At 40.0% G+C, this 67,318-nt stretch overlaps 5 protein-coding genes across 14 annotated transcripts in view; 2 read left to right on the forward strand and 3 right to left on the reverse strand.

Moving 5' to 3' along the window:
* dlx6 (distal-less homeobox 6) overlaps nucleotides 1-556 on the forward strand; it is a 2,200-nt gene extending 1,644 nt beyond the window's left edge. Inside the window, exon 3 of the mRNA XM_004073844.4 lies at nucleotides 1-556. This exon is cut by the window's left edge and continues 133 nt beyond it. Coding sequence (XP_004073892.1) covers nucleotides 1-107 — 107 coding nt within the window. The 3' untranslated portion in view covers nucleotides 108-556.
* A 3,115-nt stretch (nucleotides 557-3,671) lies between these two features.
* On the reverse strand, nucleotides 3,672-5,422 carry dlx5 (distal-less homeobox 5). Of its 4 annotated transcripts, none has more exons than XM_011480844.3 (3): nucleotides 4,834-5,422; nucleotides 4,393-4,577; nucleotides 3,672-4,179 (listed from the first exon to the last, which is right to left on the reverse strand). In XM_011480844.3, exons 1-3 carry the CDS (start codon nucleotides 5,219-5,221, stop codon nucleotides 3,865-3,867), a joined length of 888 nt encoding a protein of 295 aa, XP_011479146.1. In that variant the 5' UTR covers nucleotides 5,222-5,422; the 3' UTR covers nucleotides 3,672-3,864. The 4 variants fall into 4 exon arrangements, with proteins under 4 accessions (XP_011479146.1, XP_004073894.1, XP_011479147.1 ...); XM_004073846.4 differs by having other exon boundaries at nucleotides 4,393-4,580; XM_011480845.2 differs by having other exon boundaries at nucleotides 4,864-5,391.
* A 2,116-nt stretch (nucleotides 5,423-7,538) lies between these two features.
* Nucleotides 7,539-44,183, forward strand: LOC101156100 (protein argonaute-2). 2 transcript variants are annotated; one of them, XM_020707117.2, is made up of 20 exons: nucleotides 7,539-7,813; nucleotides 10,553-10,733; nucleotides 10,824-10,944; nucleotides 11,028-11,209; nucleotides 11,933-12,069; nucleotides 12,166-12,300; nucleotides 12,472-12,559; nucleotides 12,774-12,921; nucleotides 13,008-13,127; nucleotides 13,652-13,774; nucleotides 13,863-13,996; nucleotides 14,833-15,017; nucleotides 15,624-15,783; nucleotides 15,917-16,007; nucleotides 16,267-16,461; nucleotides 17,992-18,126; nucleotides 18,339-18,440; nucleotides 18,552-18,751; nucleotides 18,843-18,970; nucleotides 44,047-44,183. In XM_020707117.2, exons 1-19 carry the CDS (start codon nucleotides 7,795-7,797, stop codon nucleotides 18,949-18,951), a joined length of 2,565 nt encoding a protein of 854 aa, XP_020562776.1. In that variant the 5' UTR covers nucleotides 7,539-7,794; the 3' UTR covers nucleotides 18,952-18,970; nucleotides 44,047-44,183. The 2 variants fall into 2 exon arrangements, with proteins under 2 accessions (XP_020562776.1, XP_004073883.1); XM_004073835.4 differs by lacking the exon at nucleotides 44,047-44,183 and having other exon boundaries at nucleotides 7,540-7,813; nucleotides 18,843-26,198.
* On the reverse strand, nucleotides 26,652-45,834 carry LOC101155860 (MAGUK p55 subfamily member 6). 5 transcript variants are annotated; one of them, XM_011480846.3, is made up of 14 exons: nucleotides 45,695-45,834; nucleotides 39,086-39,143; nucleotides 36,643-36,866; nucleotides 33,898-33,998; nucleotides 33,474-33,626; nucleotides 31,600-31,752; nucleotides 31,240-31,467; nucleotides 29,930-30,061; nucleotides 29,759-29,855; nucleotides 29,462-29,530; nucleotides 29,220-29,381; nucleotides 28,917-29,119; nucleotides 28,705-28,833; nucleotides 26,652-27,716 (listed from the first exon to the last, which is right to left on the reverse strand). In XM_011480846.3, exons 3-14 carry the CDS (start codon nucleotides 36,767-36,769, stop codon nucleotides 27,540-27,542), a joined length of 1,731 nt encoding a protein of 576 aa, XP_011479148.1. In that variant the 5' UTR covers nucleotides 36,770-36,866; nucleotides 39,086-39,143; nucleotides 45,695-45,834; the 3' UTR covers nucleotides 26,652-27,539. The 5 variants fall into 5 exon arrangements, with proteins under 5 accessions (XP_011479148.1, XP_011479149.1, XP_020562778.1 ...); XM_011480847.3 differs by lacking the exon at nucleotides 36,643-36,866 and having other exon boundaries at nucleotides 45,695-45,823; XM_020707119.2 differs by lacking the exon at nucleotides 39,086-39,143 and having other exon boundaries at nucleotides 45,695-45,794.
* Nucleotides 45,835-50,827: 4,993 nt separating this feature from the next.
* On the reverse strand, nucleotides 50,828-52,631 carry npy (neuropeptide Y). 2 transcript variants are annotated; one of them, XM_011480646.3, is made up of 4 exons: nucleotides 52,533-52,631; nucleotides 52,150-52,337; nucleotides 51,581-51,670; nucleotides 50,828-51,502 (listed from the first exon to the last, which is right to left on the reverse strand). In XM_011480646.3, exons 2-4 carry the CDS (start codon nucleotides 52,335-52,337, stop codon nucleotides 51,481-51,483), a joined length of 300 nt encoding a protein of 99 aa, XP_011478948.3. In that variant the 5' UTR covers nucleotides 52,533-52,631; the 3' UTR covers nucleotides 50,828-51,480. The 2 variants fall into 2 exon arrangements, with proteins under 2 accessions (XP_011478948.3, NP_001116379.1); NM_001122907.1 differs by lacking the exon at nucleotides 52,533-52,631 and having other exon boundaries at nucleotides 51,228-51,502; nucleotides 52,150-52,340.
* Between the last annotated feature and the right edge of the window lie 14,687 nt (nucleotides 52,632-67,318).

Here is a 67,318-nt window from a genome sequence, read left to right on the forward strand (position 1 = left end):
GGGACGTCTCTGCCTCTTCCAAAGGAGTTAACATGCCGGCCAACAGCTACATGCCCGGTTACTCTCACTGGTATTCCTCCCCACATCAAGACTCAATGCAGAGATAGGCAGACTTGTCAAGAGGTTTCCTGATCTACAAGCTGCACATTTTGACTGCACGCAGAGACTGGATGCTGCAGGAGCGATGGCCGCGCTCCTGCTCTGCTGCAGGATCAGCCACAGCCCCCACAAACGAGAGGACTTACCCCTTTTTTTGATTTTTTTTATAGATGGCTGTCCCGTGGGCTTGCATCTGTTAAGCTTTCATTCATGTCAACATCTGAACATTAATATACCAAATATTAACACTGACGTTTTTGACCTATGGAGCAAAGACTGCGTAATGCTCTCCGTGCGCTCTGGTTACCTTTTTTTGGTGGGCACCTGGCTGCCTTATACCTTTTTTTCCCTCTCCGACATGCAAGAGTATGATCTGTCTGTAAATATGATCTGCGATTTTAGCTGTACATACACTTTTTATGTTTTGTCAGATTGAGTAAACCGTGCCTAAAACATGCGCCTGCTGTTGCGTGATTTTCCCCTCGAAAAACAGTATTCATTTTCCAGCCTTTTTTATGCCTCTTATTGGGCCAACATCACATCAGAGCAGGCCTACTTCCCGCATGCAAGCTTATATCAGACAATGTGAGCATAAGTTGATGACACATTGCTCAATGAAAGCCAGTTTTCATGAAACATTTCAAATAAACCCAGTGGGTGATGAAGATCTCTCACATTGGCCTGTATAGATTTATCAAATGAAGACCAAGCAGAGGAAATCAACTTACCATGTCTCCATTCACCTCGGAAGACATTTGCTCCAGGTCCAGCTTATCTTGTCATTTCACTCTCAGCTATTAGAAGTATTGACAAAATGTTTTCTCCCTTCTCTCCGTCCTAATGCGGGCGGTTAAATGCCAAGCTCCACGGGATCGATGCTGAACAAAGCAGCCAGCTGCAGTGGCGTTCAATATGAAGGAGATATTTGGGACAATTTAAGGGGTTTTTATCCAAGTGAGGCTTTTTTTCCCCTTCCCCATTCTCATAAATGCAGGCATAATTAGGGTAAGTTTTTGATGTAGCCCGCTGATTACAGCGTTTTTACCGTCAAAGATAATTACCTGTAATTTTCTACCACTTTTAATACTAAAAGGCATCTTTATTTGGATTTGAGGTAGCACAGATGGAACAAAAGGGGAAATTATTCCGTTATTCATATACAAATTGCTTAGGAGACTGAGCGTTCGGGATATTAGCTGAAATTAAATGACGCTTGAAAAAAAAAAAAGGGGGGGGGGGTGCAGCTGTCAAATCACTGATGCCCCACTGGTGTACATGCACCCCTGCTACCTGGGGCCCCCGTCAGGCTGGGGGTTGGGGTGGGGGGTATCCTTTTAAGGAGACCCAAACAGGACTAAACATCATAAAGACTGCAGAAAGCTTTGATGCGCCTTGTTAAAAAGTTTCCAATTTGATAGATAGATAGATAGATAGATAGATAGATAGATAGATAGATAGATAGATAGATAGATAGATAGATAGATAGATAGATAGATAGATAGATAGATAGATAGATAGATAGATAGATAGATAGATAGATAGATAGATAGATAGATAGATAGATAGATAGATAGATAGATAGATAGATAGATAGAGGTGCAGAGGATGGGGGTGTGGTTGCAGGAAAGGATCGTGTCAGACTGCATCTCCCATCATTTCACCCAAGATCACTAGATTTACGCATCACTCTTTGCAGTCCTATAACACAAATTATTCAGCCAAATCACCATATATTTTCATTAACCTGGCTTCAGGGAACATCTACTTTATCCAAATCTTAATCCCTTACAGGAAAGTTAAAGCACAACCTCTAAAATGGTCCAAGTGTTAGTCTCATCCTTACCTTTTTCCTGCTTCTCCAACACAGAATATAACCAAAAAGCGCCAGCACGGCTTTCTTGCTGATGGTTAAATAAGCAAATCCAGGTGGGAAAGTGTTTGCACACCGCAGTAAGCTCTTATATATTGCCTGCAAAATTAGCTGTTATTACTGTCACTGTTTAGTGATGGCGAGCTTGGAAAAAAAAAAGCCCTCTGCAATCAAGAACCGAGCGCATCTTTGCAAATTATAGGTAATTGTCAATGTCCAGATTATGATAATGGAGGCCCTAATCCTGGAGAATAATTATTGTGGAGTGTTACAGTTGAAGCTGTCCAGTAAAGCTAACCGTCATTATTTAGACTCGATTTGCAAAACAGGGGGAAACTAGCTGAGTGGAAAATATTCGGTTGGAAATAAACGGGGGGCTCTCTCAATATAATGGCACTACCAGTGTTTGTGTGATGGGGTGCGTGTGTGTAGTCGTGAGGAGGGATGGAGGGAGACATATGGTAGCAAACAAATGTTTTAAATCGTTTGCGCATGAGATGTAAATTTCTGGGGTGACCTGCTCGCATTGTAATGACGGGGCTGGAGTTTACACTGCAGCATAAATTGGCTGACGACAACAAAAGGCGCTGTGGGGGGAGCGATGGATGAGGAGGGGGGGGGGGGGGTTGCAGCTGAAGAAAAGTGAGGTCTGTTGCATTTTATCATCATCACGCCCGTCCGCATGCGCGCAGAGGGGCCACTCTGTCAGGTGGAAATGGTGACATGGGTCAGTGTGCGGGTCAGCAGAAGCAGCGTGACTGAACCTACGTGATTCATAAAGACAGGCAGGACATGTTTTTTTTTTTTTTTTGCTTCTATATTTTTTTTCCTTTTACGCACAACGCGTTATCTTCCCCTCGAATATGTTCTGGTAAATTTAATTAGTTTCAAATCCCCAGCGCATTTTTGAAGTGGAAACGCGCCTTTGGAGCGTCACTACAAACACAAAGGAAAATGTACCCCAACCTTTCTCTGCCTCGTTCTTTCTACCTTTTCAATTTACCTGAAAGGTGGGCTGCGGCCGCAGGAGTGGCAGAGCTGTGGAGCCGGTCTACCCCCACAGGAATGCGGATTGTCTCAGATGTGTGGGCCGCCCCCCTCGCCTCTTTCTGCCATTCAAAGCTGCTAATTGTAGGGGAGGCAGAGCGAGAACGCCAGCAGACTGTCTGCTGTGAAAAGCAGGCTTTTTTCTATGGAGACGAGCGGGAAAGCGCCCAGTCACAGGAATGTATTTAAAAATGTTTTTTTTATATGGGCTATATCATCAACAACAATAATAATAATGATAATAAACATAGGAAAAATACAAACCAACAAAATGTCCCCAATAGCCTATTCTTTTATTAAGCTGAATAAAATGCCACGATTCTTGCAAGAAAAGTGGAGCATTTGTCCTTATTTTATTTTCTAAAATGTATTCACATCTGTAAATGCATTCTCTTTCTTGGTAACATTTATTTCACCTTGATTGAAGGAGATGAGACGAAATTATAATGCAAAAGTAAAAAGATTTTTTTGTTTTTCTGCGAAAATTAGCAACAGTTAAGCCTTAGTGAGACAAAAAAAATGGGATGTTAAAGACTGACGGCTCTATTCGGCTGTGATTTACAACCAACAAGAAGCGCAAGAGCATCATTGGTCTGAGTTTTACGTTTCCAGAGGCTGGAGCAGCAAAGTCACTGAAGGACACTGAAGCTTTCAAAGCACTGTCCATTTAAACGTTTAATAGACTTCCAAAATGCAATAAATTACATGCACACATTTACACATTTTACACGTTTCCTCTATGACTGTCATCAAATACATTGCATATTCCTCTGAAATGTGAACACAAGTCCAACAGAAGGAGAAGGGGAATATTTGAAATGAACAACAGGATTTTCCCCCCATTTTTTTCAATATAACGTCCCAGCTCCAAGAGCCAACGAGTGCTGTAACGAGTTGTGGGTCTGAAGATGAGAAGTCATTGAGGCGCCGGTGGGGGTGTACCACGAGCCCGTGCTTTCCAAAAAATTAGAAGGCGCTGTGTTGAGGCTTTGTGGCTGAAGGTTGTGCGACCTGGAGGGGCCCTGCGTGTCCCAAACAGCCGGGGATTGTGGGGAGTTGCAGGCCATGGGGTCGCTGGAGCTGGGGCTGTGCTCCGGTGGAAGCTCGCCGTTTTTCATGATCTTCTTCATTTTTGATCTTCTGTTCTGGAACCAAATTTTCACCTTGGAAATGCAAACATAAGCAAACAAACAAATAAAAAACAAAAACAAAAAAAGAAGAAGAAAGACAATTAGTATTTTGGCACATGGAGCTCCAAAAAGGCGCACGATGCGTAAAAACGCACACATCATGGACAAAAAAACAAACAAAAAACACAATTTCTAATTTAAAACGCCCATACTTTAGAGATTTCTTTTAACAAATAAATCAATCACCTGTGTTTGAGTAAGTCCCAGCGACGCAGCCAGCTCGGCTCTTTCCGGCAATGCCAGGTACTGCGTGTTCTGGAACCTCCTCTGCAGGGCGGCCAGTTGGAAGCTGGAGTAAATTGTTCGGGGTTTTCTCACTTTCTTCGGTTTGCCGTTCACCATCCTCACCTCTGGTTCACTAATCTCCTTTTCTGCTAAAGCAATTTAAAAAAAAAAAGCATGAGCGTCAGTCAATTTGCCAAGTTATTTTGTAAAAAAAAAAAAAAAAAAAAGCTTTTATGTGGATTAGGATGCTCCAAATTAATCCAAAAATAAAAACATATTTGAAAAGGGTAGCCTGTTTTTTTAGAATCTTTTTTCAATAAAAATAAGAAAGGATCAACAATGAAATCTCAAACGTTTATCAGTTTTTTGATAGAAATTCTGTCACAAAACGTGAAATTTTACCAAGCGTCAGTAAGGCGTTCGGGCCCGCACCTTGTGGACTTGGCTGGGGTTGTATTCTGTTGTAAGTCCCGGCATACTGGTGGTACGCGGGGGTCGTGTACGAACTGTAATCACTGTAAGACTTGGTGGAGTAATTTCCAGCAGATCCGTTGACACCCGGGTACTGGTACTGATAAGCGTTGAGAGACTTCCCGTATGAAGTGGAGCTGGGGGAGCAGTAGCCGTGAGCGACTCCACCGGCTGGACTGTAATAGCCAGAATCCGTGGCTGAGGACTCGGGTAGAGTAGGAGATTCCTGAGACGGATGATGCATGGCGGAGAGTTGAAAAGAGCTCTGGAAATCTGCAGGTTTCACACTCGGGATCCTCCGATCGAAAACTCCGGTCATGCTTAAGTGAGGCAAAATGTGAGTTCTTCTTCTTTTTTTCTTTGAATTAATAAAAAAAAGGCAATCAGGACTCTCCAAGACTACACTGTCATTGTGCTAAGAGGCTCTCAGGCCGACGGGCTCTGCTAAAGACTGCAACCAACCCTGCAGCAAAGACTTGGTTAAATCCTAAATCGCGCTCTTACGCACTGCAGGGAGGATCTGGTTCCATTGGCCAGGGTGCGCGCACACACAGCTACACCCAATGTCCTCAGCCAGCTTCCTTAAGAAGGGGGAAACCATACGGGTTCGGGTCTACATTGTTATGATTTTAATTCTTTCAATCAAGCAGAGCAATTAAAGTGTTGTAAATTCATCAGAGGTTATCAAAAATGCTCCTGCAGAAGATAAAACCGATTATGTTAACCGACTTTTATTGATGCATGTTATTTAAACAAACAAAACATTATTCTGTTCATTTATTCATAGTCAAATGCACTTATTTAGAATTTTTTCATTTTGTTTATCCTTAAAAAAAACAATACATGTTTGTTTTCTTTGTCTTTATTTAATAAAAACGTTTCACTGCTTAAATATTATTTTCCCGGAAGATTTTCTGAAAAATTAATATAGTCGAACCATTTATTCAACAAATAAACATAAATTTGCTGAACAAAAAAAATGTATTCTTAACGTTAAAATGAATAAGGCAGATCTATGGTCGGGCATTAACCCCCTTTCAGTGGTGAACAGCGCACACAAATGGAGAAACCCGGGTACTGCAATCTACTGATCACTAACAAAACAAAAACAAAAAAACCTTCTCATCATCTGACTTCTCTTTTCTGTGCGTGGGTAAAATACACTCACGGTTGTAACCCTTATAATCTACTGAAGCACGAACTCAAACGTCAAGTCACCGAGGGAGGGCGGCCTTCACTCACAGCAAGTACTGGTGCTATAATAACGCAATATACAAACATACAAGATGAAGAAACAAAAAAAATGGGAGAAATATATTGCTTTGCAGGGTTAAAGGAGACCTGTTGAATTTATACAATACTATTTTATTTTAGCTGCATTTGTATTGTAATGTTCTTAAATTTTTGCTTCAACGTCAATTCCAAAAAAAAAAAATTGCTTTTTACTAAGCTGTTCAAGGCCAACATTGTGATTCCAGCAAATGGTTTAGCTTTTTGTTAAAAGCAAGGCATGTAGTACATAGACCCTCATATTACAAACAAAAATGTTATTGTTAGGTCTATTTCTGTAAAGGGAAAACAGCCCTTTGTTTAGTATCTTTTTTAAATTCTTTTTTCTGTTTATTTTAAGTGTCCTAAATGCATTTGAAACAAAAAAAAAGAAAATTACAGAAATTTATCTAAATATTTCAAAACTCTTGTAATTTTATTATCTTGATTTTATTCTAGTTGTTTTCTTGTATGCGCATTTAAAACGTGTGCTTACCCTAACTTTGTTTATATATAAATAAATAACTTTGAAAAAACAAAACAAAGAAAAAAAATGTTCGTAGTAAAAAAAAAAAATCAGCTACAAATACCCCGGAAATACTTACCCATCTTTACTTATCTGTTTCCGGTTTATTCCCCCTTTTTTCCTTCTTTTTTTGCCTGTAGCAAAATGTAGCCTCTGTGCTTTTATAAAAAAAAAAAAGAATAAGTTAATAGTGACATATGTTTGGTAATTTGTCGTTCTTTAGACTGCAAATACAAATCGAAATTTTGAAGCAGAGAATTTGAATTGACCTCTGACGTCACTAAAGATCGACATACTCTAATTTAATCGACATGAATCTTTCGATCGCAGTTTCACAGATAATGTTATAACTCTCACTCATTCATGGTCATAATATGACTGGAAGTCGTTCACTCAGTTAAATAAATAATTGTTTTTAGTATAAATAAATAAACAAAAATAACAAAACACCAAAAATAACTTTAAGATATGTTTACTGATATTTACTGATCATACTTTAACTCTTTGAACTTACTATAAAAAGTTTCTGTTTTCTTTATATCTTTTTTTCTTACTCTTTATGTCTGTAAAGAAAGACTAACTGTCGGTAATTAGTCATATCTATGGATATAAAGGCATCAAAGAATCTTCGTCGACTTTTTTTCATTGCCTTGCTACGTTTATTTTGATAAATTTACCTCATGTGAAATGATCGCAGTAAAACACATTTTTAAACATATAACATTTACATAACCTGGAATTAGGTTTAATTGTGCGTTTTGTAGAGCCAAAGCAAAGAATGTCCCATGTTTGAGCTGGCCAATGCGGCTTAAAGCGGAAGTACACGGCAGGGAGTTCTCTTGGTCCGCGCTTCTGATTTCTGTTTACTCTCTGCTTCTCCCGTTTGTGTGGTAGGGGGATGGGGTCCTGCCGAGGATGAGCGACTCCAAATATTTACCACTGGGCTGACTAAAAAGCTTTATTTTTTACCTTAGTTTTCTCATTTTTTTATTGGGCGCATAGATACTTGTTGTCTACGCATGAGTTTGGCCACAGCTCCGCCTTTGTAAAGTGGAGCATCTGTACGTCCACAACAAACGCTACAAAAAGTCGACAAAATGTATCCTGCTGGAGGAGGTAAGCTACCGTTAGCATCGGCTAAAAGATGCGGCTTAAGAAAATGACAAAAACAGACGCGTTCTCTGCATTGTTGTAACACATGGCAACAACAGTTAGTGAAAAACCATTCAGTTTTGTTTTATTTGAAAAATTGTTAATAAATACCCACATATGTTGTGACAAAGAATCCTCACTCGCTCAACGAGCTTAGCTAAATTACAGCAACTGCTAGCCGGGTTAGCTTGCATGGCGCTTTGGTTTCCCACAAAAATTCTACTAATACCTTCGTGAATATATATATTTTTTAAGTTTAACAACCATTTAGCAAAGCACACGTTTGTTTGGGTAGTGATAAATAGAAAAAAATGTCTATTTATATTCGTCTCTATTAAAATTAACGTGATAACGGGTGGCCACGCCATGATCTGTTCCTCAATCTAACACTATACTTATTACACTTGATGTAAATTTAGATATAAAAATAACTATTTTATTTAACTGAAATGACACTGACGTTGTTGAACAAAAACGTTGCCATCGAAGGTTAAAATAACAGATCACTCAATCTTGTGTTTATCAAGTTCAAATTTATTTCATTAACCGTTTAGAACCAAGTATATATAATTGTTTGTATTTAACATTTTAATATTTAAAACGTATTACAAAGTGTTTGATTCTAACAAACCCAGTAGCCTCCTGGATCGTAATATTTTAAGTTTTAAGCTCCCAATTTGTTATAATAATACTTAAATATTTAGAGATGCTGCAGAAGATTCAGAATTTGTCACCAATCGTCGTTCATGTGCTTCTGGTAGTTTGGAGAGAGAAGGAATGAGGAAAAGAATGTAGATCTCGTCTAAATAAATGAGTTCTTATCAGAATAAAAGCTATTTGTCAAAGCTAAATGGTTGTTTTTTAATCATTAATTTTCTCATGTAGAAAACAAATATATCTAAATGTTTTTTTTGTTTACATAGTCAGGAGGGGGGAAAACCTATCAAGCTGGTAGATGAGCGAAGCTCATAGAACAGGTTTTTGGCGGTAAGCTAAAACTTTAGGAAAAAATGCTGCAGTGGGGGGCTATTTACAGGGGTTTGGGTGTCTTCTGTTGTGTGAGATTGCCAGCTTGTTTAATACCTTCTGTGTGTAAGTTGATAAGACTTCCTTGATTATGGGCTGTGGTACTGTAAAAGTGATAAGCAAGTGAGACCTCCTAAAATGAACCAAGTGAATTCTTTTGAATTTCACTGCAAAACATGATTATTGTTACTTTTGCAGTGGTGTTCATGACATTAATTAAGTACAGTTTCTAAAAAGGGACATTTTCACATCTCATAGGGTTTTGAACGTTCGTACTGCAAATGTTTTCTTTAGGCACTGAAGTATTATCTCTCCATAAATAAAGTCAAATGCTTCTCCTACAAAAACTGTTTAGGGATTTGGGTTTAACAACATAATGCGTCAAATTGACACCAAAAAGGCAAGGCTATACAAGATACTCCTGTTTTGATAATAACTTTACAGGTACTGATCACTAGACCAGTGTTTTTCAAGCTTTTTTGAGCCACGGCACACGTTAACCTTGACAAAAATCCCGCGGCACACCAGCATCCAAAAAAAAAAGGAGAAACTCATAGTCAGTATTGATCTATAGCCCCTCCGCTATCTCACATGCATTTTTATGATAATTGTGGCAGAAAAAGCAGGAAGTTGCAGCTTCTAAAAGATGTAATAAAAGTTAAGTTACAAGATTTAAAAACTGTTTGTGTGTTCGTTGTGGTTTTCAAGACGTGTAACAGGTAAGACTCATTGTACGCTGAGATGCTGTCACTTTAACCCAATGGATCATGGGAGATGTAGTGCAAATAGCCGCCGAACCCAGACAGACTAGCGTCTCTGAGCTTCATAGTTTTGCTCACTTGTTCCACGGTCTGATACCGGATTCTGTGGAAAGCTACACTGATAAAGACGAGATTTAGCTGGTATTTTTTGTTAGAACTGAGCAACTTTATGAGCAGAATTGGAACAAGGAAGTGAAGCCTTTAACCACTTTTGATTGGTCAGACTGATGACGTGTGATTGAGCCTCCAAGAATGATTGGTGGAGACAGTTAAAGGGGCGGGACTTTTCCTAAAACAGCTTTAGCTGCAGCTAAATCGCGATACCGTTATTCTTATCAAAATGTCTTAATTAAATAAACACAAAGAAAAAAGTATTATATGATCTTTCATATTCCTAACTACTCAGTGTTTTATCAGGGCCTGTCTGGATGAACCCAGAGCTGATATCCTGGAGATGGGAAATGTTTTTAGATCAGTTAATGGGGGCAATTTCCCAGCACACTGGTTGAAAAACACGGCACTAGACAACACTCCTAGAATCCACCTCGGGAAAAAAACAGGACAGTGTTCTTTTCTAAATGTTCTAAAAGGCATTTATTTTGTGTTTCTTTTGAGCATTTAACATATTTTTGTGACACTGTCTGGTGTACGAGAGCTTTTAAAGTTTATGATTGACCTGTTGTTGGCCGTTTTTTGATTTGGTATGCAACGTCAAGCTCCCATTTCCTCTGGAGTCTTATGGTCACAAAATGTTTACATGCATGCAGATGCAAGCCGTTGCTTGTTCCTGCTTTCAAACTGGTTCTTGCAAACTTACCTCAGGGCCGTAAAGCACATTTTCACTTTGTGTGTGTAGTAATAATGTTGTTTCAACTGTTGCGTTTTTTGTTGTTGTTGTTGTTGTTGTTTTTTGTAGAGCCCCCATCTTCCCCAGTGCCAGAATATGTGTTCAAGCCGCCATCACGGCCAGACTTTGGCACCATGGGCAGGACAATCAAGCTCCAGGCCAATTTCTTTGAGATGGAAATCCCAAAATTGGAGGTTTACCATTACGACATAGACATCAAACCTGAAAAATGCCCCAGAAGGGTGAATCGGTGAGTTCAAAGTCTGCTTTTTTTTAAACTCTCATCAGAATTGTGTGTAATTTTATGGGGATTGTCTTGACTCGCCTAATTTGTCTGCAGAGAAATTGTGGAGCACATGGTCCAGCACTTTAAAACTCAGATCTTTGGGGACCGGAAGCCGGTGTACGACGGGCGAAAGAACCTCTACACTGCCATGGCTTTGCCCATAGGCAGAGAAAAGGTTTGTTGTTTACATTATAGTTGAAACGATTTCCTCTCAATGTTAAAATGTCTCAGCAGTGGCATTTTGTATGAACCATGTAGGTGGAGCTGGAGGTGACTATTCCAGGCGAAGGCAAAGACCGCAGTTTTAAAGTTGCCATCAAATGGGTGTCTTGCGTTAGCCTGCAAGCTCTGCACGAAGCTCTGTCAGGGCGGCTTCCCAGTGTTCCCTTTGAGACTATCCAAGCCTTGGATGTGGTCATGAGACATTTGCCTTCTATGAGGTAGGTCTCTAATTGTTGTTGGAAGGATCGCCATTTCCTGTTTTGGTCTAGCTCTCTTATGTGGCCAAATGATGCCTAAGCAGTGCACAGCCGCTGCCTGTTTCCTCATGGAATTAGTTAAGATTATCACTTCTTGATTAGGATTAAACAAGATGCCACAAGCACACTACAGGAAAGTCAGCTGAATATATCAAATCTGAATTTAGTTTTTTTAAATAATGTGCCATGAGTTTGTGTTCAAGACCCAATCTGATGAAACTGGTGTTTTTAACATTTTCTGATGATTGAGAAAATGTATAAATAATAGTAAGCTCAAATGGGGGAGGAGCAGGTGGCAGGAGAGCCTGAAAACAGAGAGCTCTCAGCAACCGGGAGGGAAAATGGAGGCGGGGTTGCTCCACGCCAATAGTCCCAGTCACGTCAGAGAGGCACATTTCTAATCAACTCCTGCTTCTCTGGAGAAACTGTCCTAGAAAACCATACAGGTTTATTGATTTTAACTGAAAACGGCACAATCCTAATTTAAAGAGCCGTGCTCAAAGAGCTGCTGAAGCAGTGACGGCACACTGAGCGCCACATGGTGCACTTCAGTTCTATGCAACAAGCCTTTTGAAAGGAAACCGTTTCCATCTTGGTTCAGAACCGTTTGAAAACGGAGATGATCAGAGTGGGACTTTAAACCTCTCCTTACCAGACGTCTTATCACCGACTGTTGTCTTTTAGGTATACCCCTGTTGGGCGGTCTTTCTTTACTCCTTCAGAAGCTTGCTCAAACCCTCTGGGAGGTGGCAGAGAAGTGTGGTTTGGTTTCCATCAGTCGGTCAGGCCCTCCCTGTGGAAAATGATGCTCAACATCGACGGTAAAGTCTGCATCATATCACTTTGACAAAAGCTGCTTAGTAAAGTTGTTTCTGTTTGTCTTACATCGGTATGGTTGCTTTATTTTTTTTTTGCAGTTTCAGCCACAGCTTTCTACAAAGCTCAGCCTGTAATCGAGTTCATGTGTGAAGTTTTGGATTTTAAGAGCATTGAAGAACAACAGAAGCCTTTAACAGACTCTCAACGAGTCAAATTTACTAAAGAAATTAAAGGTAAGAAAGCTTCAGTTATAATCCAAAAAACGTTCAGTTCATGTTTGCTAAATTCATTAGTTAATCCGTTTCTTATTTTCTTGTTATAAACTAAAAAGCATTATTAAAACAAACTTAAATAATCAGCATTTCAATTATTTATCAGTTTTTAAATGCTTTTCTCATTTTTAGGCCTCAAGGTTGAGATAACTCACTGTGGACAGATGAAGAGGAAGTACAGAGTTTGCAACGTTACCAGAAGACCAGCCAGCCACCAAACGTAAATTCTCTGTACTTTTTCCATCATTTGAACCCAGACATTTAAGCTGCTCTGTTGTGCTTAGAGCACCATGTGTAGGAGAATAACAGGACAGGATGAACAGAAAAACTTGCACCTGTAAAAACAGAAATAAGATGGAACTTTTGAATCCAGCAAAGAAGTCTCCTAGTGCTAATAAAAACAAATGCTGTGTTTTTCTCCTCCTACTCACTAGGTTCCCCTTGCAACAGGAGAATGGCCAAACAATCGAATGCACAGTAGCCCAGTATTTTAAAGACAAATACAAGCTCATTCTGCGATATCCCCACCTTCCATGTTTACAGGTGGGACAAGAGCAAAAGCACACCTACCTCCCCCTAGAGGTAAGATCTACCTTTGGTCTTTGCTGTTTCACTTTCTGAAACCCAAGAAACATTTCAAGAAACATGACAATGGATTCTCTGTTTAGGTTTGTAACATTGTGGCAGGGCAGCGCTGCATCAAAAAGCTGACAGACAATCAGACTTCCACTATGATCCGTGCCACAGCCCGGTCAGCACCAGACCGCCAGGATGAGATCAGCAAACTGGTGAGAAATACCAACACAAACATCTGTGTTCCTGAAAAATATCATAAATTGAAACAGATCTAAAAAAAACAAAAGTTTGAAGCTATTAAGCCACTTTAGCATCATCTTGAGAAAATTGAAAGTTTCATATGCCTTTCAAATTTTTTGTCTGAAGAAACTATGCCAAGATGGAAATTTAATTCAGTCATGACAGTTTGAAAAACAAAATGTTGGCAGAAATAAAATGCAATCTAACCAAAAACCCAAATGGCAAATGAGTTTGTCAGATGCAAATACATCTGAGTGTTCCTGAAGTAAAAGTTATTTGTCAAAGTGTAACAGCTTCTTTAAGAACGCTGCCTTTTAACCCTTGTGCTATCTTGTGGGGTCCAGATGACGAGGGTTAAAATATCTACTCTATCGGTCCTTTTCCAAATATTGCATTTCAATAAATCTATAGAAGTTGTAAATGAATTGCAGCTCATGGTTAACCTGATAAAGGCATTTAGTGAGATACTTATTATCCCTTTTTCTTTTGTCTCTAGATGAGGAGCGCCAACTTTAACACTGACCCATACGTTCGTGAGTTTGGAGTGATGGTTCGAGATGAAATGACTGAAGTGAACGGCCGCGTCCTGCAAGCACCTTCAATACTGTACGGCGGCAGGGTACGTCTGATGATCTGCACGTCTGTGTTGTGGTCTTCATTTTTTTTGAGCACTGAAAAATAAAAACATGCTGCTGTTAAATTTGCAGAACAAGGCAATCGCCACACCGATTCAGGGGGTGTGGGACATGAGGAACAAGCAGTTCCACACTGGCATCGAGATCAAAGTGTGGGCCATCGCCTGCTTTGCCCCACAGAGACAGTGCACTGAACTCCTACTCAAGTGAGTCGCATTCTCACGATGTGTCTGCATCCTCTTCAAAAGTCATGTTTGTGTCCCACCAAACTGGTTTGATGAAAATCCACTCATAAACACGATTGGAGCATGTGTGGTCGAGATGATGTGGTGCACTTTAAGCTCCAACACTCGAAGATGTGAATGCGGAACAATATGGAGCAAAAGTTACTGCTATACGTTTTAAAAAGAATAATTAAAACTTTCAAAATGAGATTAAAAAAAATTTTTTCTCAAAATATTCTGCAGCCGGATTTGAAATGCACAAAGCTCAAAATCTTTGTTTTATCGGAGATTTCTGAAACAAATCCCAAAACTCTGGAGCTTTAAGAAAAGTCCTGTTAGTCAGTTTTTGCTTGTGCATCCAGTCCAGTTCTGTCTGTGAGGCTTTGTGGGAGTGGGAGTGCTTGTAGGATTTGTGTAGCTGATTCTCACAGTGCACTGATTGGTAATGACCCTTTAATCCCTTGACGCCTATTGATGCAAATATGGATCAAGATACTGATAATAAGGATACTTCGGCTCCAAATCTACTTTAATCGAGCATTTGCATGAAAGCAAAATTATTTTTTATTTTTTCCATAGCAGGACATTAATTCAGGCATCAAGGGGTTTATTTATTTTATGTAGTCTTAAGTTATGGAAATCTTTAAAATTTTAAATTAACAACAAAAAAAACAAGAAGAGTTTTTGAGGTTAAAACGCTCAAGTTTTTGTTGACAGTAAATGTTTTTCTTTGCTGGACGAGGTAGATTCTCATTTGAAGCTTAACGGAGTCCAAAGGCTTTTTAAATATTGAACCATTTTCTGTCTTTATTCCTCAGAGCTTTTACTGATCAGCTAAGGAAGATCTCTCGCGATGCTGGGATGCCCATCCAAGGTCAGCCATGCTTCTGCAAGTACGCCCAGGGAGCAGACAGCGTGGAGCCCATGTTCAGACACCTCAAGTACACTTACCAGGGACTTCAGCTGGTGGTGGTCATCCTCCCTGGAAAGACACCCGTCTATGGTAAGTTAAAGTCCCGCTTATCTGTTCCCTGCATTTGATCCATCCCCTGGGGGAGCAGTGAGCCCCAGACAGAACCATTTGTTGGTTAAACCCCCCAATCCAACTCTTTTAATGCTGAATGTGGTGCAGGGAGGCATTGGGTCCCATCTTTTAGAGGAGAATTGAACTCACGACCCTCCAGTCTCAGAGCGAACTCTCTTCACTCCCACTGAGTTGGACATGGATGCAATTTTCTTACATCCGGTTTTGTGTAAGATTATAACGATGCATAATTGGTCAAAGGTAGATTTGTATTTTAAAAAGATCAGGTTTTTTTTATTAATGTAACTGTTCAGTTCAACATGAAAGAGAAGATTTGTGGTTAAAAGTAATGTTATGGATTTAAAGTGGTAGAATTCCCCATGGAAAAATATATATTTTTTAACTTACTGGAATTAACAAGCTAAAATGAGTTAATATTAGTTTAAATGGACTATGATGTAAAAAGAAAAGGTGGAGCCCCTCATGGTGTGTGTCTTTCTAAAGGGATCATTAAACAGGTGTACACTAATTATGATGCAAAAAAAAAGTATTCCTTACATCTTTCTGACGTTGTGTATTTCCTAGCTGAGGTGAAGCGTGTCGGGGATACAGTACTTGGAATGGCGACTCAGTGTGTGCAGGTCAAAAATGTGCAGAAGACCACACCCCAGACTCTCTCCAACCTCTGCTTGAAGATCAATGTCAAGCTGGGTGGAGTCAACAACATCCTCCTCCCTCAGGGCAGGTAAAGTGACGACTCATTTTAACTCGTTCCTCAGTAAAATGTGTATTTTGCCTTTTGTTCTTACTCTTTTGAGGCTTAAAAATACTCCATGCTGTGTTTTAATGTTTGGAGCTTTTGCCTCCTCCGTTTCCAGGCCCATGGTTTTCCAGCAGCCTGTGATTTTCCTGGGTTCAGATGTGACTCATCCCCCTGCTGGAGATGGAAAGAAACCTTCCATTGCTGCTGTGGGTGACATTCAAATTCATCTTTTACTAATTTACTAGATCATGTAAATGTCACTGCTATTATTAGTTTTTCCCTTTCATAATTATGTCCAAAATGACTGTTGCTCCAAGGTGACCAGTAGTTTGCTCCTGCTTGACCAACTATAATTGTACAGCAGCTTTGAAAGCGTATTTATTGAAGTTGTTGTCTGTAGTTCCATGAATAATCTACAGTACACTGCTTAAATTGACGTTTAAAGCTTATTTTCCTGCTCTGTAGGTGGTTGGTAGCATGGATGCTCATCCCAGTCGATACTGTGCCACAGTGCGAGTGCAGCAGCACCGCCAAGATATCATCCAAGACCTGGCCAACATGGTGAGGGAGCTGCTGATCCAGTTCTACAAGTCCACACGCTTCAAGCCCACTCGGATCATTTACTATCGAGATGGCATCTCTGAGGGCCAGTTCAACCAGGTAATGCTTGTAAAGGATTGACCATAAAACTTTGAATTTTGTGTCTTAGGGCTGGGCGATAAATTGATTTTATTGATTTTTTCAAATTTGTTGTTATGGACGATTTATTTTTGGGAAAATCCAGATTTTCTTTTCCCAAAAATCCTCTGGCAGCCGTGTCTCAAATGAAGACCAGTACAAGTAATAATTACAACGCAGTATTCTTTATTAACAAATAACAGTAACAACTAACTATCTAACTAATGAACTAACTGTATAGGCGTGCCTCGCTAAAGTGAGTGAGAGCCTTTGACTGCGATGGGCTTTAGGCAAATGTTGCAGCGTGGGGGGGCACAGATGTTGCTGCCACACGTCTGTGGCAGCAAACTAACCAGTTCCAAGCAACAGATGATTTTATTCCTTTCTTGGGAACAAACGTTCCACTCTCACCGCTAGCCATGTTGTCGCTTGCTGTTTTCTGGTGGTATGATGTTGTTTGTCGCTGGCCATACCGCTGTGTGAAACTAACGCTACGGAAGCTCTGGGGAGCCAAAAATGCGCCATTACACAAAACTCAATTTAGTTATTTTTGAAATCGCCCGTAACAAAAAATTTGAAGTAATTCATTCAATCAATTTTTTCTACCCAGGCCTAACTTAAAGCAAATTTTGCTTTTATTTAATGAAACGGAAGACAAATGTAACCTCCATTTCTGGGATGAATAGTAAATAAATGAACACACTCTTGGAATCAAAGTCCCAGCTGTATTTTCAGTCACACTTTGTAGTCTAGACTAAAAGTAGACAAACATTCACCTTGAGAGTAGCAGCATTTTCTAAAGGATTAACAATACAGCTCATATCTGGGGTCTAAGGTTTTAATTAAATTAACAAACCCCAACTTCTCCCCGGTATACATGGGTACCATGTCTTTGGCTGTATGCAAAGCAACCGCTTTGGTGATTGTTCTCCACCGTGCCCCTTTCCTAGGGATGGGTACCGAGCCCCGGTATTAAACGAGCCCCGGGGCAAAATTCTTCAAGATCTGACGTCAACGGTTCTGCTTAGTAAATCTGTCCTTTAAATTTGAGTTTACAGTTAGATGACATTAAAGAGGTGTCTGTACCCTTTGTAATTTACTTTTAATTAAGCAACAACTTTCCCTTCTCGTCAGACTGACACCCCTCTACTCATGGGGTACAGGGGGTACATTTTTTTTATTTTTCAGCTGTGCTGAAGAGAAGAAAAAACGCATTTATCACAGAGAATAAAACACTTAATGGACAATGGGAAAATGCCAAAAGCAGAGAGCAAAGCTGCATTGATCTACAAACATGCTTACAGCTTGTATTTAGTAGAACTCTGTGTTTGAGCATATTTGAGCAAGTTAAAATAAAATAGTTTTTGTTAAACATTTGTCATGTGTAATTTTTGAACTTGGAACTTGGAATGAAAAAAAAATCAGAGATTTTAATATGTTTTGGCCCTATCGCCCAGCTCTACTGTGTCTGCTTATAGTATCTTTGTGATGTTTTTCATTCATCTGTTTTAGGTTCTTCAGCATGAGCTGCTGGCCATCCGAGAGGCTTGCATCAAACTGGAGAAGGATTACCAGCCCGGTATTACCTTTGTGGTTGTGCAGAAGAGACACCACACACGGCTCTTCTGTATGGACAGGAATGAGAGGGTCCGTTTGATTCAAAAATCCTTTGAATAACATTGAGGAAGTATTTCCCCAAACACAAGGTGTTGTAGAGTTTTGCTGGTGTTTGCAATGAAGAGGTGTTTTTGCTTTTATCAAGTTTCCAAAAAGTCCTCAGGGTATTGATGGATGTTGGAATGGAACCCTTCATTCTTTGTGATTGCAGCTCAGCAAAGTATCCTTTGATTGTTTTGCAGGTTGGGAAAAGTGGCAACATCCCTGCTGGGACCACGGTGGACACCAAAATCACTCACCCATCAGAGTTTGACTTCTACCTTTGCAGTCATGCTGGCATTCAGGTCAGAGACCAACGGAAAATGGCTGAACTGAATGAAAGCCCTTCCTGTGCTCTCTCCGTTTCTGCATGGTTTGATGGAGGGAAGGCCTTCATCAATGCGCTCTATTTGCAGGGAACCAGTAGGCCGTCTCACTACCATGTGCTTTGGGACGACAACCACTTCTCATCAGATGAACTGCAGGTCCTCACTTATCAGCTGTGCCACACCTACGTGCGCTGCACTCGCTCGGTTTCCATCCCAGCACCAGCCTACTACGCCCATTTGGTGGCTTTCCGAGCTCGCTATCATTTGGTGGACAAAGAGCACGACAGGTACACACAAATATTTCATATTTGTGACCTATTGTCGGCCGCATCTGTGCACAAACCTTATGGAGTTTGTATAAATGTGTTTTCCTTTCAGCGCTGAGGGCAGCCATACATCAGGCCAGAGCAACGGACGTGACCACCAAGCTCTGGCAAAGGCTGTTCAGATCCACCAGGACACGCTGCGCACCATGTACTTTGCCTAAGAGGACGCAGCCTGGGTCTGTGAGTGCTGGAACACACTTCCCTTCGCTGCCATGTTCAGTTTCCGATCCTCTCACCCTCCAGACCTGTCGCTTCCTTTGACCAAAATCAAGCCGGCTGCTACGGTGCACGTAGCGGGATACAGACGAGTTCACACGTTCAGAATGACTGCATTCTTTTATTAGTCGCCAAACTAGACACCAAGGAATCTTAAAGGATGCTAAAGTAGTTATTGAACTGATAGGTGTAGCTACTCACCACAATCTTCCTGATTTGGTTCTCTAAGTTGTTAGTGCTTTGAAAGAAAAGAAAAATCAATAAATGAGGGTGTTAATGGACGGTCTTGAGCTCTGACAGCCAATCAAATGGAAGTGCACTGACCAAGATGGGTACTTCAGCTAGAACACAAGTACTTACTGCAATGAGACTTCTTTAGGGTTTTCCTCTGTAGGGCATTATGTGTGGAAGTGTGCCAATCAAGACCATCCTTCTTTTGTCACATCTGTTTCACTTTATGAATTGATTGGCTGAGTTTTCAGCGCTTGTACCAGTGGACAGTTAAAGCCGAACACGATGAAAGAACCTTTAGTTGGTATGTTCCACCGGCTGACAAAGCAGCAGTTTTTTTTCCTGTTTTAATCATTTTGAACTGAACACGATGCACCAGTGATTCTCACCGGGACCGGTTCCCAACAGCGACACGCATATTTTTAGCAGTGTTGATGAGATGTAAAATAACTGACTGAGGGAAATGCGATGAAATCTTTTTGCCTCCCTTTTACTTTTTAGTCTTTTTTTTTTTTTTTTTTTTTATATAAACCTTTTGTTTTAAGTGATTATGCATGTAGCTGACTTTTGCTTTAGACATTTTTCATGTGTTTTTCTTTTCAACCCTACTTCTAATCATGTATATAGAAGTTAAAAACAAAAAGTTCTGCAATCTCACGGTAGGATAATGGTGTGGCTTCTCGGTATCCAGGCAGTTTGGTACGGTGGAGTTGCAACGTTTTTAGATCTGAACTGACCGATAATCTTGAAATCAACCTCTGGACTGGAGTTTGCGGTCATCGCACAAAGGGTTGAGGTTTATGCAAAAAAACAAACAAAAAAATGACCTTTTTCTGAATCCTTTTGCTATGTAGTCATGATGCAGATAAGGTATATTTTGAATAAGCTTTCCATGGAGGCTGTTGAAAAATTTTAGTACTTTTTTAAGAGACTTGCCCACGTAATCTAAATGATCTATTTGTATATAAAATGCAACTATCTAGTCATCTAAGACTGTTACAGTCTCAGTGATCGAATTAATGTTGTGCATTCTGCATTAGTTTTATTACTAAGCTGGAGACTAGTTTTGGTTGAAGGCGAGTAGTCTATTTTCTCACTATGCACCGTTTCTAACGAGGAGATTTTGATGTGAAGCATCCCGCATTTTTCAAAGTAAAATAGGTGTAGAACATCAGGGCTTTCTGTGTTGCAGTCTTTCTTTTAGCGTTTTAGTAGTTTGTCTTCTCTGCATCTTTGAGGCTTTCTTACAAGATGAAGTATTTATGTGGCCATTGGTAACTTTGGATTTTCTAGCCAAACGCTTTGGCGTATCCTTTTGTAACACAGAATCTTTCCTAGCCAAAACAAGATTATAAACCTGATGAATATGGAAACCATGTAGAAGCACAAAAGGACATTTAAAAAAACAAAACAAACAAGAACTTTGGTGCTAAAAGTTTTCACTGTAAACCACCTTGATTCCTCACTGGACTAGCTCACAGGGCTTCAAGGGTGTGTAAATGACTCTTCATCATTTGGAGGACCCTTCGCCCCCGGGACTTCTAGGTCTCCTTTCTACTCATTACTTGGAAAGCAACAAGAAATCCGACTGACTGTGTTTGCGGGGCATTCTGAAAATCGTGTACTTGATATTTACTGTTATGATGTCAAATATATTTCGTATCGGTGCTGGTGTCACAACATGTACAATTGGATGCACTTTTGATTGCAGAATTTTTGGTATAGTTCTTATCGATGTGTGTTTTTAACAGGAGGCTCGGCCCTGTTGTGAGACGCTGGTGTAATTGCATGGAAATGGTTGTGTGTTCTACCTCTTGTTACCTGTTCTAAGTGTTATGGTAACATCACACCGCTGGCCATTTCTGTATAATTACTCCTGCTATCCGACTGGCGAGGTTTGAGTCTCGCGTTGACAGTAGGGGTTTGAAACGCTTCATGGTATTTGCATTTTCTTGGTTTCATATTTCCTTGAATGTTTTATTTTATTTTATTTTTTTTTGTCTTTTATCCCAAAAACTGATTACCAAGTGTGTGTTTTTCTTTGAAAAGGATTGTGTGTTGAAAAGTGTGCTTTCCCTGCTTGTTTTTCTTTCTCTTATGCACACTAACATTAGACCTCCCTTTTGGGTCTGAGCAGTTTAAGAGCAGAAGCAGAGCTGATGTATCCCACCAGTGACGGGTTCCTTTCCCACCAAAATGTCCTGGAATGCCCGTTAGGCGGATCGTTCAAAAACAACCTAATTCAGGACTGTTGTGTTGTATGTTTAGCGTCATGACACTGTTCGGCTCGGCCCGTGCAGACGTTGAGCCCAATCCTTGTAATTCCTGCAACCTTCTGTCTCTCAAAAGGATTTCTTTCATTTGTGGCGCACGCCGTTTACCCAAACTAATTGAACACAATGCCTTGTAAAGTTTGATGTGGATTTTAATAGGTGGAAGAGTTTGTTGTTCTTGCTTTACATTACTTACACCAGCACCTTATATAGTACCAGATGCTCTTTTTTTTTGGCAATGAAACTTTTGACAATGTTGCTTTTGCACTAAACAAACAAGCATAGAATTGTAGCAATTCATGCATTTACAACATTAAGTGGACAAACTCACTGCCATTTTTTTAATTTAAATTTTTTTTTAATTTAAAGACATTTCTTTTTAACTTTAAACTGTTTTTCAAAGTGAGATACAACAGACCGCAGTCCTGCGTTTTCTTCTTCATACCAAAGTGATTCTGGTCTAAAAAAAAATTACCAGTTCTTTCAGTTTAAACGCCAAAGCGCCGGCTCCAGGCCTGATCCAAGAGATTATTTTCCTACTGTTTTCCTGTTTGAGGATCAAAGTTGACGAACTGTTTGAGCTTGTGTAAACTGGCAGCTATGGATGTGATGGAAACAGCCGTTTGAACGGGGCGTTGAGATGCTGGAAGTAAATATCCATGCAGATTGTTCCCCATTTCTGAGCTAAGAAAGCTTCAGCGCAAACTGACGTCCTGTCAGGACCTTGATGGGGGTAATTCTATCCTGAGCTCAACATTTGCTTTGGTTTTTGGGCTCTTGACGGCCTGCAAAGTGATGAGGTTTGATGTAATGCTAGTTCGGTAAAAGCCTCCAGAGTCCAATGCCACAGATCCTACATATCGAGAGCCAGCAGAGGCTTTATGTTTACAGAAAAATCTTCTACTGCAGCCGAGATGAATGTGGCTCCAGGCTGTGCAAATACGTTTGTTTGTGGAAGTCCTTATGGAAAACTGGCTCTCCAACGAGCCTTTAGACAAAATCCACATCTCTTTTGGGATTTTATTTTATTTTTATTTTTAACATTTGGCCAAAATCTGTAGGTTCCACTCTGGGCAAACTAAATTTGTCTATCCTGATGTTTCAGAGCAGCTTTTCTGCTCGTTACATTTCTAATGCTATGAAAGAACCTGGCGCTAAATTTCCAAAGTGTTTTGCGGTTGTTCTTGGTGTGATTCAGACTCAACCAGGAACAAAGAACAACCCCTCTGAACGTTCCGGTCTGTTTAAGCGCGTTTTATGTCTGCTGCTTATCCATCTCTTGTAGAGAATCTTTAGCTTGTTTCAAAAGGAATAAAATAGAAAAGTTTGTAGAGCTAAGCCTGTTTTCCCAGCTTCAGATTATATGAATGTAAGTTGTCTTTTTAGGTTGTTTAATATTTGAAAAGCTAGCTGTCCAGTACATTTACTCTCAACTTTGTGTTTTGTGTATATTACCTTCTTCTTTTTACTTTTTTTTTTAATTTGCCATTTTTATTTGTTTTCCTCAAATAATTCCTGAATTGACACATTACAGCTGACGTTGCTAATTGATTCACTCAAATATTTCTCACGTGTGCACAAAGGAGCCTTTGTTTTTCTGGCTCTGGCATCCCTCTTGTGCACAGTGTTATAGAGAGAAGCTGTGTGTAGAATCTATATCTAATGATATAGATGTGATGATTGTGTAGCAGTGTGTTTGTTTTTGCTTCAGCCTCTGCGTTGTCCTGTAAAGCCCTTTCCTAGGCTCGGCTTTTTAAACCCATTAAAAAAAGCGTGTTCCTGTAGTCAGCTGTAATTTTGCTCGTCCAATAAGCATCCATCATTTTTGTATAGCTTAATTTGACATCATTACTTTTGTTCTTGTAGATCTTTTTGTGTGTGTGTGTGTGTGTTGCTGTGGCACTCGATGGATGATATTTATAACCGCCAGTGTTTAGCAGTAGTGTGGGGTGCAAAAGGCTCACTTGCATTGCTACACTACGGAGCCCCAGACATGACAGTTAAAAAGATTTGTTCAAATGAATCATTTGTGTGCTCAAATTAGCATTTTGTGCACACAAATGACTGTTTTACTATCATCCAATGCAAGTTTTTGCGTACAAATGCTAACCTTTGCACTCAAAATGCTAATAAAATGCTAAATTGTGGCGACGAAATACAAAATTGTGGCCACATGATGCCAATTTACGTGCAAAAAAGACATTTGTTGCCACAAATGACTAATTTTGAGGGATTTTTTTTTTTTAATGTTATGTCCATGTCTCCATACTTTAGTTATTCCTTATGGAGCACAAATTCAAGCAGGATATCAACATGTCTGAGGAGAGCCCCTAGTTATTGGTTTTACCAGATGAAGCTTTTGAACGTCTGGATTGTCTTAACTACCTAGAACCTGCAGCATCTCTGTAAAAATGGGCTAACATCCTTTTTGTTTCCGTTCTAGTTTTTTTCTAAACCTATTTGTTCCGAGTTGTTTCATGTTGGTGAATCCACCTTTTCCTGTGTGGCTGTAGCTTGATGCAGGTAGAAATGTCGATCCAGGTTAGTTCATTATTAAATAAAGACGACGTAGTAGTTGATGATCAGAGTGAAGCCTCAGAGACTCCAGCAGGTCAAAGAAAGTTAGAATGTTTTTGTTTGTTTTTTGGGAAAATGAGCTCCTCACTGTTACAAAGCTTCAAACCAACGCCAGCAACCAGATCCTACAGAATCCAAACACACAAGCCAGATTTCTTCCCTTCTTAAAGCAAGTCTCAGAATGACTAGCTTTTCATTTACAAGGGTAAGAATTCTAACTACCTCAGAGCATGATTGGGTGCTAAACTATACCCCAAGTTTTTAAGAAAAGGCTGCAAATTCCCTGTTGTAGTGACCAAACCAGTACAAGCCATCGTTGGAGAGCCCAGTTTTTGTTGGAGGAGGAGTGGTTGGTCACTTTAGTTGGTTAGTTTTAGGGGACCAAATCTTTCACAACTAGAATGTTTTAGTGGATCATTTAGGATTTACACCATTTTCATGACTGGATGTGTTTTTAATGTGCCATCGGAATAGTCATTGACTTGGCGCTGATGTGGAGGTTTGAATGGAAGAGGACTATAATATTAGGCTGACGTTTGGGTTTGGAACAGTACAAAGGCTGGCAGCACAAATGAGGTTCAAGGTAGACGCAGCTTTTCCTGTTTTGTTTTTTAGTGTAGTGTTGAAAATGCTTTTTTTCCGTTCGCAATAAATCTCTTTTCAGTTCTGCTTTTCTTACCAGTAGACTCCATTTATATCGGGGATGACTAACAAAGGGAATATACAGGTTTGAACAAACCCATCATACTCATCAGATCAGTCGACTAAAGGTCATGGGAGGTTTTGGTTTGTATTTTTTTGGTCACAAAACTGCAGATTGAGTCCAGACTGAGTTTGCAGTTCCTTCACATGTGCCTGTATTGTCAGATATCTCCGTTTGCCCAAAAGTTTTCAACTTCAGACGAAATCGAACCCAGTTTAACAGAAAAAAAAAGTCATGGTTTTTATTGTTATGCAACCTGGTGTGTAGATGCTGCATTTAACGATCAGTATTTTTGTTTTGCACTTTCAAAGCAGCCTGACAGGAATAAAAAAAAAAAAAGTAAAAAAAAAAAAAAGCCCGTTTAAGGTTTGGGCAAAAATTCAAATAACTGACGAGGTATTCTGTGCTATTAATAGGAGTATAAGAATTAAATAAGTTTAGAAAGCTTTTCTAAAAAAAATAAAAGTTGATATATCTATCTATATATCTAAGTATATATATTCATGAAGTACCTCATAAGCCTGATATATGCTGCATTGACGTTTTTCCTCTTCGGTGTACTTCATAATCTCCGCACACATTTTGATTTGTTTCCATTTTAGGGAGGTTTGGATGTCACAATCAGCTTTGTGCACACAGCAACACCTTTATTCTTCACTAGTGAGGTGCCATCACTCGTTCTGAAGACATGTATTATTGGGCGGAGTCAGCTGTTGACTCTGCCGCCATTGAAAAAAAAAAAAATGCTGCATCTGCACTTGTTCCCAACCCTGCCCCCACGCTTCTGTCCTAACATGAGCTCCAGACCACAGCTGAGCTTTCTATTTAGCCTTAAGCGTGGAAGAAACGCAGCTCGGACACATGGTTGGTCGTCAGCGCCATGCCATCTACCTCTTATGAATGTAGAGTCTGTCCTGGAATTGTAGTCCACTACCGAGCTTTTATTTTGAAAAGACAATCATTCATGAACTCTCAAGTTGATTAAACATCCTTTCTGAAAATACATCCTCTTTGAGTCATGGAAAAGGGAAGCGATTGAAGTCTATTTGCAAAACCTACTGCACAAAGCTGAATGAGTTCAAGCCTCCCTCCATTCACGTCATCTTTTCTCCCTAATTTAAGCCGTAAAATGCCAAAACTGATTTGGTTGTCATTCCTGTGTTGGTGAGGGTCTTCATGTTGCTGAATTCTTTTCTTCGTATCCACTGCAAAAGCTCCTTGATCCTCTTGTGTGTGAACCTGTAAGCTTGTCTTTTTCTTTTAATATTTTTTTTTGGTAACACTTTTGCTTACAGAACACAAGATATGCTGTAAACCCTTTTAGACCATAATGTGAATACGTATCACTTCATATAGCTCACTCTTTGGCTTGACTGTAAGTTGCGTTAAATAAAAATGTTTCAAATAAGCTTTGGTTGTTGGGTTTTTGTCATTCACTCTGGTCTGTCTTTTAAAAACAACAACACTGTTTTGATAAAACTGAAGGAAAAAAAATCTTCTGCACCTAGAAATGAGTAAAAAAAATTAGTTTGTCAAAGATTGGAAAAAACCAAGTCCACAGAAAGCTCTCATCTCCCAGTAAAATGTAGGTTAGTAAAAAATAAAAAGTAGGTCATTGGTCTCATTTTGTCAGAAGCTTCTCCACAGAGTCTGAACCAGTTCAAAACCTGAACAGGACCGTTCCAGGAATGACTGAATAATGCCCCCCCTTTGTCCAATATAAATGACTAATGTAAAAACAGGTTTTAGCAAAAAGTGGCCTCTAAATGTTCAAATTTATGTTCAAAGTAAGAAATGTAAAATCATTTTGTATTTGTGTTCAACACAGAATAACCTTTAGAGATCCCAAATGAACAAATCAAACATTTGTTTTTCAACTTTATTGTATTTCTACTAGTAAAAATGTCAAAACGATTTTGTCGACAGGGTTGATGTGGAAACAGGCAGCAGGTTTGCCACAGTTCATGATTTTTTTTTTTCCTCCCCAAAGTGAAAAAACAGACGCAAAACAAAAACTGCAACACAAAACTAAACCAAAGACAGAAACGTTTCCATTTGAGTTCAGGTTTGTCTGTTTACATGTAGACTCATCCTGTTTCTGGGGTTCAGCCGTGACTTTGGCGTGCTGCAACACTGAACACGGGGACGGGGTGAGGCTTGTCACCTTCACTAAAAGCAAACACACTGGACCGGTGAGGATTGGAAGGATGAAACACTGAGAGGGTGTGGTTCCAAACGGCTACAAGGACTCTAACAACAAGGGAGCGAATCACTAAAGTGTTTGCTTTTCTCGGAAGGGTTGAGGAAATGCAGAAATGGCATCGACGGGCCGCAGCTGTCATTTCATTGTGCAGCTTTGGCAGCAACCATGAGTCCTGCGTGAAGAAAGGCAGATTGACAAATCTAAACATTGAGGAAAATCAGAAGGATGTGGAACAACAATAAATTAATCCTGAAATGTGACCAAAGTACTTTTTGTCTTTTCAAAGAAATCCAACAACAAATAGATCTTCCATAAAAAGCTATAAAATAAATAAGCACTCTTTTCATTTGAGTACAAAAGAAGTTGCACAGTGTGTAGGCCTGGGAAGAGATGGGAGCCATCAGATTGACTTTGATTTTTGTTTTTCTCAATAGTTTTGAGTTTTCTCCTTTTCTTTTTGGATCCTTTGGTCAGAATCACTTTTGCGCACACACTGGAAGGGGTGGGGTCATTGTGACCCATGAAGAGCAGCACCGACGCCGGTCCTCAGTACACCCAATTGACAGGGACCCACTGGGATTCAGAGCAGAGTTTGTCCACAGCGGCCTGTAATGTCTCAAAGGCCTTGTCCAGGTTGTCGTTGACGATGGTCAGGTCAAAGTAGTGGGCATAGGCTCTCTGGATGCGGGCACTCTCATCCACCGTCTTCCGTAGATCCACATCCTGCCAAAACGTGCGGAACAGGAGAGACAAACCGCAGATCAGACGAATTTCAGAACAGGGAGGACAAATGGGAAAACCCTGTTGCAGCTTCCTCACCAATGAACTAATCTGTTGCCGTAGCAACATGGAGCTGATCAGGTAACGGCAGTTGTGGAAGTAAATGTTACGATGTGGACTTAACCCAGAAAAACCCAGACCTATTGTTTCTAAATAAAATTGTGTTTTTTACCATAAAACCCATTTCTGATCTTGTCTGACACTGATGTCCCCATGGGTTCTTAGGGGTTAAAGCCAGTTTTAGTGGACTCTTGTGATATTATATGGGGTCCAGATGACCCCACCCTTCCATTGACGTGTTCTCCCTACCATGACAAAGGTGGATAAAGGTGGAAAGATTTCATGTAATCCATGGACACCAGTGAAGATCACAAATCATTGAAGAGAAAAGGTTCAGAGCACTGTCTAGTGGGTCTAGATGACCCAACTCCCAACGTTAAAGTGCCTAGGATAGAACAAGGGTTAAGTAAGTAGCAGATGGATTTTCATTATGTGACTGAGCAACTCGACTTGCGTCACGGAGTCGGATGTGGTGGGAAGAATTCAGTAGTTTTTCAAAATATAACTTCCTTCAGAATCGGAGTAGAAATAACTGAAAAAAAAAAGGCTGTGTTTTTTGTTCTCTGCAGCCCGTTTCCATTCTAAAGCCAATTTTAATTGTTTATAGAAAATATTCATTAGAGATTTAAACTTAAACAAGAAAATACTCAATTTTATTAAAAACAAAGAGAAGAGTTGTTTTGGCTTGTTAAACATCTGTGTAAATCTATATATTCTTTTTTTTAACCCAGCTATGAAAAGGTTGAACCGCTGCCAGTAAGTATGAGCAGTCATCATTTAGATAAATTCTTAAATAAATCAGGTGTAAATATTTTGGGATGCCGGTATGGGGGCGGGGCCTCGCAGTGCTCTGTAGGGTCTGTTTTCTTACCGTGAGCTGCTTGGTTGTGAGGCCTGCGTCCACCACCGCTTTGTGCATGGCTTTGAGGGTGTCAAAGTCAGGCGCAGCGATGAACACCACATAGGGCATGAACTCTGCCGTCTTCAGTACCTTCAGAGCCTGCAGACAAATGCGTACGGGACACAGTTACCACCTGTTCTTCGGGGTTTGTGTCGGACAGGAAGAGGAATTCTTCATGGCACCTGTGGGTTCACATCCAGGATGCATGTGCGTCCAGTGGCCACCACCTCATGGATGGAGTCTATCTTTGTCCCGTACAGGTTCCCGTCGTACTCTCCGTGCTCCAGGAAGCGACCGGCCTTCACGTCCGCCTCCATCTCCGTCCTTGAGGTAAAGTGGTAGGAGTTGCCGTCCAGCTCATCGTCACGAGGCCTCCGTGAGGTGTCTAACAAAGGAGCCGATTCAGATGTGTTTGTGCCTCTCTGTAGCCGTTCTTGCTCTAAGCTTAAGTGTGAAGTTTGGGAATAAATCAAAACATGACATACATGGTATGGTGGTGCCAAAGCGTGTGGGATGGAGCACCATCAGCCTGTTCTTCAGGCTGCGTCGGCCCACTCCCTGAGCTCCAATCAGAACCAGCGTCTTTCTCTGGAAGGGCGGAACCTTTGCTACTTCCTCGTAGATCTGAAGCTCGTGTCTGTCAAATTCTTTTTAAACACATTTTAAAGTGTGAGCCAACCTATAAAAAATGTCTGCCAAGAACAAAACCAGAAGGGAATGTTCTCACCTGCATTCTTCGCCGTTAGATACATCATCTTCTTCTTCTTTTTTCCAGCTAAAGTCCCACAAAGGATTCCTGGAAGACAAAGCAAGGCAGGACATGAACAATTGTACAACTTGCTGTTCAGTATTTGGCCAGATGAGGGCAGGTGTGGACTACTTTTTGAAAATGACAGCTTTCATGTAAAAGCATGACACGTTGCTATCATGTCTGATGCGGCTTCTGTCCCAACATGTATGGGAGACAGTTTGGGCCAAAAGCAGTGATCCATCCCATCAGGCAGTCAGGCTCCTGAAGGCTCACCTGACCCATCCAGGTCTCTGGGGACAAACGCTTTCCTCTTCTCCTCCAGGAACTGACTGGGAATCAGCCCTGTGGCACCCCCCACTACATGGCAAGCCTGTTACCGACGACAGAACCGTTAACTGTAATCCACTCTGGTCCTAAATGCACGAAGATGCCACAGGAGCTCACCTGCCACCAGTTTGGATCCTCTCTGTTGACAATCTGAAGGATGTCGCCTTTTTTGAAGGCCATTCCAGCCTCACGACAGGGGATCAGGTTGTCATTGGCTGGGTCGTAATCAAAGTATGGTCGCACGTACACCTGTGAGGATCAGATAGCTCCCTTTTAATTTAAAAATCTACTCCAATCATCTTTTGATCTAATGTGAAAAGTTTTCTCAGTGGTCTTTTAGTTATGATTATGCCGTTTTAACAAAAATCAAGAAACGTGTCATTTTCTAGGATCTAATTCCTGCAGAGCGCCAGGGGTTCTTAGAAATGTACCTCTGAGTTTTGGGCGGAACTGTTGGCGGGAAGGAACCTCACCTCCCCTTCCCGTCACCCATCTGTTTATGTGCTATCTTACAGCCCCTCACACCCCTAACCCAACATTACCCTGTGCGACAAAAATGTCAAGCAACATTGGAGCTATCCAGCCGTACAGTTTTGAGTCAGATGTCAGCTCAGACGAGGAAAACAAAACGATCATGGATCTATTTGTCTGTGGATGCATCAGAAGGGAGCGGAGCAGGGAGCTTGTGACCCACATGGTGTATTTGATACGTCACAACTACAATATTTTTCAAATGGCATTCTTTTGTCTGTTACTGATTCACGACAATTGCAATAAAGCAATACTCAGAAACGCGTTTTTATTTTATTTTTTTAAATACGTCCTCCATCATCAGAAAAATACTACAAGACCATGTCAAAAACCCCAAAACACCATTGTCATGATAGTGGGTCTTTGAAGAAAAGCTGGGAGAACCCAAAGTTGATCATCACAGCAGTGAACCCAGCCGGTACCTCTGTGCTGAGCCAACAGTGGAGGCGGGCCAGCGGGCTTCAGCGCTCTGGCTGATGTATTAGATTAAAACAAGAAGCCAAAGGAAGCAATAAAAGGGAGCCAGTGAAATACAGTGTGCAGTACTCAGAGCCACAGGGCAGGATGTGATTCTGACTTAATTCTCTTTTACTTTTACTGCCTTCCATTCGATCCAAGTCTTTAAGATTTTGCAGCTTTAGGTCTGTTTGCTCAAGACGGACATTTAGACTCCTGACCTGAGGGAAAAAAATCTAGATATTATGTTGCACTGTACTTTCCATATGAGAGAGCATGTAACTGCAGCAAGCATGTTGACCTAGATAGCATATGGAGTGTTATTAATAGGGCTCCCAGGGTTCACATTCATGTGCAGGGCATTGTGGGAAGGCTTGTTCTTCCACCTCACATCTGGCGCTCACTACGTGTTTGTTTTGTTTGCCACCTTGTGTGTTCACCTGTGGAGGTGCGGGGGCGTCTCTGTAGCTGGGCAGGATTTTTAGCGTGATGCCCCCGCTGCAGTCTTTGAGCATCTCCTGGAGCTCAGTCGGATTGTTGCCGACATCCTTCCCGTTCACTTCCTTAATGATGTCTCCGACGTGGAGCAGGCCCTGCCTGTCTATCATTCCGCCGTGAAGGATTCTGGCGATGACCAGTTCGTCTTTCTCCACTCGAAACGTGACGCCCTGAGAAGCAGAACAGAACATTTCACCCACATTTGTTCTCACTTCTTAATCATTTATAGCTGTTCGTGCACACAGCAACAGCCCTCCAGCGACATGCATGAGCTCCTTCAGTCAACCCTGGCGCCTGCTCACCAGTGGCTCCCCGGCCTTCTTTCGGATGCCGATCATGCGCACCGCGTCGGCCTGCATGAGCGCGCTGTTCACTGCTGCCTCATTGGACAGCTCGGCAGGAGGAGGGACTTCATAACATTTGGAGGCCACCATGTCATGAGCTTCCATAAGAGACTGAAAGAGAGGAGACACAGGAAAGGAAGTGTTAACACACCTGAAGGCAGTAAAAACTGGCCTTACTCATCCAGATTTAGGTGCTGTGGTTCCACTCATCCAGTACAACGGCGTTTCTGTCCAAAAGCTAAGAGTGTGCTGACTTACGCCCTCAGTAAGTGATGTAATCTCGGTTTCCTTGTTTCCTTTTCCTCTCGCTGTCAGTCATCCTCAGTAGGTCATCTGGGACTTATCCTTCAGCTTACAGCACAACGGCCTCCAATTGGAGGAGCAGCTGAGCTAGACTATGAAACTAAACTCCTATTGGTCCGCTTGATGCAAGCTACTGAAAGGTCCGGGGATCGAGGTTAGTGTTCTATTGATGCAGATGATGCGCTGCTGCAAATACATTCAAGACACAGCCTCTGAATCCTGACATTAGCATTCAGTATCTTTGCAGAGCAGCAGAATGTTGATCTAATGTCTTCAAAAGCAACAATACACGTTTTAAGTTTTGTTTGACATTTATATAACATTAAACCCATCAGAGATAGAACGCCTTCATCCTTTTCCGTCAAACGTTTCCATTCTTAAGCTTTGTGTGCAGCAGTTATCCAGAAGCACTTCTTTGTTTCATAAACTACATATTCCTATTCTGCAGCAACACTTTAGTTGCATCGCAGTTAGTCATTAAAGAATTTTTGTTTAAGACAACCGTCCACAATATTTATATAGATATATAAATATTGTGGACGGTTGTCGTTTCATGAAAATCACTATAAAATGCCAATGTTTGATGTTATCTGACGTACAGTTAGTAAAACAGGTGTTTCTAAGAATCTGATATATGGATATATACATTTTAAGCTTGGATTTAGGTCAGAACCATTGACTGTCCATGAAAACTGGACTCAGTGAGTGTGACGTCACCCATAGAAAAGGGCTTGATTCTGGCTCCAACAAAATGAAGCCAATTCAGTCGACATTTTTTCACAATACAGACGCCACCATGTTGGAGCCAGACGGCGTCGGTAAGCAGTGATTGGTCCAAGTCAACATTTTTCTGTGGGAGAATTTGTTTTGAATGTTCAATTTGAGACCACATACTTCTGTAGAGGCATCTGATTGGTCAGTTAATAACTTGAATAACTTGCAACAAAGAAATCATGAAAAAAATTAAAATGAAGAAGAACATGTCTACAACAGCACCAGAGCAAGGATGGTTATTCTGACAAATATAGTGACTGAGTAACAGCTGTTTATTTCTCTATAGAAGTCTTTTGGATTTTGGCTTCTTGGTGCCAGCAGGTACCTCCTGTATGGAACGCGAGGGGGGAGGGGGTCACTCAGTCCAGTTATCACACACAGTCAAGGGTCAGAACATGTGTTAGTGCCCCTTACGGGGATGGAGAAAATGTTTCACAAAAAGTGAATCAAACTACTTAAATGACATTCAATGTTTCAGAATGTACCACCACTAAGTCATGTTTCTTTGACTTCATGCATAAATAAAACTAGATGCTATTATCACGACAATTTGAACACATTTAGAAGTGAGGCCTAAAGCTTTTACAGCAAAATTTAAAAAACGGAGAAAACGGTTTTGCACTGTTCTGCAATACTTTATGTTAGAAGTCACAGGTATGTCACAGAGCGTTTGTTATCTAGACGTCGCCGGCGACATCTCCAGTGTTAAAGGTTTAAAGATCTTGTTTGTTGGCGACTCTGTTCTGCTGTTTTACCTGAAAGTGTGGCTCCTGGAGGATCTTGGACAGTTCAGCGGCGCTGTCGTCTTTCACCTTCAGGTTGCTGATGTCACCCAGGATCTCTGTCACCAGCTCCATATTGTTGTCCTGCACTGCTTCTAACTTCACTTCCTCCATCTGCTCATGAGCCTGTGAGGAGACAACCAGGTGGGAGTGAAGCAGGTTTAGTGGGTAGAAGACATCTTGATTTTGTGGAAACTGAATAGTAATGATTGCTGGCACTGTTTTTATTTTTATTTTGTATTCCTGATGTAATAATGTAATTATACTCTGCAGACAAGTCTCTGGCTGCTTCCTGTTACAAAAGTCATCTGTCTGAGTATAAGTCAGATGAGCGAACAGCAGTGGATGGAGACAGGTCTACTCTCTACATGTGTGCTAACTTCACTAGGGAACTTACAGTGGGGCTTTCCATGATGCCCCGCAGGAAGAGCAGGTCAATGTCTTTCACAGCCGTGGAGGTGGGCGGCTCACCTGCATTATCCATCACCTGCTGCATGGCTGTAGAGACACAGACAAAACCAATCGGCTCACATAAACCTTCAAATGCTAATGCCTCCCTGTTTTAACATCTTAAAGCCTCACTCCAGTGAAAATGGTGTTCTTGGTGTTTTTGCCATGTTCTTGTAGCATTTTTTGACGATAGAGGACATAGATAAAGAAATGTCCGCTTAAAATTGCATTTCTGAGTATTTCTTTTTCGAAATTGATGTGCATCAGGAGCAGACAAAAATAAAACAGTTTGAAAAAGAACGTATTTGTGATGTAGAAGCTACAATGGGAGGGCCATTAGCTCCCTGCTTTGCTCCATTCTGAAACAGACAAATAGATCCACGTATGTCTCTGTTTTCCTCATCTGAGCTGGAATCTGGATCTAAACTTTACAGCTGGATAGCTCTGATATTTTGGTTGTATTTTGGTTGTACCAGTAATGTTGGGTTGTGGGTGTGAGGAACCTGTTAACAGACGGGTCACAGGAAGTGGGGGTAGCCTTGCGCCACACGAATGATCCTGCCCATAACTAAGAGATGAATTTCAAATGAACTACTGCCACTCTGCAGAAACTATGTCCTAGAAAATGGCATAATCATGATTAAAAGACACTGGGAACACTTTTACAATAAAAGATGATTGAAGTGGGACTTTAAGGGACAAAAACAGTCAGAATTAGCGGTTACGTTTTGGGAAGAGAACTCCTGGCTGTTAAGTAGGGCTGCACGATATGAAGACAACTTGCGATATACAATATTAGTGATTAATATTGCAATGACGATTTAACTTGCCATTCATGACTAAATAGCAAAACATTTAAAAACATAATTTCCATTTCTGCAACAGTTTAATTTAAATAAGAGTCAAAATAACTCAAATTATACTCCATATGACCCTCGTCTACATAGGAGGCGTACATCTAACATCAAAGGGCTCCATCTGATTGGTCAACAACGTGAAAGCGTCCATCTGATTGGTCAAGTGCATAAATTGATTTATTTGATTTGTTAAATACTTCAAGCTGCCATAAGATTGTTTTAACACATTTAAGGAAACCATTTCTTGTAATTTTCGCCGTCTTTTGCGTCATGCATATTGCACAACTTGATATTGCGATAACGATAAATTTGGGATTTATTTTGTAGGCCAACTGTTCAGTGTTGTTTTTGTCCTCACAAATAGATGAGGGGGGGTGCAGACTGTTGACATCACTCACCCAGTGGCATAATACCAGGGTCCAAAAGCCCATGTAAGCACAGTTAAGGCACTCAAAGTGCAGAGAATGTGTTTGTCAAACCGTGTGTTTTGTGACATAATTCACCAAGATGGATGATTAGTATGCTCAGTCAGCACTTCCACACAGACACACCCTTTAGCTTCTGGTAACACACAATTAGGGTTTGAACTCTTGGTCATTTTCCTTGTCATCAAGCCACACTCAAAACTGCAACCCTTTAATAAGAAAAAAAAATGTCCTATGTGGATAAACATAAACAAAACAATGTCAAGAGATGATAACAACCACATTAGATTTATCATGTGGAATATACAGTAGACAGCATTAAAGAGTACTGCTAATGTTTCAGGAGGAACACATTCTCTTTTTTATATGTTTTTAATATGTTGAAAAAGGAAAATATATCAATTCATATCATTTAGAAAAACTTGAGTATAAACAACAGGCCTCAATGCAAAAGCAAGAAATATTTATTAGAAACGAATAATGTCGGGGGCATTAAAGCGTCATTTAACTCTATATCTATACAAACACACAAGCACAATAAATAATATGCATAAGTTTGTTTTTCCAAGTATTTTTTATGGATTTACCAGGAAGTCTAGTTCCAGACAGGACCACACACAGTTGCTTAGGAGAGAGCTATAATTCCTGTAGGAACCACACACACAAAACCATAAACAACCACTGACCCTCCACCTTGAATTAGTCATGGTACAATCCTATGAAACCTGCTTTCCAGGCAGAGTTTACCCAAACACACTATGATCTGCACCTACCACGTTTCCCATCCTAAGACCCATTTCAGCTACAAACAGATCAGACCTAGAGGCCGCTGTTTGCTCATCTGACTGACATGTGACCTTTACCTGCTCTGAGCTCATTATGTAAATGTGTACTCCACCACAGGAACGTTTATTCAATACAAACCGGTCTCATTCCGTTCCTGTGTGCACAATTGTCATCTTCTCAATAAAGCCCAAAGCTCTGTACTAAAACAGACTGAAGGTGAATTTTAAGCCCCACCCACTCAAAACCACTTTGAGCTCTATTAAATAACCTTTTCTTTTTCAAGTGGCTCCTACTGCTTCTTCCACTTAAATGTTAATTGGACATTTTCCAGAATTCTCACCTAAAACATGTTTCATCTAGTGTAAAGTCATAAGGAATTCAGGGACAGGTGCCAACCGCTTTTGATTTTCCAGATAAACGGATCTTACAATAAATTAAAAATGCATACATTTCACTACTTAGCCAGAACAACCTTGGAAGTGATGCTACTTTACATCAATAAATATGTATTAAGGCACTTCAATGGCTCCTTGCATCAGAAATAAACAGAAAACGTGTAAAAACAAACATACATGCAGCATCTCTCTGTGGACACAAACTATTATTTTGCTCTCATTTCCTCACCTCCATCTGTCCCCTGGGAGGACTGCACAGTTGGGGGGCTCTTTACGCCAGGTTGTCCCGAGGGTTTCACCTCCTCTTCCTCCTCCTGTGCCCCATTGGGACAGGGATCGTCCATGGTTGTGACCATCGCCACTTCCTTCCTCCCTGATGCCACAAGTATGCTAAGGCTACCCAATAGGTAACCACCAGTAGCGACTATCTTCTGTCCGCTAGGCTTGTCTTTTCTGGTAGAGTTGATGGGATTGAAACCAAAACATGCAAAAAAAAAAGAGAAAAGAAAAACAAAAATCAAAAAACACAGATGGAAAAGATCACAGAGATAATACAGAAGGGAAGAATAAAGTGCAAAGGATAAGAGATAAAAAGTAACAAGAATGGGATTGAGATTAAAGGATATTAAGACAAGCAAGTAAAACAGGAGAGAAAAGAGGAGCGCAGGAAGCAAAAAGAAAAACAGATATATGAACAAGTCTGGAAAGACAAGCATGAAATGAAACAGAGAGAGCCAGATTGCATACACAATTGCTATTCTGTACCCTCCCTCCTCTCCGACTTTAATACCTTCCATAGCCCCCCCTCCCCCCCATTTTTTTGTTGATCACACATATAATCCCACAATCCTCTCCTGCTGGGATTGCTTGAAAACCCCTCCTCTTTTTTTTGTATCCCCAGCTTCACCCAAAGTCAAGTTACCCCCGTTGTCTAGACAGGGGCGTGCACATTCACCAGCCGAATGTGTCATTATGTAAGTGACCTTACATAAATGTTACTGAAGACAGCCTGACCCCAAATTCTTATGTCCCCCCCCCTTCCGAATCTCATTTAAGTGCATTCTGCCTGAGTCTTGACTTCTTATGACTGCTTCAGGTTGAATACAGTCTCCTGTGGTGAGAGTCTGATAGAAGCCTTCCTTTTGATATTTCCTAACAGTTTTCTTTCTTCTCCTTGTGGCTTCTTACTAGTTTCTTACAAGTTCTCGTCTGTCACATTAATATATAAAATGTCTTTCAAACATTACTTGAATGTGGAAACTGCTTCTACCTTAATCGTAAATATAATAGAGAAACGACCAAAAATCTAAAGTAAGATGTAGAAATGAACAGTTTTGTTGTAACTGCAGAGAGCACAAAGACTGTTGCATAATTCAACAGTTATTTATCTCTATCAAATGCAATGCTTGCTATGACAAGTTAGTTGGAATGTAATTTTTTGCTTCAGAGAAAGTTAATAAAAAGAAGACTAGACCAAAATATTTAAACCCATGAAAAGCCAGAGGTGTAAACCCCATATGCTGAAGGTTCTCAGGCTCCTCCCCTTTAGTATCTATCTAGCTCCTCCCACATCAACACAGCTGTGCAAAGAGATCTGCAGACTTTAATCCCCACTGCCCAGCCATCCTTAACCCTACACGTCAACCCCTCCCCCATTTTTAGAAACTGGATTTTAATCCGGCCACGAAAAACACGGGATTACAGGATCCACCACTTGGACCATTATCTGATGCTGGAATGTCTCTCATTTGAAAACATTGCTTATTTTTTGTTTACAAGTGTAGATGAAATATAGACATGAGTACAGTGTTACAGTAATGTTCTCCTGAACTCATTGATCGTCTATGACTGGGGTCTGCAACCTTTAATCCTGAAAGACCCATTTGGTCTGGTTTGTCAGGGAACAAAAATGTACATTTTTGGATTGTCTTGGTAACTGAGGTTTTTTGTTAAACACACCCACATTTGTCATAAATTTGTATCCTATCATTTTGTTTTTGTTTATCTTAAACCAGGAAATGCATCAAATTTTCACAATATTCCAGTAAAAAAGGGCCAGCATCGAGCCTGTCACGCTAACGCCGTTCAAAATCTACAAAATTTAAAAACCAAATTTGCTGCTGATGACCTTGATCAGGTGTGATTAGCCAATAAGGAGCTTCAATGGCAGGTTAGTTGGAAAATACGTAGGACTCTGGCTTTCGAAGCCTGGATTTGGGGACCCCTGGTATAAGGGCTCACTGAGCGGTCTATGACTTTGATATTTTAAAACCTGCATGCCCCGTAGAGATTTGCCCATTTTTTGTCCGGTTTCATTAATTACCCATAAGGTTAGTTATGACTAAGACGTAAGGAGAGAATCTAAAAATGAAAACTTCATCCCAAAGATGGAGTTTCTCTAAGAGATTAACTCAGGAAGTAAATGTGGAGTTCATTAGAAACACTTAGTAAATGTGAAGTGTGAACTATAGAGGATGACCATCTATGTCTGTCTGAAAGGAGAATAAATACTTGCTACAGATGTGCTGTTTACCAAACCGTAGAGATCAGAGTGCATGCATACACAACAGAAAACCAACTGCTTCCATGCTTCTTAAACCAACAGACTTCAGTGAGTTCATGCTTCTACAGCTGACAGTTTTACCCCATGGTGTGCTGTGGAGGTTGTTTACCTGAGGGACTTGGTAGAGGGGGAGTACTATTGTCTGCTCATCAGTCAGCAGTGAAGACCTGCAGACAGAGAGGCAGAGGGTTCTGAGCCGTGAGGTTTCAGCTCAACTTGCATTGATCATTCCTTCCATGCACAAACACAGAAGGTTTCCCTCCTGTTTCATCGATCAACGGCGCTGCTGCTTCTTGCAGCGCAGGAACCTTTTCTGCACACTGAAACAGTTGTTCTTCCACGCTGTGTACAATCATGGACAACCAGTAGTACTCAGCCAATCAAGCGTTCTTGCATCATCAGCTGGCTCTAAACCGTTGACTTAATAAAGAACCGGTATTTTCTGTAACTATTGACAAAGCAGAGTGCTTTCACTCCAGAGAACTCTCTTTTCCTTTTCTGTGGCAAACACAAACATGCCTTACAGTCTCCCTCAAGTCATCTTGTGGGATCTGTCTCTATCAGCATGCATGTGCTCAAATAACATGTAAAAATCAATATTTTTCACATCGATTATGATAAAGCATCCATGAAGAAAAAGTATATCTTCCAATCTACAAAACTGCTACATCCTTTTAAAGAGAAAAAAAATCATTAGGATACAAAAAGTGTTACAAGAAATATGATTATAATTAAAAAATATATATATATAAATAAATAAATAAAAAGAAATACGATTATAATACCAAGAATAGACAAAGCACATTAGTTTCCATAGTTTCCAGAGCTATTGCTATAAGGTTGCTTCTAGGGAACTTTTAGGAAAACTCCACAGACAACAATGTTTGCTAATACAGGACTGAAACAAAAATCTATAAAATGTGTCAGTTACTTTGATCTTCTGCATCTACTCCCAAACTACTACAACTATAGAGATAGTCAAATGTTCCTTCTGTGAAGTACAACGTTTTCACCGCCCACAGAAACGCACATCCAAGCCACCACTTTCAATGAAAAGTCTATTTAAACCTGCGCATATGCGAGTTTCGGGCTTTCGCGATCAAAAGTCTCGTGTTCACACGTTGCTACGCACATGTTTAAGACCATTGTTGGGCTCTACGTATAAAATGCATGCCCACTGAATCCGCGCTGAAAGTTAAACCAGGTTGGACAATAACCCAGGACTCTGATTTAGTAGTGATGAATAGATGGCATCCTTTTTTAATTCATGGAAGTGCCAACCATTTGAAAATTGATCAACTGACAATAATAATTGTTGTTTATGTCCAGCTGGAATTATATGAATCCAAGTCTTTTATAAATTGGAATAGAGCTGTGAAGAAAAGAAAAACCTGGAGCAAGATCTGCTAGATTTCCACTGCTTCAACATTTCGTACCAAGCATCTTCCAACTTGTATCAGATAGTGACAGTCCAGTCAGTGTGAACACCATATGCTAAACGCGTGTTCAAGAATGCTCATCACGTGCCCAGTCTGAACCTACGAGTCTGAACCTAGCATCAAGCCAAGGCAGCATGAGTGATGTTGTACAAAAAGCTACAAAATGATTTACTGGAGGGAAAAAAACTTTAAAAAACAACAATTTATTTGAAAATCAATATCTTTTACCCAAATTATCTTCTAACCTCTCAAGTCTGTCTCAGATTATACTATGTGCATCTATGAATTTACCAAACTGTTAAAAGTATTTGATGTGTAACACACCATCAATATAAAAACCTCAGTTCAAACTCAGTTTTCCGCCTCTTTTTCTTGCATGTTCACTGAATGAATGAAATGAAGCCAGAACTACAAGTCTCCCTGTGACCTTCACTGCCAGACTGTGATGTTTAAAACATTTGTTTGATAAAACTACAGAGTCCACTGGCACAAAGCCCATTCTTCCTACAGTGCATATCTGTAACGGACTCTTCTGTTGTAAGCCAACAAGAAACAGAAAAAAATGTGACTTTAGTCACTTGCCAAACATTACATTATCTTTTTAAACACTTCATTTAATTTTTTTTTTACTTCTCCTCTTTCTCAGACTAAAGCCATCAACGCTGACAAAACTCCCCATTTACCCTTTGACTATGGAGCCTCTCTGGAGCGCAAATATAATCAATACAGGAGATAGGTTAACTGTCATTTGTTATCGTACATTATCGTGTGGTCTTTTTTTTTTATTGATCTTGAAAGAAGCAGACGGCCCCCTGTTGTATCAGCGTTTACAGAAAAAGAGGGGTTAAGGGGTCAAGCCATTATGCAACACAGATTACAGTCACTCCAAAATCCTCATTGGAAGTGAAAGATATCCCTTGAAGGAATGTTAATGAAATTATTTCCTCCCCCAATCATCCACTCTGCAGAGCCAATGCTAAAACGTACCAATCAGAAGTCCGACTAAGAGAGGAGGAGCAAACAGAAAGCCTGACCAACTTCAGAGGAATGTTTAAAAACAGGCAGGGAGTACGAATGAGTCCAGGGATACACTAAGAACATGAGAGACAGAAGCAGATAAAAGACAGTCTTCTCAAAGCCAAGAAAAAAATCTTTAAAGATTAGACTGTGCAGCAGAAAAAGCCTCTAAAGTCATGGGAGCATGGGAGCGAGCAGACCACAGTCTTGAAAGAGCAAACCGTCGTAGGAGCAATCTCCCGGCAATTTTCTCCTCCGTGTCTAAAAGCAAGTAACTGAAGCCTTTCTGGTGAAAACCAATTTCTTTTTAAATTTGTTAGTATCCCATATCTCATTTCAGTTTGAGAGAAAATTAGATTTGCATAGATAGGACAAATGCAGAAGATCTCATTTGAGGAGTTATTTGCATGAATAGGCATGCCATCTTGTCCAATTCTAGTTCTCAAATAAATGAATCGATCTAAACAAAAACGCCCAGATGGAGAAAACTCATTGGCCATTTCTGTTTCAAAAGATGCACCAATGAAAGCTCTGGGTGTTCCCCGTTGCCAAGCGTTCAAATGATGGACAAGGGGAATAAGACAGCTAGAAGAGTAGCAGGGCTTTGTTTTTGTACAATAACATGTCTGCTGTCACTGTAGTGGGAAATTAGTCACATTTGGAGAGCCTGTACCGCACAACTGAACATCTTGACAATATGACAGAGATAGAAACTCCACAAACCGAGAACTAGAAGGCACTTGTTCTGGAAGAACTCTTCAGTTTGTGTTCATATGTCCTCACTGTGTACTCTAGGCTTAGAAATGCTCCATCCATCACTCTAAGTGATTGAGAATAACAAGAAAAGAAAAATGAAAGTAAACTTCCTTGACCCACCCGAGCTGAGGAGCTTCCAAAGAACAGCTCCAGCATGACTGCAACATTTGAAACAAATCTCAATCCAGGACGGCTGTTCATGCCATGCTCAAGGCTAGTTTTTCGCTCATCCTATTCTCCCATAACTAAAGCCATCCCGTCACACGCATCACGCTCTGCCTCAACACAAAACCCTATGTAGGTCATCGCATGTGTTGCCACAGCCGTTCAATAAGAGGATTACACTGTTCCCCTGAAGATGGTCATCTTAGCAGATCGATACCTGCAGGATATTCCTGCAGATTTGCTGCTGAAGAAACATCTAACTAAACCTGCTCATCAAACTGCTGAGTTTTCACTACATCTTACATTGTACAGATTCATGCTTTTAGTCTACTCTTTCACCAGAAACTAAAATCAAAATTCACATCATTCATATTTTCTTTCTCCTTTTGCAGGTTTCCCACATAAATAAAAAAAAATGAGCTCAATTTCCTCCTCTGGCTGGTGGGATGTCTCAGCGTTGGCAAACAGCCTGAAGCCACGCTGTTTTGCAGCTTGTCAAACTTTTCAGCTTTGACCGCACGGCAATTGTAATAATGAGCAGCCCGGGATCTAACCTGACCTGCCACATCGCCGTCGCTGCGTCTTCTCTAGTCCTTCAGCCCAGCGGCGCGTTATTGAGCATTAGTATGAAGGGGGATGAGGGACACTGATGCAAGCTCTAACCATGACTGCAAAGTTTGAAGCCGAGGAAACTGATGTTGCGTGACGTTGAGCAGTAAAGAAAAAACATACTTTGTTGGGTAAGATGGAGATAATGGAAGAAAAAGGAAGTAAGATAATCTGCCACATCCAATCTTTGAATACCTCTAACAACTTCATGTAAACATGATTTTATTGGACAGCCTGTGGGAGAGTGAAGCTTCTGAAGTAAAAAGAAATAAACTATCCAAGCTGTTTGAAAAAGGGTTTGAAATAAAGAAAGGTCTGTCCAGCAGATGATATTTACCCTCTTTAGTACAACTTTTGTTGCATTTGAATGGAGAACAGAGGGTTTTGTTTTTCTTTTTTTCAAGTTGGAGCATTTTCTGTGTTAAATGTAGCATAAGGTTTAATTTAGATTTATCCCATTAAACTATTCTGATTAAAATGAGGTTTTGGGTGTTTTTAACATGTGTTTATATATGTTCTCATGATGGAGAACATATGTAAAGAAAATGTCTGAGTATTTCTTTAAATAATTGTAAAATAAAATGTTGCTTGAAGACGATGGTATTTATGACGTAGAACATTCTCTGGGCGGGCCACAAGTTTCCTGCTGCGCTCCATTCTGATGCATCCACTTGCAGACAAATAGATCCATGAATTTCTCTGTTTTCCTCGTCTGAGCTGGAATCTGGATCTAAACTGCTCAGTTTCTCCTATAACATAATGTATAGAGCTGGACATTTGGTTGCTGCAGAATGCAGGTCAGCAGTTTTGGGTCAACACTGCAGCACAGAGCAAGGAAGGGAGGGTTGACTATAGATAACCACTCCCCAAACATGTGTTGCTCATAGCTGCGAGCTTTGAGTTACTCCACTTTCTTCAGACAGCTTCTCCGCCTCTTTCTATCTTAGCACCACTCCCATAGCTGAGTATTAATAATAGAAAAGGGAGCAGAATATGATCTCTGCACAGCTCTCACAACTCCTGCGTGTTCGGATGTTGAGGGCATACGTCAAACTTGAAAATCATGTTTTCCTCTACTTTCCAGGAAGGAAACGCACAGGAGAACTTGGGAAGTCCTGCTCTTCTCAAGCAGAAGTCACCCTGGATACTGGGTCAAAACTGGATATTCCCCGCCCGGGAACTGTACGGACATGTTAATAAACTGGAGTGTCTTGATCTTCACATCCTACTTTTGTGTGCCCTGTAGATCCGGCAACAGAAATGACATAAAACACAAAGATAGCAAGCCCCTTCATATAACCTTTACCCCCCCCCCCCCCCCCCCCCCCCCGGGGGTCTTTGCAGGTCATGGGCCTCCCCCGTCACGTGTGCATAGCTAAACTGCTTATAAAGCTTGCCAAAAGCAAGAATCTGGAGGTTCACTGAGAGCTGAAGTATATTGAGCTGCATTTGGAGGTTCCTTCATGAAGAGCTTCAGATGCAGAGCTTTGATCTTGGATGTTTTAAAGTGGAAAAAAGAAAGAAGGAGAGAAGACTTGTGTTTATTTAATTGGCCTCACTGGGCTTTATTCATAAAACTTTTTTGCAATAAATCACATAGAATTTGTTCTGAACATCAACAAAATCTTTACTGTTGACAAAAAAGGCAATAAACAAGGAAATGTTCCTTTATAAACCAATTCATCAGTCGATTATTTTTAACCCCTCAAAAGTCTGAATTAGTTTCCAGCTATGAGGAAAAAAAATCCCTTGTATTTTTGTTTTGTTTTCGCATAGATTCTAAATTAAAGTAATTTTTGAGCCAAAGTGGTTTGATGTATTTTTTTTACATCAATAGGGGATAAAAATGACAAAATGCACACATTTAATTTTCATACAAAAATGTTCTCTTATTGGTACCTTCTAGACACAATGGGAATATAGCCGTTCTTATATTTTTAATTACTAGTAACCTGGTTTATTATTTTGGTGTGTTTATTTATTTGTGTGTGATTTGATATTTTGCTGCTAAGTCTTGTGCTTTAGAAAACTTTGGCACCTAAGTTTTTTGAGTTTTCATCGGGTATTTTCAAACATAGTAATTGTTTAAGTACTCTTACCTAAATAAATGGCTGTTTTTTAAAGTGCTGCTTGAATAATAATATTGTAAATTAACAATACTCTCACTACAGTACAATACTTCTCTAAAAGCCTCTGAAACCCCCGTGTGAAAGTTTTCTGAGTAAAGGATTTATGTATCTTTCTTGACCTTGCAAAACTGTCTCTTCAGCCGCGTGGGGATGTTGGCGCTCCGCCACGAGCCTTTCAGACACAGCGGGAGCTTTCCCCCCTCCCCGTCCCTAGTCCAGGTACAAGAGCCGCGCGCCTTAGCCGCGCGCCTTAACCGCGCTGGTTCACCCGAGGAGTGGGACTCATCCACAACGAGCTCGCGCTCCACACGTGCGGCCATTTTTTTCATCCCCTTCCGAGATACCGAAGCGTCCACACACACCCCACCTACGACTACAAAGCCGCCCGCCACAATAAACGTAACGAAAGAAAAGATGCGCGTGAAGCCAACGTGCCTGCATGGGACTCGTCCTGACTGCAGAGCGGGCTCCACTGAGGGGACGAACCTCCTTCTGTCAAACTCTGCCTCACAAACGGCCGGACGTCTTTGTCCAACCAGCAAAACAGTCAACGCGTGAATTCAGAGTCCCGTGTTTTACATATGACCACTAGGCGTGACTTACCCCAAAATAACGGGCAGGAGTTCGCGGTGCTACGCCGGCCGTCCCGGTTGGATGTTCAGAGTCCGCTCAGCTGTCGGTCCTGGTCCAGCATCAGACTACCAGCGAACACGATGCCAATCAAATCGTAAGGTCCCGCCTTCTCTGTGACGACACACTCAGACTGACCAATAACATGTGGCGACATGATACAACCCCTTCAAACTGGATGTTTTTTCTTTCCTTTATCAAAGAGAGGTACCCGCCCATTCATCCAAAACCTTTACATTAAAACACACAAAAGTTCATAGAAAATGTATCTGATAAAGAATCTAAAATTATGATACGTTAGAGTTTATTGTAACGTTTGATTTAATAATGTGTTAAAGAATAGCTAACCTGAAACTTTGGATTGTGCATCCTGAGTATCATATTGTGCTCAAAGTAGTTATATTTGTCAGTGGTAAATTTTAATTTGACTAGGAAGCAAATATGTAAAAAGTGCTTTCTTAATTCTTTGGTGTTATGAACATGTTCTTGTGTCATTTTCTGAGGATCATGGAGGACATATAAAAAGGTATCATGCTTAAATTAAGATTACCATTGCATTCATGAATATTTATTTATTCAAATCTTTGTGAATCAGGAGCAGATAAAAAATGCCATTTGATAAAGCTTGTTGCTACAGTCGGCAGGCCAGAAGCTCTCTGATCCACTCCATTCTGATGGATCCACTTGTAGATATATTGATCACCATTTTTGTTGCACTGGTGATGTTAGGTTAGGCCTTTGGAGGACATAGAGACCTATCAGCTATGGATGATGGGAACTGGGGGATGGGCTTCCTAAGGGTCCCGCCCACAAGTCAGAGGTAGATTTCTAATGAACTACTGCCGCTCTGAGAAACTTTGCCCTAGAAAACGACACAGGAATTAAAATTAGTAATTGAAAGACCACTGTGAGCATTTTGAAAATAGATCAAAGGATGATTGGGACTTTGAAATGATCATTTTTCTCTAGAAATACATTTCATAGCCAGATCTAACAATTCCATCTCTGATTTACAGTATTAGCCAATTTAAAAGTACATTTTTAGGTTAGTAACAGAAAATTAACATAACCTATAAATGAGTAGCTAATAAAAAAAACTATCACCAGGTTTAACAGATAACATTGGTTTCCATTGTTTTCTTAATCAAGAAAAATCCAAGGTCATTCTTGTAAACTAGATTTGCAAGTCTTTAAAGAAATTGCATTTGATTACAAAAAGCAATGCTGTTCTTTTAGCATTTTAAAGCTGTTGCCATTAAAGACCTTCCGTCCAAACTGCATGTCAAGATTCTTTCATGTTGGTCAATTATTTTTGGAGATATAAAGGGGAATATATTAAAAGGTTGTTTTGTTAACTTATCTTAAATTGAGAAAGCAGTCTTTAAAAATAGGTGACGCTATGTTGATTGTTTGAGGAGCTGCAGGGCTACAAAGTTTACAACCACTCATTACGGGTTCTACAGAAACAGTGTAGAATTATGCAAAAACGGTGGTACCACAGGATTTGTGGTAATCAAAGTAGGGTATGTTGAGAAATATGCAAGGATTGGTGAAAATATGTGGCATTGGGAATCAAAGAAGCGTTTTTCGCAAAAAAATCGTGAATTGCGAAAAATCTAGTTAGGTAGAGATGGCAGCCTCATATTTGCTATTTTTCTACTATCAAATGAACCACAGGGGATTATAAGCGTGTTCCTATAACTATTGCCCAAGGCCCAAATAGTTTTGTGCTAAAACTTACCACCTGCTGGCGCAATAGAGCCCAGAATTAACATAGCATGGACAGATTACTCTGAAGTAATTGAATCGGTTAGTTCAAAAGGGGCCCAAGTCCAAGAGGTTTGTTTTTCCAGGAAATGATTTAATTGCATAGCTTACAGGAAGGCTACACCAAATGATTAATACTTTACCCAGATTTAGCACCAGGTTATAGCTTACAAATGCTATAATATGAAGCACCTCATTTTGATCATTTCAGAGGACTAGCAAACTAAACTCTCTGGACTTGGGCCCTTCTTGAATTAAACAGGGGCGCTGCCATATAGGATAACTAGTTCTGCCATCTATGGGATAAAGCTAAACCCATGCAAGAGAGGCCCAAATCCAGGAATTTTGCACTTAATGCATTTTAAATGTCAAGCATAGTCAATACATTACAACGGACTTGGGACATTAATGTACATAATCAGATAGCTTTTCCCTTGAAGACCATAGAACATATCATATCTCTATTTTGAAAAATTGAGGACTTGGGCCCCTTTTGAACTAACCGTCTCAATTGCTCACTAAATTGCATACCATTAGGTGCAGTACTTTTTGAGATAAAGGTCTTCAAATTTGGGTGTCGTTCTTTACCTATGGCAAAAAACATTTATTTTTAAATGAATATAAAATCAGCCATAACACCGAATAATACTAAATATTAAACCAAAGATCTTCCCAAAGACCTTTACAAACTACTAGTGTTTGCATGTTATCTACGTTAGTTTAGTTGAGGCAATACATTATCCACTGCTAAAGCAAGATATAGCAGTCACCATCAGGTGCTGCTTCAAATATAGCTACTACTATGCTATACAAGACCTCTCAAATAATGAACATGTTGGATTTTATTTGTTAAGGTTAAGTAGTTGTTGAGATATAGGTGTAAACACAATATCATAATTTACAGTGGCACCTATAGGAATATTCTTGTAATTCTGATTTTTATTAATCTCTGTAAAAGTAAGTCTTTTTAAAAATTTGATGAGGGTAGGTCCATCTATGTTAACGATTTGGAGCATTTCAAAGTTTAGAACCAGACCCCCTTTCATTAGCATTACGTTTAATACAAAAACAGTAAAGAATTGCGCATAAGGATGAGTGATACCATTGGATTTGGGGTGGTCCAAATAGGGTACCTATAGAATATTGTGAAGATTGGTGAAAATATATTGTATAGGGAGGGAGCCAAAAACCAATTTTTACGAACAATTGTAAATTGCGGAAAATCTAGATAGGCAGAAGTGGGCGGTCCTATTTTTCCAAAAGGAATAAGAGGCAAAAAGAATTTTCTTATTTTTACTTACAATGTAGCATAGGATCAACGTGTTTTGTACCACATCTGACCACATGATGGTGCAAATGGGCCAACCTTACTATAGCTTGGAGAGAAAATTCCAAAGTTAATTCCGACTAAGCTACAATACAATAGTATTATTACTTCGTGAGACATTACACTTAAAAATTTGGCCCTATTCATTTTCTACGAGAGAAGGATTCCATAGAAATATTAATAATGAATGATCCTTACAATAGATTTGTACTGAAAGTAATGGCACACTATTCCTAATGGAGCTTCACAAACTATATTTGAAATCAATGTAATATTTTTAAAATTATAAGAGGAGAAGCGACCAAAAAAAAGGCAGGCAAAACGTATAATAATAATAATTATAATAATAATAATAAATATAATCCAGAATTACAATAACATACTCTGATTTCTTTCAGTAATCAGACAATTAAATTACATAAAAGTTAAATAACGGTTAAATAAAATGAAATAAAGACTGAGTGTTTTGCATGATTATGTAGTACAAACGATTTGTATAAACCACTGTGAGATTGTTTTAACTAAATTAAAATTTTGCTTTTTACTATCTGGTTGTCACAGATTTGTGGAATAAAGGTGGACACATATTTTATTGTTACCAAATAAATTGGCTTAAAATGGCACTTCAATTTTAATGTCAAAGCAAATAGCTCTTTTGCTGATCACATGATTGGATTATGTATTTTTTCTTAACAAAAACATGACTGGCAGCATTTGGATTTTCCCACTTTTGTTTCATGTAATTCTTTCTGATTAATGCTTGTGTTCAAAACTGACTTTTTTTTGTTCTTTTCATACAAAAAGTAAACAATAAGTTAAAGGTCTAAAAACAAATCAACTGCCAGTGTTAAAGTGTCACAAAATCAAGCTAACAATAAATTTTTAAATTGATCCCTTTAAAGCATTAATGATAATAAAAACTCCAAAACACTGCTCATATTTAGCCTTAAGCAAAAAAAAAAAAGCAATGAATTACATAATGTCAATTCAATAAATTAAATGGATCATGGAGCTCTTATGTGATGAAACGTAATATTTTCATTTGACCTCATTATTGATCCTCAATGTGTCCCATATATGATCAAATTCATAATTTTGCCAGTCAGAAGTGGAGCTCCTATCAAATATATTAAAGCAGATGGTGGAGAAACCTTTTAACCAATAATGTTAAAAATAAATTCCATGAACCTACCAACCCCTCACCTCCTAGTATTTGCCTCTTGGTGGATAAATCTTCAGTTTTTAGTTTTCTGTCTTCCTTTTATATTATGAATGTGATTTTGTGGCTGCTATATCTACCGTAGTTTTTTAATCGAATTAGTGCCCTAGACTAAAACTGAGTGTCTCCTTTTTATTGTAGCATTCTGATGCCAGGTGTTTATCCACATGGCCACAAGAGAGCGCCATTAGCCATCCTTTTACTAGATTCAATGTTAGATTAGATTTATTTTATGTGACCGCCTGTCATGTGCACTCTCACAAAGACTCAAGAAAGTGCATGAATGTACTTGCAGATTCAGAGCAGGACAGCAACAGCAGCTTCAGCTCATACGGTTTAGCACACAGTAATCAACCATTTCTGCACTGTGTGCATGAGGAAGCGTATAATCATAGTGTTAATAAAAATACTTGTAAATCATTCAAATTCATAAATAAATGTGGCCCAAACAGTTTAGGGCTGCATAAAGGTGTATTGTTTTTGCAGTCAGGGAGGTCATGGTTCAGCTTCAGCAAGGTTTTTTTATTCCATTCTTTGCATGTGAGGGTGTGGATTCTCTTCCTCCAACAGTTCAAATTATCTCTAATAGCTGAATTCTAAATTCTAAATTTGTTTTTGGAGTGAATATGTGTGGTTATATGCCATCTTATCCACATTTGACCTGTTCTCTTGCTTTTGTTCAAAGTTTAATGAGCTTCTGTATCATAGCAAACCAAAGAAAGTCTACTAAATAGATAAATACAAATGTTTTTATATGCCCACATAACCACAAAGAATAGACACGACATCTTTATGAATATTGCAAGAACTTTATTTCACACAGTTACACTTCAGGCCAGACAGCTTTGTTTGTAAAGCATCTTTCATACAGAAGGGCAGGTCAAAGAGCTTTTGAACACTGGTGTTTCCTAAAAAGTGTTTTACACTTACTCGGAATCGTGACATGGTTTGATTTTATAAAATCTGTTTTATTTTTCATTTTTAATTAATTTTGCTGTTGTTGTTAAATTCTGTTTATACATCATGTTTTTTTTTATTATATTTCAGGGGCGAAAATACTCTACAGGTCACATAAACCCGTGCCCATCAGTGCTCTTTGGTCACACTATTTCCACACATGACCCAACAGTGCAATGTCTTGAATTTTTCCCTTAAGCAATAAACTCAAGCCATCAATAAGTGGTCCAAACTTTGGTTCAAACAGTGAGCTTTTAATAACACAACTATACAATACAATCAACACGCCTCTCCTCAATTCTCCGTCACTGAAAATGAATTAGAAGAAGTTATTTACAGTAGAATGGCACGTGTCAGTGTATGAGCAGTGCTGACGGTATAGTTGATCTGCAAGGACGAATGGTCGACCACTCGGAGAAGTGACAGGGGCAGGTCAGAGTAGTTATTGAAGGCATGAGGGTAGAGTGAGGGCCGACACTGGTGATTACATCACCACAAATATGGGTTGTAACTGCAGAGAGACGCAAGAGTCTATATGAGCTTGAGGGGACAAAAAGACGGACGCTTAAACTCAAAGAAACATACACACCTTGACTGTGGAAGTGTGTCTTTGCTTTCTTTTAACAGCAGCTCTGACACCAGTGTGTCCAGAATCTCAGGACTGGACCTCTTCCCATACCTGAGACACACAAGCAGACAAGACAGAAAATTAGAGTTTCAAAGGCTTTTTATTTCTATGCATCGTTTTATGTTGAAGCCAGATGTCAGGCCATGAGACACAGATGTGACGCGTGGCAGGTGGTCGCATTTCTCTTTCTGGGCTTCAGATGATAAGTTATATATCTGACAACTGGTCTCCCCGCGGCTAAATGCCTGCAGAGGCATCCAAATCCCCGACATTCAGAGAGAAGCTCAAAACTGTAATGTGACAAAGCTTGCTGGCAATGACGGTTTATCTTTGAGAAGGAATGTGAATACCTCAATAAAGATAAACGTGAAACCTGTTGAAACCAGTCCCCAATAAGCCATCACGGTCACTTAATCAGCAACAGTGACAAACTGTATTTCTTACTTGATCATAAAAGTTAAAGCAAATATTTACTTTTATTAAAACTTTCTTTTTTGTTTGTTTGATTTTGAGAAAACTCATGCTCCCACCTCTGTCTTGTGATGAGATTGATGTAGTGTCTCAGAGCTGAGTAGTATTTGGCCAGCTCCTCCGCAGGAGCGTCCTCTCCTGGGTTCTCTGGCTTCATTGGATACCCCTCTGTTAAGGCTCCAAGGCAGAGCAGCGCCCACAGCAGGAACCCCAGGGTCCCCAGCCAGCTGACCAAGTTAGGATGCATCTGGCACAACACGAAGCAGAAACATTTTCACAAACACTCTTGGTCTCCTTCATTTCAGTCATCCAAACGTAAAAGTTTCCCAACTTAAGAGGAAATTCATTGTTAAAAACACAAAGTTGCTTAACAAAAACAAAAATTACAGATCATTTGCACTGATTGGAAATTTCAGAAGAGTATTTCAGTCAGTGTACTTACATTTCCAATGATTTGAGCAGAGTTTTGCGCGCCCTCCTGTGCCGTGTCCTCTGTTCTTCTGAGCGCACAGTGCGCGCTCGGGTTTATATCTGCGCGCGCCATGAGGCGCCGCAGAAAACCGCGTCAGAGCTTCGGCGCGTCTCGCACTGTTCTTTGGCTTTTTTTCACGTGAACGTCACTGATGGCGCTTTCATTGGTGTAAGCCCGATTGCGCTTTAAAAGTAGGTTTCTCCTAATTTAGTGTAACAATGTAATCTGTTAATATATGTATCTATTTTTCCTCAATGATACCGAGACAAATTAGCTTTTTATGGGACAACGCTGTCCAGCTTATGCAGTTTTCTTTTATTGAGAAAACTCACATAGGACAATAGTGCATGGAAGATCACAATATAAAGGCCGTTTAATATCTGACTTTCAGTTACATTTCTTTTGCCTAAATTAACTTAGTTTGTTGATAATAGAAAACAAAACGTAATATCTAACTTGAAAAGACAACAAACCTAACAAATAAATGTGCTACAAGTGTGGTGTTATGATGTTTACAGCATTTCCACTGTTTCGGAAGCAAGTTGGAAAATATTTCAAAATCAAGAAGGGTTTCTTTTCCATAATAGGATCAGTAACCCCATCTGAAGTCATGCAAGAATGGAAGTAATGTAAGATGTGGGTGAACTTCGTACTTCTCCACAATACACAGCCTCCTCTCCTTCAAAAAGCTCCATGCATGATGCACCAGCTGATCTCGAATTAAAAGATCTCAAACCGACTGACATTTATGAGACTGAATTAGTCCGCTAATTCCATTTAGTAGCTCTCTCCATCAGATGGAAAAAGAAACCGTAACTCTCAATGCCGACAAAAGCCCTGAATGTGAACGTCAAGACGTGCCACCCAAAGAAGAGCCTAATCTCCAAGAAACCCTCTTAATAAGAGCCTCCAAATAGCACTTCAAATGAATTTGTACCCCAGAGTGTCTTCATTTGCCTCCCATTCACAATCCTTTTGTGTAGCATCTCACAGCTATGTAATTTGTCAAAATAAGCATTCTTTAGCGGCGCTCCCTTATAAGTTGCTCAGAGGATGTCATAAGTGCTTTTTGTATAACACAGGATGCAAAAGGGGAGGCGAGGAATGTGACACAGAGCTGAAGATGTGTCACACAAAGCCATGACCTAATCAGCCTGATCACAAGAAGGAATTAGACACTTTATTTCTGTTCAGAGAGGGCACGAGCAGTCAGAGACCCACAGGTACATCAGGGGTTTGATGATGCTGCATCATTGTATGACAGATGGGACTAAAGTCGTGTTGTGCTTACTTTATTTCAATTCAGTTTGGCCTTTTTGACATGATCTGAAATGACTTTGATTTCAACATGTGGAGAAAAACTTGATTCTTGGTTTGATGTTTCTTGCTTTTTTTGTGGAGCGCCTTCAAACAGTTCTAAATGTAGAGTTGCCTTACAAATGATTTTATTTATGGGGATCAAAATAGTAGGTATTTGGCTGCATGGTGGTGTAGTGGTTATCACTGCACAACTGCGTGTGTGTGCAAAGACTCATAGACAAAAGGAGCAACAAAATGTTTTAGAAGTTCCTGTTACTTCAATTTTAGTTTCGTAGAGTTCTTTCCACTGTTGTTTTTCTACATCAAAATAATCCAAAGGGATTATTATTAGAACATTCTAGAACACTGTATGGTCACATGTCTTTGCAAATCTCAAAGTGTTTCCACACATTGAACTGGAATATACTGTAAGTTAACCCAAATATTATTGCAGGTAATTAAAATAGGTTATTAATTGTTTCAACATTGTATATTTTGTGTAAATAAATGCATACTTATAAGTACATTTAGCTTTATGAGCAATAAAAGAGCAAAGTGAGACACCTATAATAATTTATTAGCTTCTTTCATAGTGGGCTCATATACTTACCAACATATGTAATTTATTATGGTCTTTTTCTTGATGTTGGGCATGTTTCTCCTCTTATTAGTTCCTCTTTTGTCCTAATTTGAGCTTCCTGTGGTTAAGCTCCTTTTTTGTTCCCATAACAATATTAGCACAGTCCCATATCCAGAAATCCTAAACAGCACCTCAGCTGCTTTCGGTTTATTCTTCTTAAATGCACATCATATTTAAATGCAAAAGAGCAGGCTTCAAAACAGTAGCTTCACTGGGGAGTAAAGGCTGCCTTGGGGAATTGCCCTCAGTGCCCCTGCCTAAATCCCCCATGAGTGATAAGGTGGATAAATGATACTCGTTAAGTCTGAATATAGGTTTGTATTTTAACTTCGTGATTACAAGCTTGGCTGCTTTTATTGCTTCCATTAACGTGTACACACCGTAAATAAAAGGGGTATTTACTTCACACACTGTTCTTTGGAGCGGATTTGAAGATTTCAGACAATCTCCATCTTGAAAAGACATGACAAAGCCAAACAGTCATGATCAAATACAAACAGGGAGGCAGTACATGCTTCACTTCTAGTCTTGTTAATAGATTCCACATGAGGTGCAACCTTAATTGAAACCATTGATTAAATTCAGGTTTGCCTGATCACAGTAAAAAAAACAACATTCGGATTAATGTCAGTTCACACAAAAAAGTAATCTAGATGGTACTTCATGTGAATGTGGTACGAAGACAATAGATGGATGCACACAAAGGCAGGAGACCAGAGTTTACCAATTTTTATTAAAAGATCCTAAAACCATAATTAAGAAAGAAGTGTTAAAATACATGTACACCTAAAATAAAATAAAAACGTTCAGTATGCTGAGGACCTGAATGGGTAAGGCAGGTGGAGGTTCCCAAAGAAGACAAAAGTATAAATCACCCCACTCACGTGATGCAGATCACACACACTCATGAACCCTTCAACCCAAGGACACGTCACTCCAAACAGGGAAGGCCTCACCATAAGCACGGGACTGACACCGGGGTCCTCAGCGCTGAGGGAGGGGGGCAAAGAAGGTTTAATGAAATTCCCACAAAGCAAAATGATCTAAAGAATGAAGGGCAAAAAAAGCAAAAAGAAATCTTATAGGAGCAGGTCCCAACAGTTTCCCCGACCCAGAACAAATTCAAACCTACAACACAAGAAAACTCACACCACACACACACACACACTCATTAAACACAGATGAGCTACATAAACAAGGGTTAGCCAGTAAGTCTGGTGCTGCTCGGTGTTGAGGGTGCTGCCAATCCCTTTTATTTGTTTCTCAGGGCGAATCCGGGCACAAATGTCCCGATCAGTCCTCCTTATGCCTGCCTTGGCTTTGGCAGCCGCCACCCTCTTCCGTAGTTCAAACGTGATAAGGCACACACAAGCAGTGAAAGGCAAGTCAAGTTGTTAGAAAAATCAGTATGAGTAAAGCAGCAGCTGTTCAGCAAACTGGGTGCGTCAGAAAATCCCTGGCGATGGAGGACAAGCATTAGCCAAAATAAAGGACGGCTTAAAGGCAACCGCAGGGCTTGACAATCGCCAAATTACCAGACAGACTCTGTTGTATATATACTGTAATATTCATTGACTTTACTATACTACAGATGTGATGTGAGATCAGGTTTGTAATGTGAATTTTTTTGGAAGCAATTGCCCAAATAATACAGCTTCATTAAGGTTAAAGTCGGTTGATGCCATCCATCCATCCATCCATTTTCTGAGCCTGCTAAATTCCTTTTGGAGTCACGGGAACACTGGAGCCAACCCAGCTACTGTTGAGGTACACCCTGAACCCAGTCTGTTGCAATGCTTCTAAATCACACACATTCTGTTGATAACACTGAATAAATGTTTAACAAACACAAATTTGATAGTCAGTTAATAAATATATTATGATTCTTCTGAAAAACACATTCTAGTCCACAAATCGCCTGTCTATTGAGCTTTTAAATAAAGGGGTTTAACTTTCTGACAAGTAGAACTAAATGTGTGTACGTGTAGTACGGTTGCACAACATACAAGCGAAAGGTCCTTTTTAAACGCCACACGAGAAGGAAAATTACAAGATCATCTGTGCCTGGATCACCCTGTAAGACAAAATGAGCCACTATAACGAGATGCTCTGCCACCATAGGTGAAGAATAAGGATGGAATATTACCAAGAAACAGCATTAGAAATGGAATTTCACAGATTTACTGTGCAAGATGGATTAATCTCTGTTTCCTTCATGAAACCCTGCCCTGGTGCAGACAGCATAATGACATTAGTGCCAACTGACCATCGTCAGTTTTCTGTGACATTTCATTCCAGTTTGGCACTGTGTGGGAATAAAGCTTTGATGAATCCTGAACAAAAGTGACACACGAAATAAAATCCAGTTCTCAACCGATCATAAGAGTAAAAGTGCCTTGTGGTCTGTCTCAGTGATGGATTGATGACCTGTCAAGAATGGGGTGTAAAAAAGATGAACGAGTTAGCCGTCCTAAAGCTACAAATGACTTTAAAACCTGTTTTTGCTGAGAATGTTCATAATTCTTGTGTCAAAAAGGAGTGGTTTGGTAGGGAACTGGTTATACTTTGAGGGAAAGAGAATTCAGAGGAAATATGATTATCAATTTTAGTTTGCATTAGCACTAATAATATCTGCACTTTCACAAAGGCTGCCAGCAATCATCCCCAATACCGAGCTAATTAGACTAATAAAAATTCAATTCCCTAATTTTACGCTGACATATTGATGCTCTAGATGCAGCCTCTTTAGGTAAATGATGCACAGAATCCTTTATTGGATATTTTGTCCTTATCAGAATTCAGTTCTGTAGAGATTGACTTCTTAAGAGAGTGGGCCTTTTAAATGCAAATTAGTTTTCTCTTCCTCTCATCAGCCTCCTGGTTTGCACAATAAGTTCTTCTCAAGATTTGTCAAGATGAAAGGGCCTGTAATTTTCAGCTGCAGTGAATCATACTTTTCAAATTTACAGTGTGAAGAAGTGTAAATCAAATACCAAAAAGGAGGCTGCGTGCATCAACTTTACTAGACAGATGGAGGCAAACAGACGAGGAAGACACAAGAAAAAGGTCAATAACTGTGTGTTTGTCACACGATTTTTACCTTTGACATCTTTTTGTTCTTTAGTACCACAGACATTTGTTTATTTCTTCTTACAAGCTTTATGGAAAGGAAGAGTTGCATTCCAAGACCTGGACTAGATAGGAGATTCAGAATTGTATTTGCAATTTTTGCCCTTTACTGTAATTATTGTAATTATTTTCGTGGATTAGATTCAAATGACCAAACCACCTATTTAAGACATCGAAAAACACTTGGGCGGATGAAAAAATGTAATAAAAACATCTTGCCTTTTTTCCCCTAATTTTTTTAACATTTAGGAAGCTTTGCGATTTTGTGTTGCTGTCAACTCTTTTGCCTTATCCTGTTTTTCTCCTTTATATTTTTGTGATGCACTTAAAAGTATCACAAACCAGTGGAGGGCGGCAGTGGCTCAGGTGGTTGAGCGGGTCATCCAATGATCAAAGGGTTGGCGGTTCGATTCCCCACTCCCACCAGCCAAATGTTGTTGTGTCCTTGGGCAAGACACTTCACCCTCCTTGCCTCCAGTGTGGCTCCACTGGTGTGTGAATGTGTATGTTGATCCCGGTGATGGTCAGAGGGGCCGTAGGCACGAAATGGCAGCCACGCCTCTGTCAGTCTGCCCCAGGGCAGCTGTGGCTACAACCATAGCTTACCATTACCAGTACAAATGAGGAGTGAATGAATAATGGCCACAATGTAAGCACTTTGAGCGTCTGGAAAAGTGCAGATAAATCTAATCCATTATTATCATTATAAAGGACCCAACATGCAGGAGACCAAGTTTAGACTTTACTCTTGGACATTTAATGTATAAACTTTAACATGACAAATACCATCAACTAAAGGGAAAACAAAAGGTGACCAAACAGATCACCTGACAATGAAAACCTGGAAACTAGACACTTAAAATACTTTGGGGGGTTGTTTAGTTCCACTCTAATCATATTTTGATTGTAAAAGCATCATATTGGTCTTTCAATTTGTTATTGTTATTTTTAGCCAAAATTCAAAAAATGTGTGTTGACTAAGACATAGCTTTTGCAGAGCAGCAGAAGTTCATGGGTTTGCATGGAGTGGTCATTCATCTGTTTATGTGCTCTCCCGCTAGCCTACAGACCCTCACAATCCCAACCTAAAATTACAAACAACAAAAATGGCGAACAACATTGGAGATATTCAGTCATACAGCTTTGAGCCAGATGCATTGACTGTAAATAGGAACTTGACTAACTGACCCCTCCCTCCTCGCATTCCAAACAGGAAGTGCCCGCTGGCTCCAAGAGCCAAAATCCAATAGACTTCAATAAGGAGAAAAAACAACTGTTACTCAGTCATTCTATTTGTCATAATAACCCTTCTCGGTCTGATGCCTTTTTTTTTAACATCTTCTTGCTAAGCCTATTTTTTCATTATATTTTTCTCTATCGCAAGTTGTTCAAGTTATAAACTGACCAATCAGATGCTTCAATAAAAGCATGTGGTACCTGCTGGCCCCCACCTCGGACATATGATTGACAGATTTTCCCAAGGCACTTTCAGCTGAAGGGGTGTGGACTTTGAACATGCTTCCTCTTCATTGGTGACAGTAGTTGCCCTTAGAAATGTTGACTTGGACTGACTCGGTCTGAGACAATCACTGTCGACTGGCTCCAAATGACGGCGCCCGTATCACAGAAAAATGGCGACTGAATCGGCTTCGTGTCACTGGTGAGAGTGGTAAGGCATTTTGTATGGGTTACGTTCATCTCTATGTACAATCTATGTCATAATGCCAGCTCAGACGAGGAAACCAAAGATGTGCCTACATGGATCGAGTCGTTTACAAGTGGATTCATCAGAATGAAGCGGAGCAGGGAGCTTGTGTAGAAGCTTGTACGTCAAACTTAAAAGCTTTTTCCAACAGCATTTTTGCATCTGTTCCTGATTCACAACAATTTGAATAAATAAATACTCAAAAAAGCGTTTTTAAGATGATTTTTTATTATATATGTCCTCCATCATAAGAAAAATGTTGCAAGAACTTCAAAGAATCAGAGTTCTTCTGAGGTGCTTTGACTTTTCACTTGGTTGCCAGCACCAATAAGGTAAAGGAGGGATCCCGTAACATTCATACTTTTCTCCCCTGCTGGCTAACTAGTATCTAAATGTACCAGACTGCAAAGAGGAGGTAAAAGTTTGTGAAGGACTATTTCTTGTCCCAAAAGACAGGTTAACAGCACAGTATGCCTGCCAACAGATTTGCAAAGCTAAACCTCCATAAACCTGCAAACATGTACTGAATGTATGGCAGCACTGATCACTCAGCTGCCAACAACATCCACAAAGTTAGGTTGCTCCTGTTAGCATATTTCATAGTCAAGTAGTGTGCCAGCCAGCTGTTTACATCTGCTCCACTGACTCTTCACAGACTAATCAAATTACAGGGAGACTCTGCCAAGCTGCTCTGCATCTGCAAATGTTCTTGTTTTCCAATTACTTTGTCACCCTTCATTATCCTAAATGTGAATGTCTTTGCTAAAATCCACAGAGAAAATACCAGATAGCCCACTGAGGAAAAGGAAACAATGAGGGGATGACTGCAACAGTCCTGAGACACAAAGAGGGCATCTGAATCTGCGTCTTGGGAGATTTGGCTCTCTTAGATCACTTTTCAGAAGCATGATGATTAATATTTCTGCATAAATCATCCTTTTATTTTGGTCCTCTCCTGGTTTATGAATGTCTTGCACAATTTAATGCTAATGGTGTACGTACCGTTTTCCTCAAGTCAAGTTTTCAGGTCAAGACCTCATTTTCTGTCCCCTACCATGGCCTATCTACCCTGCCTGTTTCTGCCTATATGTATTTACTGGTTTTGAGATACTGGACCTGGATGACGGGCTACACGGTGGCATTGTGGTTAGCAAGAAATACCTTACACCAAGAAGTTCCTAGTTCAGACCCCAGCTGGGCCCTTTCCGTGTGGAATTTGCATGTTCTTCCTGTGCATGTTTGGGTTTTCTCTGAAAACACTGGCTTCCTCCCACCATCCAAAAACATGCTTCACGGGTTAATTGGTTACTCTAAATTGCCCCTAGACATGAACATGTATGTGTCTGTGATTGCGTAGCCCTTCAACAGGCTGGCAACTTGTTGCCCAACAGAAGCTGGAACAGGCTCCAGCAGCCCCATGACCCCAAAAGGGATCCAGCAGGTTAAGAAGATGGATGGAGGGATGGAACTGGATCATGTTAAAAACGACTTCTTTGGTTTTTGTAATCAGAAATACAGATTACAAAAGAACACATGTTTTTAAATGATTTGTTATCACATTTGGACTACAGACTCTATTTCACTTCTGGCTAGGTTTCCTTGACCCTCTTCTCACTTTATGGAAACTTTATGGAAACACAGGCAGTAAGAGACATTACTTTATGTCAGCTAAAGCTCAAGTAAGAATTTTCACTGTAGTTCATGTTATTGTCACCAGAAAAATGAAGCTTATCTCCTTTATTTCCAGCCTCCATCATGTTAGCTGCTGCTTTCAATCTGGTGTGGTGTTTTTACTGGAAGAAACAGGGAGAGCAGTTTTCCTCTTTTTCCTTTTGCAGCTGTAATAGGAAATGTGAGTGAATGGAGGATAGAAGAGTGTCTAAAATAAGAAATAAAAGGCATGTGAGGGACAGACTTCGTGGTTGTTTGTGGGAGTGAAATACTCATTTTCTGCTCCATTATACCATTAAAATCTGCCAAAAAATATTCATACAATGTGATCTCCTGGATTTTTTTTACATACTGTCTCTCACAGTTGAAGTGGGCTGCAGTGGCTCAGGCGGTTGGGCAGGTCGGCTAAAGATCGAAGGTTCGGCTGTTTGATCCCCGCTCCCTCCAGCCAGCTGTCGTTGTGTCCTTGGGCAAGACACCTCACCCCCCCTGCCTCCAGTGTTGCTCCACTGGTGTGTGAATGTGCATGGATGTCCCGGTGATGGTCAGAGGCGCATTCTGGCATCCACGCCTCTGTCAGTCTGCCCCAGGGCAGCTTTGGCTACGTCAGTAGCTCACCATCACCAACCATGAATGAGGAGGATTATCTTTTAAGTGGGACAACTTGCGTTGTCATTGACGGACAAATAATAATTTTCCCCACTGCATGTGTTTTGATAAAAAACTATCAAAGATTTTATTTGATAAATGAAAGTTCAATGAAGAAATTAAATTCCCTCAATCATTTTTCCTCTTTTTCTAATTAAACGCCCACTCCTGATAGAGTCACGATGTCTTTGTCTCTGCATCATAATACGTATTTCCACCTCTACTTTCTGTGTTCCTTGCTGTCTCTTCTGATTTGCACGTGTTTGTCTGTACACGTGTTCGGAAATGTGTCCCATCTGTTTCTTGGGGTGAAAGCAGTACAAATGTCACATCAAGAGAAATGTTTCACGGGATGCTTTGATGGACAGACTACCAAGCTGTGTCAGGTTGGATTGGCTCAGGTGTGTAGATCAGAGTCTTGAGCGTTGATATTAAGAAGCTTGATGGAAGTTCCAACCACGTCAAGTGGTCAGGTTTAGTCAAGGAGATGCTGTGACCGCAGCAGTTATAATGCGTCATCGGTGCTTGATCTTATGAGTCATGTTTTCATTTAGTGACATTTGAAAAATGTATATTTTTTAAGATGTAAAGAACAAAAACGAAGTTGTAGACCTAGTGCTGACATTTCTGGGCCCTAAAAAGGTTCAAGACTTAAATCATGGCCTTATCTAACATGACATCAAGAAAAAAAGTATAAAAATATTAGATTTGAAGGGTAAAGCAATGATATTAATAAGTCAAATATGGAAGGTAAAGAAACCTTAATTGGTTACACATCAAATTCATGGTAAGTTTGTAATATATTCAAGAACAGGCCTTATAATGGAGGGTAAACGCACGCTAGCTAATGCACATGAAAAAGCATTAGAAAGAATTTGAAAGCAGTAACTCTCAAGAGTTTACTGCATTCATGACAGTCAGACATGGATTGCACTGAAACATTCTTTTGTATATTAGCAAATTTAATGTTACTAATCAATTATCTGGTACAAGTGCGCATAATAGATGACTTTCTGTGAAGACAGATGGCATCTAAAGAACCACGCATAATGATTTCATGCTGCAGCAGCAGTGGAAAAGCAAAGAAATGTGTTATAAGTGCACTAATGTAGTCAAAAATAACTATAAAAAGGAAGTGAAGACTCTCCAATAATTCATCAAGGTTTTAATATTCTTCAGATGTACTACATTTGATGCAGCAGGAGACAGAACGAGTACACATTCTGATGTGTTTTCATTTATCACTAATAAATGGGCTTTATTACTGATTTCACACATTTGTCCACAGGAAACAATGAAACTATTAGAACTGTCTTTATGAAAGAGGTGTGTCTAGTTTTTTATCAAAGGTTGTGCTGATTACTAAAGTGATCTAAACAAAGCAAAAGGTTTCTCAGGGCTAGCTGAGCCTAACCACAGGTCTTTTAGATACCTGAAACTACTCTTCTCGCCGTGGAGATCAGTCTTGAACCATTTTGCAGCCGTAACGTAAGCAGACAATGAAAAATGATTTGTGAGGAAAAAAAATTGTATAAATAACTTCTAAGTTGAATTCTAAGCTATGTATAATTGTACTCAGGAGAACTTCTGCTCACACCGAGCCTCTCTGGCACTTGAAGCGCGTTCAAGAGCACGCTACACGTGCGTTTAGCCCATGGTGTTTACACTGGACAAGCAGGGAGGGGCTTCTTCTTCTCTTCCTGTTTCTACTGTTTACAACCGCATGTCCGCTGCCGCTGTCCGCTGAAGAGTCTTGCTGCGAAATGTCGAAGTGGTGCAAGTCTGGTGAATGTTGCTTCAGCCTTTTTCTTTCACAGCTCTATTCGGATATATGAAAGACTTGGTGTCATATAATTCTGGTCGGGCACAAACCGCAATCATGAATTTCTCCGCCATGATTAGATTTCACACGGTTGGCACTTTCATCATTTTAAAGGGTAGCCATCCATACGTCACTACCAAATCCGAGTCCCAGATTGATCAAAGTTTGAACTTGCAATGGCACCGCGTTTTGTACATTGTGTTTTGAAAGTAAATGCCCAATACGGACGCTTACGTGCATTTCCATGGACTTTGGCGCCAACAACCGTTGGCGAGGACAGTGTCAAAGTACCTTTTCGATGACTTCTAATAACACTTTGAAATCTGTGTTGTGCCAAAAACATTCTTACCTCTTATTGACCGTTTTCACAGTGATCTCAGATGAAATGGCGACACCTTCGTCACTATATATTGTTACTTCCGTTCTATGGGTCTAGAGTAGAGCAGGGGTTTTCAAAGTGCGGTCCGGGGGCCAATGGCGGCACGCGGGAAGATTTTGTGGGGCCCTCAATATAAGTGAGCCAGAGGAAAAAACATTGTGTTGTGCAGAAATTTTTACTTTGTCGCACCACAAGGGCTGGATGAAGTCATGTGCCTTATTTGCAAGCAGGTAAATGAAATGCTCAAAGTATACAATATAAATCGTAACTATGTTACAAAACATAAAAACTATGACAAATTTACTGGCGAGGAGCCCAACAATGAGCTCCAATAGCTACATCAAGGCTATGCTGCACAGCAGATAATGTTTACAGAAATGGCTAAATCCAGTGAAGCTTTGACAGAAGCTAGCTATGTTGTGGCTTTGGAAGGCCTGGCGTAGCCCTTAAATGACGGGGAGTTTGTAAAAAGAATGTATGCTGAAAGTAGCGGACATTGTTTGTCCAGAGCAAAAGGAAAACCTCAAACAGCAACTGGAGAAACATCTGGAGGGCCTGGTTAATCGTAAAAATGACACTTGGTCATTAAAGTTATTAAAAACAAATTTTTCTGTTTATCCATTTTTTTCACCAAAATTGGCCCCCAGTCTAATGTTGAGTTCTTAATTTCGCCCTCCGCTACAAAAACTTTGAGAACCCCAGGTCTAGACCATTGAAAGCTGACAATTGGGTGCTATTTAAATAGTTCTACATAAATAACACAAGGTAACCTGACCAATTGTAACAGAAATTTTTGCAATATTTATTTTATAAATGATGTCACCTGAAAAGGGTCTATTGCTCAAAAACTTGTACACAGTTGTAGAAATTATAGCATTCTCCGGCTTTCTTTCTTGAATCTCGTGAAAAATTCTGTCTCTGTGGTGTGGCTGAGAATGTGTATGAATTTCCAGGAGATTTGCAACCATGTTTTCATAGTCTGTGGCCACCCGGACGTTTTAAGGCTCCCTTCTTGTCTGTGAGTGAATTAGGGGAAAAGATCTCTCCACTCCGCTCACACTACAATATGAGTAATTAATTGTTTCATTGTGTACTAATTGACAATTTCATCTTTTATGGTTGTGTCTTAATTAAGGAAGATCTAGAGAGGAATCTGTCAGTCAAACTAAATGTGGTTTCCATGGTGATAAGTAGCAAGTGTGGTAAGTATTCCTTTTAACAGGTGGCAAAGCAAATTACCTGCACCCTGCTTTGAAGGGTTGCTATGGAGAGAAATGAACCTTAATTGTGATTGGCCCAAACTAATGTGCCAGCTCTTAATTTAATTGAACTTTTTACTCTTTCTCTTTGCTACCTTCCCTGCTCTCTGTTTGATGGTCAGCCCTCTGTGTGTGACATGCCTTAAGCATTATTTAATGCAAGAATGTTTTGGAATTTAAAGAAGAAGTAAGTGAGCACAGTCCAACCAAAGACATCCTCTTTTACTTTGCATCTGCATCCTGTTTTGGCTTGTTGAAAGGCTGACATCCATCGTGGGATGAGAAGTAGAGTGCACAATGCCAGGCTACAGATCCATTAAAACTTGCATGCAGGATGCACACAGACAGACGTTCTTGGCTGTCACTCAATGGTGCTGACCACTACACCACCACTACAATTTGGTGGGGAATTACTTGTGATTTGAGTGAAAAAAACCACTCATAAAAACTGTCATCTGAGACATGGTTCAACCCAGCCACAAATCATACATCTTTAAAGCTCTTCAATCAGCTGTGGAAAATCAACACTTCAAGGTAAAGAAAATCATTTCTGATACAATTTTTTTGCCTTCATTTTTAACCAGTTTTTTTTTGTTTATTTTTTAATAAAAAAAAGTGCAAGGCCTTTTGGTTAAAGGAAAAAAAAATTTTTTTAATTCATTAACCTTATAAATATATTTAATTCAGAAGGTTTTTCATAAATTAGTTATGTGGCAGTCATCAATACTTAAGTTGTACTTGTTAAAAATTTGAAAAAAGTCTGTTTATGTTGATAATAGATAAACTTCAACTGTGAGGAACAGAATATAAAATCCAGGACATTCCAATGTGGGATTTTTATAGAATGTATTTGTATAATGCTGCAGAAAGTAAGTCTTTGTTCAAAAACAAAAGTCCCCCTTAATGTTTTGTAATCTAACCTAGTGGTTTCTATGGCAGAGGTCAAATATTTCCTGTAGGTGAGAAAAGTATCCCCAAAGCATGATGTTTCCAACGTCATGCTTTACAATGGGAATGGTGATTCTGGGATGCCACTCTGCATTCTTGTCCTTCAAAACACATCGAGTGGTGTTCATACCAAAGACTCCCCTTTTGGTCTCATCTGATCACATGACATTCTCCCAGTCCTCCTCTATATCATCCAGATGGTCTCTGGATAACTTTGAACGGTTCTGGGCATGTGCTGGTTGAAGCAGCAGGATCTTTGGAGCTCTGCAGGATTTTAATCCATGACGATGTCATGCATTACTATGGTAACTTATGTTACCGTGGTCCCAGCTCTCTTAAGGTCCTTGACCTTTTCTCCTGTGTGGTTCTGGGCTGTTTCCTGACCATTCTCAAGATCATTTGTTCCCACCAGGTGAGATCTTGCTTAAAGCTCCAGATGGAAGGGCCTGCCAGTGGTCTTGTATTTCTTGCATTTTCTAATAATTGCTCCAACAGTTGATCTCTTTTTTGCTTGCATATTGCAGATTGTTTCATCTCAGTGTTCAGTCTTGTTTCTGGTGTTTTTTGAAAGCTCTTTGGTTGTGGTCATGGTGGAGAGGTTGCAGTCTGACGGCAACGTTATATTAATAAATCATTTAAAAATCACAAAATGTGATTTCCTGGATTCTTTGTTTTGCATTCCGTCTATCTCAGTTGAAGTGGGTCTATGATGAACATTACAGACAAAACTCATTTTATTTATGAGGACCACTAGCAGAATCTGTGACTGACAAGTACTGCTTTGCCCACTTTAACCCTTGTACTGTCTTAGATTTTTTGATTTGAAATGGTTTATTTCAAGCAATTAAGTAGAAATAATACACAACAGCAATATAATCATCAGTTATACATTCGTACAGTAACTAATCAAACTTAGGATAATTAGACATATTAATAAATATTGCTTGAAAGGGAGTGGAAGGAAGCGAACTTATATAATCCCACCCCGTTATACTATAACCATTTTATTACATGATTTATCAATATCCGGTTCCCAGTTTTTATCAGACAGAATTAAAAATCATAAGATATCGATAAAGCACCCCATAGATGACCCCACCCTTACTTTGACGTGTTCTCCCTACCATGACAAAGGTGGATAAAGGTGAAAAGATTTCATGTAATCCATGGACACCAGTGAAGATCACAAATCATTGAAGAAAAAAGGTTCAGAGCACTGTCTAGTGGGTCTAGATGACCCAACTCCCAACGTTAAA

The sequence above is a fragment of the Oryzias latipes genome, chromosome 11 (genome assembly GCF_002234675.1).
Source record: "Oryzias latipes chromosome 11, ASM223467v1".
Lineage (NCBI taxonomy): Eukaryota > Metazoa > Chordata > Actinopteri > Beloniformes > Adrianichthyidae > Oryzias > Oryzias latipes.

Excerpts from the sequence above, each read along its gene's own strand:
- dlx5 (XM_004073846.4), bottom strand. The coding sequence starts at position 5,221 with ATGACCGGAGTTTTCGATCGGAGGATCCCGAGTGTGAAACCTGCAGAT. Across the intron at positions 4,581-4,833 it reads GAACGCCTTACTGACGCTTG|CAGAAAAGGAGATTAGTGAA; the intron begins GTAAAATTTCAC and ends AAATTGCTTTAG. Across the intron at positions 4,180-4,392 it reads TGGGACTTACTCAAACACAG|GTGAAAATTTGGTTCCAGAA; the intron begins GTGATTGATTTA and ends TGCATTTCCAAG.
- LOC101156100 (XM_020707117.2), top strand. Across the intron at positions 15,784-15,916 it reads ATCCTCCTCCCTCAGGGCAG|GCCCATGGTTTTCCAGCAGC; the intron begins GTAAAGTGACGA and ends CTCCGTTTCCAG. Across the intron at positions 18,127-18,338 it reads GTATGGACAGGAATGAGAGG|GTTGGGAAAAGTGGCAACAT; the intron begins GTCCGTTTGATT and ends ATTGTTTTGCAG.
- LOC101155860 (XM_020707118.2), bottom strand. The coding sequence starts at position 37,129 with ATGCTTGTCTTTCCAGACTTGTTCATATATCTGTTTTTCTTTTTGCTT. Across the intron at positions 33,999-36,642 it reads CTCCCAGGGGACAGATGGAG|CCATGCAGCAGGTGATGGAT; the intron begins GTGAGGAAATGA and ends GTGTCTCTACAG. Across the intron at positions 29,856-29,929 it reads AGGATCCAAACTGGTGGCAG|GCTTGCCATGTAGTGGGGGG; the intron begins GTGAGCTCCTGT and ends CGTCGGTAACAG.
- npy (XM_011480646.3), bottom strand. The coding sequence starts at position 52,337 with ATGCATCCTAACTTGGTCAGCTGGCTGGGGACCCTGGGGTTCCTGCTG. Across the intron at positions 51,671-52,149 it reads AATCTCATCACAAGACAGAG|GTATGGGAAGAGGTCCAGTC; the intron begins GTGGGAGCATGA and ends TGTGTGTCTCAG. Across the intron at positions 51,503-51,580 it reads GACACACTTCCACAGTCAAG|TTACAACCCATATTTGTGGT; the intron begins GTGTGTATGTTT and ends GTCTCTCTGCAG.